General features: G+C 38.4%; 1 long non-coding RNA gene across 2 annotated transcripts; it reads right to left on the bottom strand.

Moving 5' to 3' along the window:
* Positions 1 to 31,366: 31,366 nt before the first annotated feature.
* Positions 31,367 to 46,581, bottom strand: LOC139083345 (uncharacterized). 2 transcript variants are annotated; one of them, XR_011539985.1, is made up of 3 exons: positions 46,458 to 46,581; positions 45,827 to 45,901; positions 31,367 to 32,440 (listed from the first exon to the last, which is right to left on the bottom strand). It is a non-coding gene; the product is annotated as an uncharacterized lncRNA (long non-coding RNA). The 2 variants fall into 2 exon arrangements; XR_011539984.1 differs by lacking the exon at positions 31,367 to 32,440 and adding an exon at positions 42,219 to 44,701.
* Between the last annotated feature and the right edge of the window lie 25,508 nt (positions 46,582 to 72,089).

Below are 72,089 nucleotides of genomic sequence, written 5' to 3'. Positions count from 1 at the left end.
TTTATCAATTGTCTACATCACTCCCTCCCTTTTGTTTTGGCACCTGTCAGGATCTCAAATACCATTCTGCTACTTCTCTTAACCTGTACGTGAATTCACACAATAAAATTTGTTATGACTTGTAGTTGTTTTTTTTTTTCCCCTGAGGAAAATTAGACCCTGAGCTAACATCTGTGCCCATCTTCCTCTATTTTATATGTGGGACGCCTGCCACAGCATGGCTTGATGAGCGGTGCATAGGTCTGTGCCTGGGATCCGAACTGGAGAACCCTGGGCCACCCAATTGGAGCACCTGAACTTAACTGCTGTGCCACTGGGCAGGCCCCAAGTCTCTGTCGTCTTAGAGCAGTACTGGTCCTGAGACCCATCTCCCTAAGAAAAAAGTCCTGTGCCACAGTCTTGGTTCATTTTTCTTTCTGGAAAAACTTTTGCTGAATCCTTTAACAGCAAATTCCCAGTAAAATTCCCTGGTTCACATTTTGGTTTCAGGAAGATTCTTTTCTTTTTTTCTTCTTCTAGTGGACTATATTCTTTTTTTTTAAAGACTGGCACCTGGGCTAACAACTGTTGCCAATCTTTTTTTTTTCCTACTTTATCTCCCCAAACCGCCCCCCCCCCCCCCCCCCCCGTTCATAGTTGTATATCTTAGTTGCAGGTCCTTCTAGTTGTGGGATGTGGGACACCGCCTCGACGTGGCCTGACGATCGGTGCCATGTCTGCGCCCAGGATCCGAACCCTGGACCACTGCAGCGGAGCGTGCGAACTTAACCACTTGGCCACGGAGCCGGCCCCTAGTGGACTATATTCTTTCAGAGAATTGTTTTGATCCCCTTCTGTTGATACGTTCTCAGGCAACCCTGAGAAGCCTTCTCTGCTTTTCTTCATACATCTTTTTTTTTTTTTTAAATATCTCTTATAATCTCTAATTACTTTTTCTGATCAGTTTAGATTTTTGAGTCCCTTTCTGGCAGTCTCCTTCTTTCTGTCCACTGCTGCTCTCGAGCAAGGTTAACATCTCGATGGGAGCAGACCAAAGGGGCTTCTTTGCTCTTTTTCCTCACTTCACCTTAGCTCTTCATGTATGCTTCTCTCATTTCTTCTTGATCCACTTGTCTTCCTTCCACCTCCTCCCATTAATTTTCTTTCTTTTTTTTTTTTTTTACTTATTTATTTATTTATTTTTTTAGGAAGATTAGCCCTCAGCTAACTACTGCCAGTCCTCCTCTTTTTGCTGAGGAAGACTGGCCCTGAGCTAACATCCGTGCCCATCTTCCTCTACTTTATATGTGGGACGCCCACCACAGTATGGTGTGCCAAGCGGTGCCATGTCTGCACCCGGGATCTGAACCAGCAAATCCCGGGCCTCCGAGAAGCGGAATGTGTGAACTTAACCACTGCACCACCGGGCCGTCCCCTCTTTTCTTTTCTTTTTTTTTATTTTAAAGACTGGCCCTGAGCTAACATCTGTTGCTAATATTTTTTTTTTTAAAGATTTTATTTTTCCTTTTTCTTCCCAAAGCTCCCCGGTACATAGTTGTATATTTTTAGTTGTGGGTCCTTCCAGTTGTGGCATGTGGGATGCTGCCTCAGCATGGCCCGATGAGCAGTGCCATGTCTGTGCCTAGGATCCGAACCGGTGAAACCCTGGGCCGCCAAAGCAGAGCGCGAGAACTGAACCACTCAGCCACAGGGCTGGCCCCTAATCTTTTTTCCCCTTCTTCTTCTTCTCCCCAAAGCTCCCCAGTACATAGTTGTATATTCTACTTGTAGGTCCTGCTAATTCTGCTATGTGGGACACTGCCTCAGCATGGCTTGATGAGCGGTGCTAGGTCCCGGCCCAAGATCCAAACCATGAATCCGTGGGCCACAGAAGCGGAGTGCACGAACTTAACCACTTGGCCACACCCGGCCCCTAATTTTCTATTGAAGTCTCTTGAGTTACACTTACTGAGCCTCTAACTTATCCTCTGGTTGACATCATCTTTGTCTCTTCCTGCTTTCAATATAATTTCCTCAGACTGTATGATTATTTTGCAAATCTCTTTGGGAAAAAGTATGGGATGGAGAAAGGAAAGTATGGGAAGAGCACCAATGTGTGCATTACATTAGACAAAGTGAGACTGGCAAGTCACTTGGCATCTCTGGGTCTCACTTTCTTCGCTATAAAACACAAACAGGTTGGTCTAGCAATGGTTGCAAATTCCCAGGCTATCTACAGAGTCCGGCATGTTATGTGAACGAATTGAAGCAGAGACTGTGGGAAACTGAGGAATATGCGCAATGTCCAAAGGGCACAATGCTGCTCAGTTCTAGTTCAGCCGTGGGGAAACATTGGCCACTCAGGGTTGCCGGGTCTTCCTATTTTTCAAGAGTGATCAGCAACCTAGATTTCTTAAACATGTGACCTCTCCTTATTTTAAATGTGAACAACAAATTCCAATAATGAACCATCAAAGCACGTCCCATCTGTGGGCCAGATTTGGCCTACACTGCCAGTTTGTGACCTTTAGATGAGATGCGACTTTTAAGTTTCTTGCGAGTCTAAACTTTCATAACTCTTCAGTAATATGTTTTAAAACTAACTAGCATTCCCTGGGTGCATTTCCTAAATTGTTTCCGTGCCGTTTGTGTTTGTTTATTTGGCTATGGGTCTCGTATGGGAACACTCTGGAGGCTGTTGTAAAAGGAAGGTACCACTTCCTCCGCCCGCCTTTAGCATAAAGAACGAAAAGTTTTGCTCCCAGACTCAGCATCAAAATCGGCTGAGCATGCATGCTTTCCTGTGATGGCTGACTCTCTGGTCCCAGGGTAGACAGCCTCTGTGCAGTATAAAATTCGCTCCTCTGTTCCTGTCTGGAGGCAAATTTTAATCCTTCCATATATTCTATGTAATGTTAACTTACAGACTAGTCTAACCAGGAGGAAGCTCAACAATCGAAGAAACACTTGAGATTCAGGAACCCAAAGAAAAGAATGGATGTTAAGTGGTAGAAGACGGAGGAACGGCCTGAAGATGACAGGAGAGCTGAACAATATCCATGAGATTCTGCTTTATCGCATTCCACATCTTCCTTAGAGATTTCCTCCAAGGGATCCCTTTGGCCACTCTCCGCAGGCTGCCCTTCCCTGAACTGGGACTCCTCTGTCAGAGGTCCTCTCCATCTTCCATCCAAGAGCTGTCACATTTTTTTCTGGTTGGCATTCTCTGTCTTGTCACCCTTGGTCATTCACGAGTATGACCCATCGTTTCCTCCCTGTAACTGAAACTTGAGAATCTTCATCTTTTAGTGTTTCAGTGAGGTAGCAGCAGAAAGTGTAACTGATAAAGTTAGGGATGCACACACTATTGAACTCGGAAATATTTCTCAAACTGCAAGTTCTCTATAAGAATCTTTAATTTTAAAAATTTTGATTATATAACATAAATGTATATTTTAAAAAGCCATCCTTGGTAGTCTAGTGGTTAAGATTCGGAGCTCTCAGTGCCACAGCCCAGGTTCATTTCCAGTCAGGAAACTATACCAACCACCTGTGGGTTGTCATACTGTGCCAGTTGTGTGTTGCTGTGATGCTGAAAGCTCTGCCACCAGTATTTCAAATACCAACAGGGTCACCCAGGGTGGACAGGTTTCAGTGGAGCTTCCAGATTAAGACAGACTAGGAAGAAGTATCTGGCCACTTGCTTCCAAAAAAATTGGCCATGAAAACCCTATGAAGAGTAGTTGAGTATTGTCTGATACGGCACCAGATGGTGAGAGGATGGTGCAAAAAGATCAGGCAGGGTTCAACCCTGTGTATGCAGGGTCACTAGGAGTCAGAATCGACTGGATGGCACTAACAACAAGTATTTTAAAAAGCATGTTCTGAATGGTTGGATAACCTTTTAACCAAGGATTGACATGTATTTTTCAGGTAATTCATTTATATTTGTGTTTATGATTGTCTTGTTACCAACTGTTATCATTAATTTCTAATTCAGGACTTAACTATTTCTTCAAGAAATCTTAGGGTTTTGTGAATTCTAAGTTGGAAAAATAATTGGTGCATGGTTAGGAACTAGGCCCTGGAATGAGATGCTTCTAGATGGTGTTTAACTCAGCAGGTTATTTAACTCTCTGAACTTCTACATTCATAAAATTGGGATAATGTTAGTGAGGTCTAAATCAAATTGTGCTTGGAAAGTGTTCACACAGTCCCTGGCATATAGAAACCACTTAAAAAAAACCTACCTACTTCTACTATATGATTATTATTACCACTGCTGGCTACTTAAAAAAATTCTATCACCTATTTTTGGTTTTGATTCTATTTTTCTCATAGATACTTCATCTAATATTTCACGATAACACGTAGGGACAGACTTAGAAGAGAGAGTTGGTAGGTAGTGATATGTTATGATCTGAGCACTCTATGAGGAACTCCTTAATAATATTATTTAAATTTCTCCCTGCCAGTAAACTTCTATCACTCAAGATTGAATCCTCATCTTGTATCAGAATCAGCCAGCTGTCGGCCAAAATTTGTGATCCTGTGCAGAGAATTGAGTTGTCACTGGAAGCAGCTACCCAGACAAGGACTAGATTTTCCCATTCCTCCTGCACCAGAAGTTGTCTTCCTTCCGATGCCAACCTGTGGAATGTGAGCACAAGTGATGTGTGGCATTTTCAGGTCAAGATTTAAGAAGCAGGTGTTCTTTCTCCATTGTCTCTCTCCTTCCACCAGCTGGATTCATTTGAAGATGGGGCCCTAGGGGGGGACTCAAATGCAAGATGGAAGGAGACTGGATCCTCGAATCACAGCGTGGAGAAAAGCTGCTTGCCAATCGGGAACACTTGCCTTAGGTGGTTAAATGAATGAGAACTAAACCTGTTATGTTTGTGTCATTTATTTTTGGGTCTATTATTGCTGCCCCACCATTACTCTAATTCAGAAATTGGTACTTTGAAGGAAATGCTGCTATAAGGAAAACCTAAGGTAACTGTATTTGGTTAAAGATTTGGGCAGCAGATGGCAAAGAAACAGATGTTGGATGCTGGAAAGATGGAGATCCATGTTATGCATTGGCAAGGCATTTGTAAAAGTATGTCTATGATAAAAAGCAGGATCCATTACTGTAATGGACCAGTGACTGCTACATATTCCCATTTCTTCTCTTTCATCATAGGAATTTTTATTATGGTTTTCTTGTCCCTGTTTTGTCATCATCTAGTGTGAGGGGAGATAACTTCTCTGTATATTTGTATATCACCATACTGAGAAGAGCTTTAGATGGGAAGCCTTCCTATCACCCAAAGATACTGGACGTTGAGCTGTATGCTTGAATTGGATTGGACTTTTGTATGTGTCCTTGGAGTGAGAAAAGAAGGGTTTGCATGTGAGAAAAGAAGGGTGTCCATGAATATTTGGCGAAAAGAATGGCAGAATGAGAAAGAGCCAAAATTTCTGCTCCCTCTTCTATGTTATACACCAAATTTCATCTAACCTAGGATTTCATTGGTTGTCAAATACACAGTTTGTATGTACTACTAAGATAGAAAAAATGCTGCCAACTAAATATGAATTTGCATTGAATAATTGTCCTTGATTGAACAATGCATTCCTACCAAAGAGATATTAAAGTGTGAAAAAAATGTGTAGATTAGGAGTGATGAAAAACACTAACTTTTCTGAGAACTGACTGTCCCATCTGAGACAGTATTTCCTAATTTTCTTTGTACCCAGGTGTTGCCTTGAGACTAGTTCTCACCAACAGAGTATGAGTAGAAGTGAGCTGTGTCACTTCTGGGCCAGACTCCTTAAGATGTGAGTATCTTGTCCATTCTCTCTCTTTACTTCCGTAGCTGAAACCAGATGACCATGAGATCCAGGAGACAGCAGAGCCAAAAGGGAAAAAAAACCCTGGATTCCTGAATCACCAAATGGAAGAAAGCCACCCACAGATCAGTAACACCCATCCTGGCCTGTGATGTGAGTGAGAAAGAAACTTTGATTTTACATAAGGTATATATTTTTGGCATTTATTTGTTACCACAGTTAATATGACCCTAATTAACACACTCTCTTACCTGTGTTATAGTAAGGATTAAAGAGATTATTATGTGTAAAGCTCTTAGAAGAGTATCTGGAATATAATAAGCATTAAATGAATATTGACTATCATTATTATTTAGAATGCTCTTTAGAAATGCAAATAGCTTTGGAAGGGTGATATTAAACTTTTATCTTTGGAAGTTAGAAAGTTATACTAGAAAACAACTTACAACTCAATGAATCCAAGCTCTGTCACTTCAGAGATAAGTAAATGAAGTCCCTGAAAGGATGAATGCCTTGCTGTAAAATCACTTTATCAGTCGTAAGTACTTTAGTATAAATTAGTTGCTCTGTTTCAGCCAGGAAAGAGCAGACTGCTATAGGAATGAGACTGTGGAGGGGGAGAAGGAGTGCAGATGCCTTTGGAGTTGGATTATTATTTGGGAAGGAAAGCCTGGGATTGGGGCTCTTGGCAGTCAAAGCAAAGAAGAACAGGATACTCGGTGAGAGAGTTGAGTGAGGCAAGAAAAAACTACACAATAACATTTTCATCCCCAGTTACTAAATAGAGTGATTCATCCAAAGTTGCTTAGTAAAAAGCAACAAATATATTTCGGATGCTTGTTGGCATAAATTCCCTTTATTTGGAAATTACTTCTGGAAAAGCCTCTGTTGGAGAGGTGCGCCTTGGTGGCCATGTTGATACAATGCATCTTGGTTCCTCTACTATGGCAGATTGGAACAGAGATGAACACATCACCCAAGCGGGGACAGTCAGCATCTTCTCTCAGAACCAATGTGGAATTGGTTCTCTCAGAGTGTGTGTTAGCTGTGGGCTGCCTATGTATTAAGTAGCATCAAGCCTGAAGTCAGTTTTACGGCCTAGAAAAAGCTGTGTGCAGGCCAAAACCATAGAAGAGCAGAAGTTTTGACTAAGCGAAAGGATCTCGTCTGCAGAGATAAGAATGGGGCAGACATTCAGAAAATAGCAAAGAAGAAAGGCCGTGTGGCTCCAGGACTTACGGAGCATGACTCCCCCCGCCCCGACAGCTCCCATCCTCAGCTCCTGTGAGGCTGGCTTGAATAGTGCTTTCATGAGTTCTTTCTGTCCTTAAAAATAAACCCCCTTTTAAAAATCTGAGCTGAATTAGTTTCTGTCCTTCAATCAAGAAAATTGGTAATAACACAGTCAATGACTACATCAGTTAATATAAAAATCTCCTAACCATTCGTAGTTACTTACTGTCAAGCCACAGCAATAAAAGTCACCTCTGCCTAGAAGGAAGGCGTTATTAAAGCCACTGCTACTACTGGAACTGTATCCTCCCGGTTCCAGTTCTATGAGTCTGGATCCGATGCTCTTCTGAATGGTCTAATTTTCTAGAGATCATCTTAGTAGTGATTTGAGTTGATGGGATCAAATTTTTCGTATTTCTACCACGACAGATCAAATAAACCAAAATTTTAGATGTTATCTTATTCAGAATTTTTGGGGGGTAGGGGGTAAGGGAGAGAGATGGAAGGGAAATTTTTCTTCATTGTGATGGTAATGCATTGTATTCTTGAATGTATACAATTTTCTTTGCGCATAAAATTCTTTGATACATTGTATACAATGAAGTATACATTCTTGATTGTAGAAACTTTTGGTAATATAAATAAGTAAAAGAAAAAATTCTAAAAATCATGATTTTACAACTAACAGATAACCATCAGTAATTTTTAGGGCAAAATCCCAACAACGATAAAAATGTAATCACTTGAGTATCTTGAATTGTCCTCAAGAATTCATGTAATTGTACGGGTTATATTTCTTCAGATGCTCAGAGACATTTTCTTTCAAAGAGTTTACCAAGGACCAGAACTTCATTCACTGGGAAATACTTTTGGAATCAGACTTCTTGATTCCTTCTGATGACCAATAAGTGCATTTACTTTATTCAGTTCCTTTGTTCTTCAGGAAATGAAATCATTATCAAACTGAGATATCCTATATGTCTCACAGACAAGGAAATTTAAACCATGTCCTTAGTTCTTTATATTCCCTCACCTGCCTTTTATCAGCAATTTAATGGAAGCATATTTTTTACTTCCTGTCTTCTTGTGTTTCTTGTTAAGACACCAAATCTAAAATGACTTCAATTCCAGAAGGTTCTGCTTGGCCACTCTAGAATCAGGATCTGTTTTATCCCCTCCTTATTCTGCTCTTTCACTGGACTCACCTCTGTTTATTTTCTAAGATGAGATATTTCATTCTTTTCCCCTTGGGGCTAACATTCTTTACCTTTGTTCCTCTTGCCATTTTCCCTTGTTAGAGTAAATTGACCCTCTCTTGTTTTATTTACCATATTTTAAAAATGAATTATCTTCATCCCAAGTTACTTGCTCCTCACACCAGGGATTTATTGTTTTAGTGAAACCCTATGCTTTTAAAAATGAAAGTAGAAATATGACTATGAATTTTAGAGGTGCTTTGCTTTCTTTCACAATATGATGTTTATTGTTAACCATATTTACTCTGTTTTCCACTAATAAAGGGGATACAGTTGGAATACTAAGTTTCTTAAAATCTGGTAACTTTTCACTGTGCTTCTCTGTGTTCTTTCCTTTTTTAATTCCAAACTTTTTTGGAGGGGCCATTTTAGGAGGACAATACTCTCTAGATTGGCTACGAGGGGCGTATGCTCCCATTCTGCTTAATTATTATCATCTTTTTTTAACCAGAGAAGTCTCACACTTTACTTGTTATGTGAGGATTTAGGTAAAGTTTTGTCCAGAGGCTGGAGGATTATCTACTTAATCTGATTACACTTAACTGTCAAGCATCGTAACTGAAGTTCAGAACTGTCAGTTACCCTCAGCAGCTGGGACAGGTGGAACAAAGGAGTCCTTCAATACTTGTGCAGTTGACAAACATTTATGGAATTTCTACTATGTATGGGGTACTGTTCACCTATGAGTGACCCCTGCTCTCAAGGAACTCATGGTCTAGTGGGAAAGATGAACAGATATGTGTTGCAATATACAGCATCAGCATCTGTGGCCGGGGTAAGCACAGTGTTAGAGGGGCACAGACTAGGTTGGAAATGACAGACATAGGATACATGTGCTGAGACTTGAAGGACTAGAAGAGGTAAGTAGAGGGGAGGGTATTCTAGAAACAGAAAAGAGCTAAAAAAATTAGAGGCACGAGAAGGGGGCTTTGGGAACTCTGAGGACTTGATGTGAGTGGTGATGGTGTGTGTGCCGTGGGGATGTGAGTGGTATTGGGGAAATAGGGGAAGATGAGATCAGATTGTGAATGGTTTGTGTGCCATGCTGAAGAGTTTGACTGTTATCCTGGAGATGCTGAGAAGCCCCTGAAGAATTTTAAACAGACACATAATGATCAGATTTGTAATTTAAAAGCAGTTCTCTGGCAGTGAGGGATGCTGGCATGGCTCCAAAGGTTCTTTTGCACATGTGCAGTGAGTAAGCTGAGCCTAGCACCAGTGAAGGTCAGAGGGGTCAGGACCACCCACCAACACCTGAACATTTCCCTCTTTTTTCTTCTTTCCTTGTTTTTCCTCCCTCTTTCCTCTCCTTCTTCCTACCCGTTCAGCCTCCTCCTTCTCTCAAATAATCTCTTAAGAAGCTCTTAAAACATAAACAGTTCACGTGCAGTCTTTAAGAAATGTCACTGAAAATTTTCCAATTTGGTTGTGAATGTCTTCTGTCTTTTTTCTCTATGGTCAATGTCAAATTACTAACTGGCCAAATTTCCTTTCATGGATGCTCAAAGCTCCTATTTTTGTTTTTGCTAACTGTAATTCTTTATCTCTATCCATTATCACCTTCCACATAGGAGGGGAAAAATAGAAATTCAAGTAAATTGATTTCGCTATTGACTTGTGGTTCTTGTAGACAGTTTATTAGTAGAATATGAAAGCTACAAGTGACCTTAATGTTTTTCATAATGTTTTAAAACTATAGGTTGGGACTCATGTGTAGGTCATGAAATCAATTTAATTGGGCATAACCTGCATTTAAAAAAAGAGAAAGAAATGGGAGATAATCTAATAGAATAGAAAATACCAGAGTGCCCTGAATATACTTAGTGTTGATATTGTTTTATGAAACTTTGTTTCAGTTATAGGCATATATGTTTTTTAATGCAGATAATACAAAATATATGTCTTACTATGGGTGGTGATCAAAACAATTAAATTTTTAAAAATAAAAAACAATAGGGGCTGGCCCCATGGCCGAGTGGTTAAGTTCGCGCGCTCCACTGCAGGCAGCCCAGTGTTTTGTTGGTTCGAATCCTGGGCATGGACATGGCACTGCTCATCAAACCACGCTGAGGCAATGTCCCACATGCCACAACTAGAAGGACCCACAACGAAGAATATACAACTATGTACGGGGGAGAAAAAGGAAAAAATAAAATCTTTAAAAAAAATTAATTAATTTATTAAAAAAAAGAAAAAACAATAAAAAGAAAGTTGGAAAATACACTGCCCAAGATCAACTTTTTTTCCACTCTGAAGATGGAAAAAATTGAGAACCAGAGAAGTCAACTTGTTCAAGTCCATGAATTAGTGGCAAAAACAATATTTGAATTCGGGTCTTCTAGCAGTCTGATGTTCTTTGAACAAAAGTTGACCAATTGCCTAAAATGAGGGCTGGAGATTGTGAATTTTATTTACTTAATTTATCCTTGAGACCACATGGTGAAAGATAATCAAATGTTCACAATGCTTTGTTATCTTAGTATTATAAGAAAACACACCATGTTTCTTTTTTGCTTTGCATCATAGATGAGCACTAGATTTTGATAGATTGTCAGTTTATGGCTTTACTATTCTTTTTAAAATTCTTTTTTGTGGACAACTTTGATATACATTCACACTTACGTTTTGAATAAAGATAATCTAGTTCTTTTTGTTTCTCAGCTGAATGGCTGAGTAATTATTTGGGTCTTTTCTTTCACATTCCTTAACCATCTTGAAAAATAAACATTCCAGGATGTTTGCAGGCCTTTTGCCTGAAATTAGGGCAATATTAGGTATACCTCAAGACTTCTCTAGCCTTCTCTTCTCTTCTGCTTCTACCTTTGTAATCAATACATTTGCATGTTCTCTTCTTTTTTCCAAAAAGTTAAGCTTTTCTTTTTTCTTCACAGAGTATTCTATGACTTAATTTCACGAAGGCATTGAGGCACAGCAAAGAACACTGGACTGGGAACCAAGAGACCTGAATCTTGGTCCTTTTTCAGGACTTTTTTTTTTTTTTTTGGTGGAAGATTAGCCCTGAGCTAACTGCTGCCAATCCTCCTCTTTTTTCTGAGGAAAACTGGCCCTGAGCTAACATCCATGCCCATCTTCCTCTACTTTATACGTGGTATACCTACTATAGCATGGTGTGCCAAGCAGTGCCATGTCGGCACCCTGGATCCGAACTGGTGAACCCAGGGCCACCATAGTGGAACACGCGCACTTAACCGCTGCACCACTGGGCCGGCCCCCCTGGACCTTCTTGTCACCTAATTTATTGTTTAAATTTCAGCAGATCCCATAAAATCTTTGAGCCTTGATTTCTTCATTTGAAAACTGAGGAACTGAGTCTAAATTCTCTATAAATTGCTATAATCAATTAATGTTTCCCAACCATGTGGAAGTTATGGATTCATTTCCAAATATAAGAGAAACTATTGCTTAAAAATTTGCGCATGAATATAAAGAAATGTTTTTGTGTAAAATTGTATGGAGTTTCTGGATTTTGGTAACCCATTTATACATTTACGGTGTCAAAAACCTGCTTTAGATAATTTCCTGTATGTCATACAATGTGCCAGATTTGCTATATTTTTCAACTTCCTAAGGAATTCCTGATTTTGCTTCCTTCCTGTTTCCTTAATGATGTCTTCCATAGTTCAAGGACTCTTAGAGCTGGAAGGAAATTTCAACAAACTAGATCATCCATCTCACTCCCTTGCAGTCTATTACCTTCTCTTATCAGTACTTCTTATTTATCCATTTAGTAATTCAGTATTTTTATTTTGAATAATCACATGGACAATACCACTCTAAAATCCATTTCTCTCGTAGGAACTCTTAATTCGTTCATTCTACAAACATTTATTTGCATCTCCATAGGTCAGGCACTTTGTTTCATGTTGACAATATAGTAGTGAATAAGGTAGACATTACTGTTTCCTCAAGAGGCTTACATTCTACTGCAGAGACAGAAAAAAAATAAATCACCAAAGAAATTAAAATTACTTCAAGTTTGATGAAATGTATAGTCTTTGAGGCCGGGTTGCCAGAGCTGGAAGTCCAGCTTTATTACTTACTGTCTGTGTGCATCAGCCACTTCTCGTGCACTGCTTCAGATGCCCTACCTTCACTCATCTACAGGGGCTTTGGCTATGATGGGAAGGAAAACCTTTTTTTCCTCTGTCTTCCTAGGTTCATTAGCTGGGCCCTCCAATTAAACTGATAAGAAACAAATGAGCAAGAGAAAAAAAACCCATTTAGTTATGTACATATGTGCGGGGACTCACAATAAAATAAAAACTCAAGGAGGTGGCCAGATGACTGGGGCTTGATATACCACCCTAGGCTAAACAAAGGAGGAGAGGTTTGGGCTTTGGGGCAAGAGTGCAAAGTTATGGAAAGGGGAAGGGAGGAAATGTCTGGTAGATAATGGTTGTCTTGTTATGCAGATAAGAGTCTCCCAGGTGATAAGGGCTGGCTCTGGGTGTAGCTCTCCCTGGTAAGAGACACATTCACAAATGGAAATTTCCTTTTAAAATGTAAATCCCCTTTACAAAAGGGAAAATTTATAGTCTATTTTTAGACAGGAGGAGGTAAAGACCTTTTCCTGCATCTGCTGGTTCTCAATTGCCTTTAGCTCAAAAAAAAAAAAAAAAAAAAATCCATGTACCAAAGAGGCATATTTTGGGGTGGCATATTCTGGTACCCTTCATTCTGCACTTTGAAAGCTCTTTTTTTCAGGAAGGGGCATTTCTATGGAAACAAAAAAGAAAAACAAAGGTTAATGGATAGAGCAAATTATAAACCCAGTTTCGGGGGTCAGAGGGAAGTCAGTCAAAAAGATTTCTAGATGTTGGGCTCAAAGCATCTTTAGATGGTGGAGTGAGTATGGCCATGGCAATACAGCATCCAGTTTTCTGGATTGCAGTTTGAATGTCTTTGGTGATGGCATGTACATCAGAGCAGAGCATGGAAGCATCCAGCAATAGCTCATAGGACTCTGTGAGATAGTCCTAACAAGGGTCTGCATGGTCAGGTTTTAGTTTTCAGTGGTGCCAAGTCAGAAGGGTGAGAGCAAAATTGGAAATGTTAATTTTTGGCAAAATGTACAAAACAGCAGGCGTTGATTTATAAAGAGTTTGAAAAGCTCAAAGACAGTAAACATAGCTAGAATTCAACACCCCAAAGGATGTGGCATATTTTTTCATTGATACATAGAATTTTTCTCTCTACAGTCACTCCGATTTCTATCAAGGATAATCAAAGTAAGACTAATTGGCTAAATAAATCCCGTCTCATTAAACTTGGCCTGATTATTTACATAAGAGCAGCAAGAATATTAATTGACCATTTAGGCTTTTTAAAGTCTGCTTTGTTGGAACTTTAAACACGGGAACTCAGATTAGATTTTTAAAGGCATCTTGATAAAGACAGCAAGATATTTGTAAATTATCTTACAATAAACAACTTAACATAATAAAAAATAAAACATTTTAAATAAATAAAAAACCTCTTGAGAGTAGGAAGCCAAGCTAAGAACTTTCTATCAGTCTTCACCTGCAATTCCTATAGATTTGGGTGAATTCCTCCTTTCTCGAGGTTCCCATTATATTTTAAGTCTCCTGTGCCTGTTAGGAAGTGATCTTCTTTACTCACCTGTAAGGCCAGGAACCCTGTAAGCCAAGTATCAACTGACTATACCAAGAGGGCTTAGTAAGTATTGGCTTCGTACGGTCAACCTTAGTTCCTTAATACTGTTTGGTCATATCTGATTTTACGCACATCACTCTCAAATATGACGTTCCAGTCAAAGCTGTGGTAACATAACCAATGTTTCAAATTCTGTCCTATTAACAAAGAGAACAGATTCTTATTGAATGTATGCAAATAGTTATATTACCACAAAAATAAGAATATTCAAGAAGAGTTTCCAAATTCTGGAGGGATAAGGCAGGGAGAAAAAGTAAATGTTTACTCTTTGTTCACTTTAACATATTGCTATAAGTTATAGATAAGAGAAAAGAGAAAAGAGAAAAAGAGTTCCTTAAATCTGGAAAACAGAACATTAAAGAATTGGAGATGTTTCAAACAAAAAGGCCCTAAGTTATAATCATCCTTGTCAGTTTATTCAGTCCCATGATATTAATTCTTTTTACTCTCCATGAGAGTTTCGGGAATCTTTACCCACTCTAGTGGTATGATCTTAAAGTTATCAGAAACCGGTACTCCAGAGTACTTACCAGAGTCTTTTCCATGAATCTCCTTGAAGATGAAACATTTTCACCAGGAGTTAATTGTAAACAATTTCAGAAAGAATAAGAGTAAAATATTAACTGTGTGTAAATGACAAAAGACTTTAAAATGGCCATGGTTAAAGATCTGATGAGAGCTCATGATAGCATGATTGCCAGGTAAATTAGATTCTTCTGTGACATACAACATTTTATAATATATGCAATTATGATTGGTGACATTATACAAGGCCATATTATGGATAGCAAAGATACTGACAAATTCTAGGAACTTTATAAAATTTCTGAAACATTTATATTAATAACATATATCCATACAAATATAACCTAAAAAAGGTTAAGAATTGCTTCTTATTTGACAATGCTTCCCTTGTTAACATATCAAATAAACCTAATTAGTTTAACATCTTTCTTTTACAAAATGAGAGAACAAATCCTTTGAAATTTTCCAGGTGCCTTCTGGGGAGCCTCAAAGTTATCTTGGGGTAAAAAAGACTGCATTTAGAATTTGATTTTGGGAAATTTAAAAAAAAATGTCGAAAGATTTGAACACCTGATTAGATAGGATCACAGGTTACTATTAAACAATAGTTGGTTATCTATTTAACCAAAGCGACAATAAAAGATTTCAAAAGCAAATACAGAAGGTCACATGACTGTAAATAAACCTTAGCGCTTTCCATATTAAGAAGTCTCAGTTTTCTTAAGTACTCGAAACACGATAAAGAGAACACAAAGCATAGGAAATTATTTTGATGAGACACAAAATTTTTGTTTTCTAGGCAGATTATGCAAAGGAAAACCTTTCACAATACCTTATTAAGAACAGACCAATAATCCATACTCAATTTCTAGATCAGTACACTATTGATATTAAAATTCATTTTAAAACTTTATGATAAATACATTTAATTTTAGCCAGTTTGACCGCAGGAGAAGATTTTCTCTCTCTGTTTTCTTTTACAGCTTCCTACATTTCTCCAGGTTTTTGTCCTTTATTTTCATCTTTCTCATCTGAAACAACTTGTAAATAATCAAACTACTTTTGGACAAAATTACTCTTTTTTTCCTAAACAAAAAGACATCCTTTATCTCTCACATCTGCCTTACCAAAAACATTTTATTTTCCTTGTATACTTTGCATACAGAAATGTTTCCTTCATCTTTATTATTCCTAGTAATTCATTTACATACATTGATTAGAATTCTTAACCCTTAGTAACCTTAATTTCCAGTGAAAACAAGGAAGTAGGCAATTGTGAACTGTGTATTATTTATATCAGCATCCTGGAGGTGATTAACAAACTTATGAATACACCAATTTTATAATTTTTAGAGGCATATATTTTCTCATAGTACAATTTTGCAATTTGATAAAAGAATATATTTAGTAACAGGCCCAAATATCTTTAGTCTGTCTGCAATAAGAGGTCAAAAGTAGATAAATTTATGTTTAGCAATTAATGTTTTAGTATTTTATCTTATTTGGAAATAATCTAGATAGTCAGTGAATATCCACCATTTAACTTAGTATAACCTTAAAGTTTTAAGTTAACTAAAAAATTTTGGAAACTACTTTTAAGCAGAAAGACTCAGTTATAAACTTTCATCCCACTTCCATTTAACTGACATGCTCTTAACAATTACACTTGGATTGCTCATGAAAATTTCATGAGACATTAGACAAAGCTGGCCATCCCTAATTTCTTGTTAACAAGTTTTGTGACCTATGGATGTTATGCAAATATTAAAAATCACAGAAGTAAAGAACCTAAGAGTTAAACATATGCCTTAGAATGAATTTATCATTTTATAATCTTAAACAGTTTATAAGCTTAAACATAAGCTTATTTGATTAGTAAACCCAGGTAGAATAAAATTGTACGTCTGCATTATACTTAATGACAACTCTTGGGACATATCTGTTTTTACTTAATTAACAACATTAAACTAGCCTTATTTACCAAAGATTGTCTGAGATCATGTGGACTTGAAAAAGAATGTGATTTGGGTTAGTTCTTATTTTTCTGACAGTTTTAGAAACACTTCATTTATATAAGTGGTTCTTTCTTTTCTTTTTTTTGAGGAAGATTAGCCCTGAGCTAACATCTGCTGCCAATCCTCCTCTTTTTGCTGAGGAAGACTGGCTCTGAGCTAATATCCGTGTCCATCTTCCTCTACTTTATATGTGGGACACCTACCACAGCATGGCTTGCCAAGCAATGCCATGTCCGCACCTGGGATCCGAACCGGCGAACCCTGGGCTGCAGAAGCAGAACGTGTGCACTTAGCTGCTGCGCCACTGAGCCGGCCCCTGGTTATTTTTTTTTAAGCCAACTAAAGCAGAGCTCTTTTATGAATTTTGGCAATACAATCCAGAGGTAGAAAAATATCATATGTAGAAAACATACAAATGGAGACATATATAAACATCCAGACAGACACAAATATAGATCTTATAGCATTCATTTAGAATTTTTATCCATGGGTCAGGTACAATAATACAAAACTCACTAGTTTTTATAAAATAGTTGGATCCCAATTGTGTTTCTGTCAGATAGAGCAAGTTAAGGTTACCTGTGTCGACCCAAATAAAGAGGTAAACTGAGGCAAGCACGAATTACCAGAAATTGAGTTTATTTGGGAATAACAGAGGAATTGCAATTCAGGAAACGCATGCTGTAGCAAGCTACAGGCACTTCCACTAAGGGCTTGGGGTGAGCTATATTTACGGGCAAGGAGTGCAAGAAGGAAGTCCAAACAGAGTCCAAGCAGTAAGTTCCTTGGCTAGAAAACGGCAAGATCCTCAGCGAATCTTCATTGGTCAGGAGATAAGTCAGTCTTCTGTCAATCAGGCATTTCCGGAACATCAGTCTTGGGATTCTTATGTTTCGTTCTTCTGAGGGTGCATGTGTGAGATTCTCCGTTTCACATCCTCCTGTTCCATTTCAGACTGAGAAATCCTCTCACATCTGCTAAATGATGGCTAAAACTTCTTACCAATATTTGTGGAGAAGACCTTTGAGATTTTCATTTGCCCTTAATAAGAAATCTTATGAAGACAGTATACTAAATTTTGAGTGAAGGACCCTTTGAAAATATCAAGTAACAATTTGTTTCCAAAAAGCCTCTTTTTCTTTTTCTTTCTTTCCATCTCAGGCAGTTATAGATGGTTGCATTAGCCAAAAGTTATCTTCTTGGAGGTTTACATTTTAAGGCCATGGTAAGATTTACGTTTCCAAGAGACAGAGAAATGGCGTATGTTTTCTCTGAGAAAGAATTTAGAGGCATATTTTCTTAAATTTAGGGCAATTACTATATAAGTTTTAAAATTTTATTTTAAGCAAAGGACAGTCTAATGAATGCATTGTGGTGGAGGTCCAAAATACATTCCTAAAGGGCACTGCATGGGGAGGCTGGAGCTGACGAGGTCTGATTACACAGTAAGGAACAGTAGAACAGTCTTGCTGAGCGTTCTCAGGGCCTTCGCTAAAGCTGTTTTCTAGCTATCAATATTTACATAAGTCTCACAAAAAGTGTCTTTTACAATTCTTAACTTTTATTTTAAGTCTGATCTCCATTTCCTAATCTTGTTAAAGGAGTTTGTTTTTACAGAGCAGCCAAGGCACTCTCCAATTCTTTTCCCTTTTTTTTTCTTTCAATCAAATCTTCCCATAAGCACCAACTGGATATTTGTTTTAGGGTGAAAACTCTCTTAAAAAAAATCCTAAAGGCATATATGATAAGCTCACAGCTAACATAACACAATTGTGAAAAACTGAAAGCTTTTCCTTTAAGACCAGGAACAAGACAAGAATGCCCATTCTAGCAACTTTTGTTCAACATAGTACTGGGTATCCTAACAAGACTAATGAGCCAAGAAAAAAATAAAAGGCATACAAATTAGGAAAGAAGAAATAAAACTGTCTCTATTTGCAAACGACATGATATTATATACAGAAAACCCTGAAGACCACCAAAAAACCATTAGAACTAATAAACAAATTCAGTAAAGTTGCAGGTTACAAAATTAATATACAAAAATCAGTTTGTATTAGTATACGAAAATATACTCTAAGGAAGTATAAGAAAGAAAAATTTTTAAAAATCCCATTTGCAATTACATCAAAAAGAATAAATTTCTAGGAGTAATTTTAACTAAGGAGGTGAAAGATCTACACACTGAAAACCATAAAACATTGGTGAAAGAAACTGAGGACACAAATAGAAGGAAAGATAATCTGTGCTCATGGATTGGAAGAATTAACATTGTTAAAATGTCCATACTACCCAAAGCCATCTATAGATTCAAAGGAATCTCTATCAAAATTCTAATGGCATTTTTCACAGAAATAGAACAAACAGTCTTAAAGTTAGTGTGGAAACAAAAATGACCCCGAATAGCCAAAGTGATCTTGAGAAGGAAGAACAAAGCTGGAGGCATCACATTTCCTGAATTCAAACTATCTTACAAAGGTATAGCAATTAAAACACTATGGTATTGGTATGAAAACAGACACATAGATCAATGGAACCAAATAAAGAGTCCAGAAATAAACTCACATATTTTTGGTCAATTAATTTATGACAAAAGAGCCAAGAATATACAATGGGGAAAGGACAGACTCTTCAATAAATGGTGTTGAGAAAACTGGATAGTTAGATGCAAAAGAATGAAACTGGACCATTATCTTATACCATACAGAAAAATCAACTCAAAATGGATTAAAGACTTGAATGTAAGACGTGAAACCATAGAACTCCTAAAAGAACATAGGCAGTAAGCCTCTTGGCATTGGTCTTGGCAATGATTTTTTGGATTTAACACCAAAAGCAAAGGCAACAAAAGCAAAAATAAACAAGTGGGACTACATCAAACTAAAAAGCTTCTGCACAGCAAAGGAAACCATCAACAAAATGAAAAGGCAACCTGCAGAATGGGAGAAAAGATTTGCAAGTCATATATCTGATAAGATGTTAATATCCAAAATATACAAAGAACTCATACAACTTAATAGCAAAAAAACCCAAACAGTCTGATTAAAAAATGGGCAGAGGATCTAAATAGACATTTTTCCAAAGAATATATTAAATGGCCAACAAATACATGAAAAGATGCTCAGCATTGCTATCATCAGGGAAATACAAATCAAAAGCATAGAGATATCTCCTCACACCTGTTAGAAGGGCTACTATCAAAAAGAAAAGAAATGACAAGTGTTGGCGAGGATGTGGGGAAAAGGGAAGCGTTGTACACTGATGGTGGGAACGTATATTGGTACAGCTACCATGGAAAACAGTATAGACATTCCTCAAGAAATTAAAAATAGAACTACATATGATCCAGCAATTCCATTTCTGGGTATTTATCTGAATGAAACAAAATCACTATCCTTAAGGGATATCTGCACACTGCATGTGCACTGCAGCATTATTTACAATTCTAAGACATGGAAACAACCTAAGTGTCCTTTGATGGATGAGTGGGTAAAGAAAACTTGGTATACGTATGTACAATGGAATATTATTCAGCCATAAAAAAGAAGGAAGCCCTGCCATTTGGGACAATATGGATGGACCTGGAGAGCATGATGATAAGTGAAATAAGTGAGACAGAGAAAGACAAATACTGTATGATTAAACTTAAATATGGAATCTAAAAAAAATACACCTGACCTCATAAATACAGAGAACAGATTGATGGTTGTTAGAGCCAGGGGTCAGAGGTGGGCAAAATGGGCTAAGGTAGTCAAAAGGTACAAACTTCCAGTTATAAGATAAATAAGTCCTGAGGATGTAAGGTACAGCATGGTGATTATAGTTAACAATATTGTACTGTATATTTGAAACTTGCTAAAAGAGTACAGTCATGTGTCCCTTAATGATGGGGATATGTTCTGAGAGATGCGTCGTTAGATGATTTCATCATTGTGTGAACATCATAGGGTAAGCTTATACAAACCTAGATGGTATAGCCTATTGCCCCTAGACTACAAACCTATATAGCATTTTACTGTACTGAATACTGTAGGCAATTGTAAGACAATGATATTTCTGAATCCAAACATATCTAAACATAGAAAAGGTACAGTAAAAATGTGGTATAAAAGATAAAAAATGGTACACCTGTCTAGGTCATATACCATGAATGGAGCTTGCAGGACTGGAATTTGCTCTGCACGAATCAGTGAGAGAGCAGTGAGTGAACGTGACGGCCTAGGACATCACTGTGCACTACTGCAGACTTTATGAATACTTTACACTTTGTTGTTGTTACTGCTGCTTTGTTGATTCCCACTCCTAATAACCCTGTGTACAGCAGAGCAGAACACCCCTGGTCTTTGTGCCATCCTCTCATGTTCCGGTGCCATTCCACTGCTATATATAGGGTTTCGTGGCCATTTTTTTTGGAAGTGGGGGGCCACGTCCTTCTTCCCAGTATTAGTCTGGAAGTTCTTCTGAAACCTGTCCACCATGGGTGACCCTGCTGGTATTTGAAATATCAGTAGCATAGCTTTCAGTATCACAGCAACACACAGCTGCCACAGTATAACAACTGACTCGACCAGGAAACAAATCCAGGCCATGATAGTGACAGCACCAAATCTTAACCACTAGACCACCAGGGCTGGCCACTGTACTCTTAGGCTACACTAAAGTTATTTTAAAAATTTTCTTTCTTTAATAATAAATTAACCTTAGTTTACTGTAACATTTTTACTTTATAATTTTTTTTAACTTTTGACTCCTTTGTAACAATACTTAACTTAAAAGACAGATTGTACAGATGTACAAAATATTTTCTTTCTTTATATCCTTATTCTATAAGCTTTTTTCTATTAAAAATTTGTTTTTAATTTTTAAACTCTTTTTCTTAAAAACTAAGACAACATTAGCCTGGGCCTACTCAGGGTCAGCATGATCAGTATCACTCTCTTCCACCTCCACATCTTGTCCCACTGGAGGGTCTTCAGGGGCAATAACACACATAGAACTGTCATCTCCCAGGATAACAATGCCTCCTTCTAAGACACCTCCTGAAGGACCTGCCTAAGGCTCTTCTTGAGAAGATGTCACTCTTTTCAGAAATATATCCACTGTGGTTCACTTGGTTATTTCTTTTTTTGTCATAGATTTACTTGTAACAGATAATACACCATGAACATTCCTCTCTATTAATGAAAACCTTTCAGTGTGGGAGTCCATGGTTTCAAATTTTCTAAAGAGCTTGTTGAGGTCACCAAAGCTTCTGCTAAGCCCTTCACTATGAATTTTCTTGGGAGTTCTTTTTTTTCTCCTGCAATTTTCCTTTCTCTTGCTTCTTCTTCAACTACGCATTCCTGTTCCAGTTCTAACCACTCCTTATTAGTCAATTCCTCAGGAACTGCCTCTAGGAGCGCCTCGGTGTCATCCTCATCCACACCCAGGTTAAGTGTTTGCCATCTCAACGACAGCCTTGTTGATTTTTACAACCTCTTCATCCTTCGCCAATCTTTTGACATCATGGACAAACCTCTTGAGTGTCTTCTTCCAGATGCCATTCATACACTCCTTGGTGACATCACCCCAAGCCAAAGCAAGGTTCTTGATGCAGTCATAGACATTGTAATCCTTCCATAATTACATCAGTGTCCTCCTCAGTTACTCAGTTACGGTGGGAATGTCCTCCTCATTTAGTAGGCCTTAAAAGCTGCTGTTAGCTCCTTGATCCATTGGTTGGATCCATTGGTTGGATAGGTGGTGTTTGGAGGGAAAAACACCGCTTTGAAGTCGGGATGAAGATCACCTACAAAAGGAGACCATCTAGGAGCATTATCATCAATAAGCAAAATCTTGAAAAGTGTGTGATTCTCCAAACAGCACTTCTTCATTTCCCTGGCATAACAATTCAGGAGGGCATCTTGGAAGAGAAGCTGGGTCATCCGTGACTTCTTACTGCTTCTGCGGTACACTGGCAGTGTGTGCTTATTTATATGCTTGAAGGCCCTGGGGTTCTCACTGTGCCAGATTACAAAGGGTTTCAATTTGTAGCCTGCAACACTTCTCCAAAGCAAGGCTGTTATCCTGTCTTTAAAAGCCTTGAAACCTGGCATTGACTGGGCTTCCTTATGAATGAATGTCCTTTTAGGCATCCGTTTCCAGAATAGAGACATTTCATCTATATTGAATATTTGCTCTGGCAAGTGATTTTCCTTCACAATCAGCTTATCTAGAGTTTCCAAAAATTCTTCAGCTGCCTTCACATCAGCACTCACAGACTCACCACTCATTTTCACATTATATAATGAATAACAATTCTTGAATGGTTTAAACCATCCAGTACTAGCAGTAAATTCAACACTGTAGTTGGATCCAGTCTGTTCTTTCAACATTGCAAATAAACTTTTTGCTTTGGCTGTGATCATCATTGGTGCTGAGAGGGATACACTTCTGTGTCTGGTCTTCATCCAGGTTGTTAGAAGTTTCTACATGTCTCATATAGGTGTTTTCTGAATTTACTTTAGTCTCTTTGCCTTCAATGAAACAGATCCTTTAACGGCTTTTGTCACTTTGTTCTTGTTATTCAAGATCATAGCTATGGTGGAATGGGACATGCCTGACTGGCGAGCAATAACCATCACTGATTGTCCACCTTCATAGTCCTTAATCACTTATAATTTCATGTCCAGGTCAATCACTCAACATAGCCTCTTACTTGCAACATTAGCAATGGATTTTGTATGCTTAGGGGCCGTGATGAACAAAACAATAGGAGATTAAATCAAGCACAAGAGAAAATGATGCAATCAAGAGATGAGGTAAACACCAGATGTATATGAAACTTCTGCTGTTGTAACATGGCATACCGTTTTACAGTAAACTTTTTTTTTATATGTAGAAAGAGTATGCTCTAAAATAATGATAAAAAAGTATAGTATAGTAAATATGTAAACCAGTAACATAGTCATTTATTATCATTATCCAGTATTATGCACTATACATAATTGTACTGCTATATTTTTATACAACTGGCAGTGCAGTAGCTTTGTTTACACCAGCATCACCAGATACACGAGAGTAACACATTGTGCTACAACCTTATGACAGCTACAATGTCAGCAGGCAATAGCAATTTTTCAGCTTGATTATAATCTTACAGGACCACTGTCACATTTACATTCTGCTGTTGACCAAAATGTCATTATGTGACGCATGACTGTTTTCTTAAAAGTTTTCATCACAAGAAAAAACAATTTGTATATGTGTGGCGATGGATGTTTAGTAAACTTATTGTGGTAATCATTTCACAGTGTATACATATGTGAAATCATTACACCTACAACTAATACAATGCTACGTGTCAATTATATCTCAATTGAAAAAATAAATATTAAAACAAGCCTTTAAGATATAAAATACAAATTTCCAAAGACCTATCTATTCCAATGCGACTCTAAACCAATAAGCTTTTTTATGACTTAACCATGAACACAAGAGGCAGCCCCAAAGATGGTGCAAAAGATGCAGCACACCGCCCCCGCCCCCACCCCGGGAGTCTAGAGTTACTCCCAAAGACAGCTTAAGAAATCAAATACCTTTGTTGTCACAAGCAGTAAGGAAGCTCTAATCTCTCACAAAAGTGAAAGTCTTCAATTGTACACCCACTAATCTGCTACACTGGATAGGCTATACTGGAATGGGACTTTTTCCCTGCACAAACTAGAAAATGAAAGAAAAAGATGACGAAGACCTCTTACGGACTGAGACCTCTTGTTAAGACAAACTCCCATGGGAGCTGGTGTGGTCAGATAGATTTGTGCACTTGTGACTTATGCACGCCCTGTGTCAGGTTTCCTAGCCTGACGGTTAGCCACCAGACAGAGATCTGACAACCTGCACACCAGCCCCTCAGCTGTCAGAGACCAAGGAGAGTACCCTCTCACTGGTTACAAGCTAAGCTCTCAAGACACAAAACGAAATGGAAGGAGAATCTCTTAAGATTTTCCTTCTTATGACAAATGACTCAAAAGACCGAGACAAAGGAAAACAGTGACTTTTGCTGGGCGGCTAAGGATCAACAAGCGAGGAGTACTCAAAACCACATTTAGAAGAGTCATAATCCACAGAACTAATTCTTACAACTGTTTTTCTCTTGCTAATATAAATTTGGAAAGGAAAATACAAAGAGACTGTTACCACCCTCATTTAATCAGACTCTGCAGACAGAAATCAGAGAAACTGACTTTGGTAAGAATTGTTACCTTTTGCCAGTTTTATCAGCGGTCTGGATGTTACCTGCAGCCTCTGGGGCAAGTGCAGTGTCCTGGGCACCCCTTCGTGGTTGCCAAAACTGTAGGGGAGAAATTCTTTTTTCCTTCTACCCTCCTAGGTTCACTGGCTGGGCCCTCAAGTTGAACTGATAAGAAATATATTAGCAAGAGAAGAAAAATTTAAATACATATATATGCACGATTGTTCATGAAGAAGTGAAAACTCAAGGTGATGGTCAGATGGTTGAGGCTTATATATCATCTTAGGCTAGACAAAGGAAAGGGAGTTTTGGGCTTCTGGGCAGGGAAGATAAGCTGTGGGAAGGTGAGAGGGAAAAAATGTCTGGTAAATAAGGTATAAGGCTTCTCAGGAGAAGAGAATCCTCTTGAACAAATTACCTCTCAGTGCCTCAGTTTCCTCATTTGATGAATATAGATTATAGTAAGAGTACCTGCCTCATAGGGTTGAATATTAAGCAAATTAATCTATGTAACACTCTTAGGAGAGTGCCTGGTACACAGTATTTGTCACAGATGTGCTAGTTTTGTTATAATTTATTCTAAGTGCGATGGTGAGCCATCGAATAATTTTAAGGAAACTATCATGATCTGATTGACGTTTTGATAAGTTCCCTCTTGCGCCTACATGGGAAATAGATTAGAGGGACACAAGATTTTCTTGTGGAGAGACACTTAGGAGGCTGTTGCAAAAGTAAGGAGAAGAGATATTAGTAACCTAGCATAGAGCATTAACAGTGGAAACCAAGAGAAGCAGACAGATCCAAGATATACGGAAGAAGTGGAACCTACAGAACTCAAAAAATAGATTGGATGGGAGAGTGAGCAAAAAGAAGAATCGCCCAAAAAATATATTGTACTTCCTGCCACATGGGTGATGTGTTCCAAACCTAACCCCTTTTTTTCAAGACATGAAGTCAATTCCTCCCCATCCCTGTATCATGGCTTTAATGTTCTCTTTTTACCTGGATTGTCTTTGTTGAAATTCTTGCTTGCTCTTCACTCACACATGTTATGACTACCGCCAAAATGGTGTTGTCCGCCACCTATTTTTAACCTGCTGCCCCTCCCTTTGCCCCCAGAGATGGGATCTTACAATAGCAAGATGCAAGTCTTATCTTGTGCCACCTCAACTTCCCAGCTTCTCCTCCCAAGTCTTCAATTCATTCATTCCCTCTGCCTTCCTCTTGTAAGCTCACTAGGTGGGCCTATCACCTACTCTTATATTTTTGCACCAATGGCCTCAGTCTAGTCTTGGAATGCCATTTTCATTCTAATTGGGTATATTCTTTCTCCACCTTTACTCGTTAAATCCTAACTCTCTCACTTAACGCCATCAGAAGAGAGGTAAAAAAATTATCCTTGACTTCTCAAATTAATTCTTGTGAATTGATCCTACTCACCCTCATTTAAGTAAAAGTCAATTGACTCTTCCAGTTGTTCAGGATGAAAAACTTGGAGTCTTTCTTTATCCTGTCCTTTCTCTTACACCCTGCCTTAAATTTGTCAGCAAATCCTGTTGGTTTTACCTTCAAATTGTATTCCAAGTTCAACCACTTCTCACCACTACTGTTCCCTCCTTGGTCCAAGTCTCCATATCTCTGCTCTGGATTATTTCAATAGTCTTTCACTGATCTGTCTGCTTATGCTCTTGCTCCCTGCAGTCTGTTCTCAGTGCAGTGGTCTGAGTGATTCTGCTAGAACATTCATATCATGTTATTCTTCTGCTCTTTCAACATCTTTCAATGGCTCACCACCTCACTCAAAGTAAAATCCAGTGTCTTGCACAGCCCCCAACATCTGGCCCAGTTCCCTCTGATTCCAGGTTTTACTAGCCCTTGCCCTCCCCCATTCATTCCACTACAGCCTTACTGACACCCTTGCTAACTCTCAAGCACATTAGGCATGCTCCCAACTCAGGACCTTGCCCTCCTTGTTCCTTCAGACAGGTATGTGATTGCCCCAGATCTCCACATGGATGGCTCCCCCACCTCCCTCAGGCCTTTGCTCAGATACCATCTTTTCAGTGAGTCTTCTTGACTATCGCCCATTCCTACCAACTATGGCCCTCCCTATTTCCCTTCCCTATGTTACTTTTCTCCAGGACACGTCCTATCATATTATGTACATTAACCTCAGATATAAGGCACTTGGCTCCCGTCCTCTGCCCTGCCTTTGTTCTCAGTTCTTAACCAGCTAAAGTTCTTGTGGGCAGAGACAGAGTGGAGGTAGGGAGAAGTTCCAAAATGACTCCCTCCTGATAATTTAGAATTTTCTCAATTCAGCATTCTATCAATTGTGTATGCAGTTCATTTCATTATCTTTATATTATCAACTGAAAAATATCATTCTACATTAACTTCACAATAATGTAACTTCAAGTTTTACACAAGTGAATTTTGGCAGCCCTCCTTTTTTTCACTAGTTTGTTTATTATCTGTATCCTGTCCGTGAGGACAGGAATTTTCATCGTTTTTTTTTTTAAGCAGTTTTATTGAGATACAATTCACATACCATAGAATTCACCCATTTAAAGTGTATAATACAGAGGGGTTTTTTTTTTAACTTTTTATTAAGATTATGATAGTTTACAACCTTGTGAAATTCCAGTTGTACATTATTGTCAGTCATGTTGTAGGTGTACCAATTCACTCTTTGTACCCTCCCCCCACCCCCCTTTCCCCTGGTAACCACCAATCACTTCTCTTTGTCTCTGTGTTTAACTTCCACCTATAAGTGGAGTCATACAGAGTTCGCCTTTCACTATTTGGCTTATTTCACTTAACATAATACCCTCAAGGTCCATCCATGTTGTTGTGAATGGGACGATTTTGTCCTTTTTTATGGCTGAGTAGTATTCCGTTGTATATATATATACATATCTTCTTTATCCAATCATCAGTTGATGGGCACTTAGGTTGCTTCCACATCTTGGTTATTGTAAATAATGCTGCAATGAACATAGAGGTGCATGGGACTTTTGGAATTGCTGATTTCAAGTTCTTTGGATAGATACCCAGTAGTGGGATGGCTAGGTCATACAGTATTTCTATTTTTAATTTTTTGAGAAATCTCCATACTGTTTTCCCTAGTGGCTGCACTAGTTTGCATTCCCACCAACAGTGCATGAGGGTTCCTTTTTCTCCACAACCTCTCCAACATTTGTCACTTTTTGTTTTGGTTATTTTTGCCATTCTAACAGGTGTAAGGTGATATCTTAGTGTAGTTTTGATTTGCATTTCCCTGATGATTAGCGATGATGAGCATCTTTTCATGTGTCTATTGGCCATCCATATATCTTCTTTGGAGAAATGTCTGTTCATGTCCCTGCCCATTTTTTTTTTTAAAGATTTTATTTTTTCCTTTTTCTCCCCAAAGCCCCCCAGTACACAGTTGTATGTTCTTCATGTCCTTCTAGTTGTGGCATGTGGGACGCTGCCTCAGCGTGGTTTGATGAGCAGTGCCATGTCTGTGCCCAGGATTCAAACCAATGAAACACTGGGCTGCCTGCAGTGGAGCATGCGAACTTAACCACTTGGCCATGGGGCCAGCCCCTCCCCTGCCCATTTTTTGATCAGGTTGTTTGATTTTTTGTTGTTGAGCTGTGTGAGTTCTTTATATATTATGGAGATTAACCCTTTGTCGGATAAATAACTTGTAAGCATTTTTTCCCAACTAGTGGGTTTTTTTTTTGTTTCAATCCTGTTTTCCCTTGCCTTGAAGAAGCTCTTTAGTCTGATGAAGTCCCATTTATTTATTCTTTCTATTGTTTCCCTCATCTGAGGAGTTATGACATCGGGTTTTTTTACAACTGTATCTCCAGCACTTAGAACACTCCTGGCACACAGTGTGCCATTAATAAGTATTCAGATTAGTGTTGAATTAATGAATGGCTCACGCTGTCTGTACATGTGCTGTACATGACTCTTCTGCTCTCAGAAACTGATAGAAACCATTTGCTTAATCATAACGTTAACAAGACCATAACCTAAAATTTATACCTTACATTTGCATAACACTTTGTAGACTATAAAATATTTTCACATGTATTATCTTGGTTAATCCTCACAACAACTTTATACTCCAATTTTTTATAGGAAGTCAAATCTGAGAGAAATAAAGTGTTCAAGGTCATGCGAAACTGAATCGTCAATAAATTGAGTGATTTGCTCAAAGTCCACACAAGAGAACTGAAATTCAAACTCATGTTGTCCTGGCCACAAATCTGATGCAATTTACACTCCAATATCCCAACTCCTTGACTCTGTACTAGATGAGTTGTCTATGTATTCTTCAACTCTGTGTCAGTAACATCTGTCTACTCCCCTTGGCCAACCAGGCTTAGGACAAAGACTAATAATCCAGTTGTTCAGGTTTGCTTCAGTTCTTATTAACTGTGCTAACCTAGCAAAACTGGGGCTGGCTGGATGGCTCTGCCTGGTTGACAAACCAGGATTAGGTAGTCTGAAAATGGACGTTCTCAATAGAGCTCATCTGCGAAAGTATAGATAAAGATTCAGGCTATAAATACCGGAACCAAAGACTTATAAACTCAGTTTATATACAATTGCATGAAGATAGGGACTTAACCAAGTTCCGGTCATTTAAATATGGCATCCCATAGCCTTAAAGTTACCATGGCCCTTTCAAAGGAATGATTTTTCTTATTTCTTCTCAATTCTAAGAAGGAAGGCCCTATCTTTTAAGCACTGTCCAAATTCTTGTATAAATGGCTGTTGAGTATCTACTAAGTGAAAAACACAACACTTTCTTCCCTTCCTGTTCATCCATAAGCAAATATTTAGCTTTCTTGGGTTTCTTTGCAAAGTTTCACTGCTCTTAGTCATTCATCCTCATTCTTCTTCTTTCCCATCCTCCATAATCTATTCCCATTAACAGGAAATTCATTATTATTAGGTGTTTACTCTCTTTTTTATTCCTTTGTGGCTATCCCACTTCAACTATAGACTTCTTAGAGTTCAAGATCTATTTCTTTGTACTATTGCAGGTTGTAAATATTCAAAAGCTGATGACTAAGGGGAGGGAGAGGAGCCTCATTCATGACTTGAACCAGAGAAAGGGAGCAGATATTATCAGATGTCCCATTTTAATGGCATACAAATAACATGACTCAAACTAGTTCGGGTGCAGTCTGCATACATCAGAGAGGAGGAGATGCGCTGCTGACTTGGCAGAGGGCTTGTAAATAAAAGCTGACTTTGGTTTGGCACCTATAATTACGCCCAAGCCAGAGCTTGCATTTTGATTATCTCTCAGAAAGAAAGAAAGGAAGAAAGAAAGAAAGGAAGAAAGGAAGGAGAAAGAGAGGAGACAGGAAGGTGAAATTTTGTTTTTCCTTAATGAGACAGACTCAGACATTCAGTTTTTTCATAGGATTTATTTTAAACTGGAACTTCTCTTACAGAGGACATTTATCAGAATGGTGGAATTGTCTGGACTTTCATAATAATTGTCTCACAGATTCCATAGGAAGCTTTAATTCCAACATTGAATTAAAATTTGAGTGATTAGAAGAGAAACAATCCCTCTACCCATATCTACATATTATATCTAGATCAATTTAACAGATGTTGGTGAAAACCTACTAGGTATGAAATATGTTGAGCACTGCAGGGGAGGAAAAACTTTTTTCCTCTATCCTCTTAGGTTTAGTGAATACACCCCCCAATCAAACTGGTAAGAAACAGATTAACAAGAGAAAAAATCAGGTTTAATTATGTATGTACGCACAGGAGTTCACAAAGAAATGAAAGCTCAAGGAGGTGGCCAGATGGTTGAGGCTTATATACCATCTTAAACTCAACAAAAGAAAATGGATTTTGAGCTTCTGGGTGGAAGAGGCAAGGTATGAAAAGTGGAAGGGAAGAAATGTCTGGTAAATAAGGACTGTCTTGATATGCAGATAAGAGTCTCAAGTGATAAGAGTCATCTCTGGGAGGAGCTCTTTTTCTGGCATGAGAACTTTATGAATGGAAATTTCCTTTATAAATGGAAATTTCCTTTACAAAAGGGAAAAAGTACACCCTGTTTCTAGGCAGTTAGGGGGAAGTAAAGAGTTTTTCCTTCATCTACTGAATCTCAGTTGCCTTTAGCTCAAAATAATCCATATGCTAAAGAGGCATATTTGCAGTGACGTATTCTGGAACCCTTTAGTACTGTTAAAAACCAACACTCAACTAAGTAGATTTAAAGATCAAATTGGCTTTATTCCATGATTTATGAATTGGGCAGCATCCCGTCTAGCAAACAGAAAGGAGCTCCAAACAACTACACAAAATGAAAGTCTTTTATAGACAGAATGGGGTGGGAAAAGGAAATTTCTAGCAAAGAGTTGATTGTTTCAGGCAAGGTCACCTTCCTGTGGGGACAGGTAGGGTCTATCAGGAAGATTACCTCACTAGTACTGACCAAGTAATTCCAGATTGACTGGTGAAGGGTTACGTTCCCAGGAGAGACTGAAACTGCAATTCGGTTAGGTATCAAGTCTTCATTTGCTGACGTGGAGCTTAGCACAAGTGCTTCCATTTTGGATCTGTTGTTTCTTTTTCTAATAGTGCTAATGAAGAGTCCTTGTCCTCAAGGAAATTTAAAACCTAAAAGGAAAATACGATGAATGAAAATTGCTATAGCACAAAGCAAAGGTGTTTCAGTAGAGGTATAAAGTGCTGTAGAAGCCAAGAAAATGTACAGTTTGCTGATGATTGAGAGGTTCTAGGTTTTATGAAGGACACATTTTAAGAATGGTTAGGATTTGTATCTCTAATACGTGGAGAGAAAATGGCAACCATAGAGACAGGAAAGTTCAGGAAATATTTAGCGATAGGTGAGTGGTTGAAAGATATCTTAGGAGAGATAAAATGGAAAAGAAAGCAAATGCCAAATCATAGGGTATTTGAAGCTGTTTTAGCAATTTTATTTTCACTCTGTGAGTCCTAGAGAGCCACTGAAGGTTATTGAAGTGAAGGCTGACACATTTACTATAAGCTTTAGAAAGTTCTTTGACAATAATTGGAGGATGTTTAGAGGAGATGAGACTAGAGTTGGAGAATATAGTAAGGAAGCCATTACATGATCTAGGACCTGGACTAGGTGATGAAAATGGGATACATACGAAGAATGTTTAAGACGTGGAATCCACATGATTTGGCAACTGATTAAATGCTTACATATCTGCTCAGGGGAAGGGGAGGCATGTGGTAAAAAGAAAAGGTTTAAGTTATAATTTTGTAAATGACAGAGCCCAGCTTGATTCATCTAAAAAGTAAAAAAGAGAAATTTATTTGCAAAATTAGGCTAATAACATAACTTTGGGAAAGGCAGAGATAGAGCCAGGTAGGGACAACTGAATCAGGGCCTCAGATGTCATTCTTCCTCCGTATGTTCTCTTTGAAGGTAGCCTTTATTCTTTTCTACTGCAGAGAAGTTCTCTCCATGCTTCAGGATCATCGCCACAGCCAGTCCTTCTAGCTGAGGGACTAAAGAAGACTGGGATCTTCCCCTGGGCCAGTCGAACTTTTCCAGAGATGGACCCTGGTGGAAGGGCTTGGGTCACATATCCACCCCTTAGACCAGTCACTGGACCTGATGGATGAGGTGCTGTTTTTAGCAGGTCCTACGAGAAAATCATGGTTGGGGGTGAGGGAAGGTATTACAGGTGTGGCACAGGGGGAGCTCCTTTTGAGTTGTGAAGCCATGTCTGCTATCCCGATGGGGGCATGGTAAAGAAGACAGAGGAATAGAAATTGTGACTGGGGTTCTGGGGCACTATGTTTGGCAGGATGGCAAGGCCTTTAACAAATAGAGGAATGGATTTGGGTAAAGTGGCAAATTTCATCGTAGACATCTTTTTTTAAGGTGTTTTGGGCTATGCATATGACATTGTATAGGAATCCCTTAAAAAGTGGGGTCTTCAGTTCTTAGGAGAAGTTGGTTTTAAAACCATAGATTTGGGAAGCATTAGCATATAGGTTTATTAAGAAACTAAATGGACAAGATTGCTCAGGGAGGGGCTGGCCCCGTGACCGAGTGATTAAGTTTGTGTGCCCCACTTTGGCAGCCCGGGGTTTTGCCAATTTGGATCCTGGCATGGACATGGAACTGCTCATCAGGCCATGTTGAGGCGGCATCCCACATGCCACAACTAGAAGGACCTGCACCTAAAATAGACAACTACGTACTGGGGGGATTTGGGGAGATTGCTCAGGGAGAAAGTATTCAGAGAGAAGAAGGTGGAGGGCAGAATGTAGGAAATTTACGTTTCTAGGCCCATTTGAATATTGGGTCTAAAAGGATAAAATGGCAAAATAGACTGAGAAGAAGCTATCAAACAACAATATCCAAGAGAGGGATATAGGTAAGAAAGTGGAAAAAAGGTCATTGGTTGGATCAAATTCTAAAGCTAGTGTTTCAGTCCTGAGAGCTGTTGGTTGATAAGATTTCTAGATGTCAGGCTCCAAGCATCTTCAGATGGAGTGAGGGCAGGAAGTGGCAATCTGACAGATTTTCCTGGTTTGCAGTTTGAATGTCTCTGCTGATGTCATCAGGTGTACCAATAAACTTTCTGAGTGGTCTATACAGCAACAGGCATGAAGAAGATTGCCCAAATCTTAGCTATTGTGGTGATTTCTTGAAGCTGACATCAAGTTGTTCAGCTTCAGTTTTCAGGGCTTCAGGAAAAGGGCACCTTTAGTTCTCAATGATTCCAAGTCAAAAAGGTGGGAGAAAATTGGAAATGTCAGTTTGGAGATTTGTAGCCAGATATTTGAAGAAATTAGAGGAATTCAGATCCAGTGCATTTCACAGGCAAATAACAAAACCTCAAAGAAGTTAACAAGTGTCTATATCCACAAGTGTGCATTATAGTTTCTACTGAAACATAGTTTTTCTCTCTAAAGTCACCTTCCTTTCTGCCAAAGATAGCCAAATTAAGACTAATTTGTTTGTAAAATATCTGGCTTGGATAAATTTGGCCTGATTATTTACATAAGGATGCAAGAATAGTGATTGATCATTTAGATTCTTTTAATCTGTTGCTGGAACTTTTCATAAGGAATCTCAGATTGGACTTTTACAAGCCTCTTAAGGCTAGGAAGCCAAGCTGAGGACTTGCCATCAGACTTTGCAATACCTATAGATTTGGGTCAATTACTCTCTTCTCAAGGTCCCCCAAATATCCTGGGGTTCCTGCACCTGCCAGGAAGTGACTTTTTACTTACCTGGTTAGGATGTTGGGAACCCTGTAAGCAAGGTACCAGGATATTTTTCCTAGGGGCTCCATAAAATCAATCTTAATTCCTTAATGCTGTTTGGCATATCTGACTCTATGTACATTTTCTCTCAAATATGATATTCTAGTCAATGCCTTGGTAATATAACCAATATTTCAAATTGTGTCCTGTTACAAGGAGAACAGATTCTTATTGAGCTTACACAAATAACCATATCACCATGAAAATAAGAATAATAAGAGTTTCCAAATTCAAGAGGGATCAGGTAGGGAGAAAAAGTAATTGTTTTCTCTTTGTTCACAAAGTTATACTTTACCAAATTGCTCTAAGCCATAGGTAGCTTAAGAGAAAAAATGTTCTCAAATCTAGAAAAACAAAACATCAAAGAATCAACAGTTTCAAACAAAAAGTCATAAAAATTATAATCATCCTCATCAGTTCATTCAGTCCCATGTTATTAATTCTTGATCTTCTTGAATCCAGTTTTTCCATTAGTTCTCTGAATTCTCACCCAGTTCAGTTTTATGATCTTAAAGTTATCAGAAATGTGTGCTTGCCAGAGTTCTTTGCAGGAATTTCCTTAAAGGTGAAGTACTTTTGCAGGAACACTTTTGCCAAAGTGTCAGAGTAAAACAATAACTATAAATGGCAAAAGACTTAAAAATGGCCATAGTTAAAGATCTGATGAGAGTATATTATAATGCAATTGACAAAGAAACTTGGTTATTTCTGTGACATACAACATTTTAAGATAACTGGAATTACAAATATTAGCATTATACCAGGACATACCAAACTTCTAGGAATTTCATGCAATTTCTGGAACACATATTAATAACATATATCCACAAAGATATAATCTAAGAAGGTTTAGTATCACTTATTTGACAATGCTTCCCAATAATTTAACATATCAAATAAGCCTAATTAATTTAACATCCCCCCCCCCGCACTTTTTTTTAATTTATAAGGAGAGAGAACAAATCTTTTGAGATGTTCCAGGGGTCCTCTTAAAAATCCCAAAGTTGGTTCAAGGTCAAAAAGACTTCATTTAGAATCTGATTTAGGATGTTTGTCAAAAAGAATCAAAAGATTTGGCACTTGAATAATAGGATCACAGATCATTATGAAACGATGGTTCTGGGGCTGGCCCTGTGGCCAAGTGGTTAAGTTCACGCGCTCCACTGCAGGCGGCCCAGTGTTTCGTTGGTTCGAATCCTGGGCATGGACATGGCACTGCTCATCAAACCACGCTGAGGCAGCGTCCCACATACCACAACTAGAAGGACCCACAACGAAGAATATACAACTATGTACCGGAAGGGCTTTGGGGAGAAAAAGGAAAAAATAAAATCTTTAAAAAAAAAAATGCATCTTCATATCTCATACCTTCCCTTAACCAAAACATATCATATTTTCCTTGCATGCAGAGTTGTTTCCTTTATTATTTCTAGTAGTTTTAACTACATATATGAATTAGAGTTCTTAACCCTTAGAAACCTTAATTTCCAATGAAAACTAAGAGTGAGCAATTGTGAACTATTACACCAGTATTCTTTTTTTCCCTTTAGAATTGATGAGATTTTTTTTATAATTTATTTTTTTATTGCAGTAACATTGGATTAGAACATTATATAACTTTCAGGTGTACATCATAATATAGTTCGAATTCTCTGTAGATTACATTCACCGCCCAAAGACTAATTACAATTCAACTAGTATTCTTTACATTGGCAAATTTATAAATACATGTCATAATTTCTAGAAATATATGCTTCTTCATGGTATAATCTTTCTTTCTTTCCTTTTTTTTTGAGGAAGATTAGTCCTGAGCTAACTACTGCCAGTCCTCCTCTTTTTTGCTGAGGAAGCCTGGCCCTGAGCTAACATCCATGCTCATCTCCCTCTACTTTATATGTGGGACGCCTACCACAGCATGGCGTGCCAAGTGGTGCCATGTCCACATCCAGGATCCGAACCTGCGAACCCCGGGCCGTTGAGAAGCGGAACGTGCAAACTTAACCGCTGTGCCCCTGGGCTAGCCCCCATAGTATAATCTTTCAATGTGACACAAGACATGTTTACTAACAGATCCAAATTTATCTTTAGTTTCTCTGTATTAAGCAGCCCAAAGTAGATAAACCTATGTTCAGTAATTAATGTTTCACTATTTTGCCTTATTTGGAAAAGATCTAGATATTCAATGAATTTCCATCATTTAATTTAACTTAGAAAAACTCTAAGGTTTTAAGTTTCCAAAAAGATTTTGGAAGCTATTTTTAAGTACACATACCATAAAACATAATTGTTGCTAAAACGTTCATCTGTAAACTCTTATTTCCCTTACATCTTTCTAAATCACTTGCTCCCAATAATTATGTTTAGACTACTACAAAAACTTCTTGAAACATTAGACAAAGCCAGCCATCATCCCAAACTATATTTCTTGCTGACAAATTTTGCAATAGAGATGATGCAAATTTATGAATATGAAGAAACCCAGGTAGAACAAAAGTTGTACGTCTGTATTGATTTTAATGCCGATAATTCTGAAGATGCATTGATTTTAACTGAAGCAACAAACAAATTAGCTTTAATACCAAGTATTTTCCCAGCTCACACGAACTGGAAAAGCACTTGGGTTAGTTTCTATTATATTTCTGAGAGTTTAGCAATCCTTAATTAATATAAGTGCTTGTTTATTTTTAAGCCAACTAAATAGAGCTCTTTTATGAGTTGGCCTGGCGATACCATCCAGAGGTAGAAAAATATCTCACATCTGCAACATACATATGCAGACACCTGTAAACATACAGACAGACACAAACAGAGATCGTGTAGCCTTTGTTCTGAAATTCCAGCTGTGAGTCACGTGCAATAATACAAAACTCATTAGTTTATAAAAGAACAGTTGGATCCAAAATTTGTTGGGGCAGTTGGAATAAGTTCAGTTCACCTGCTCCGATGGCTAAAACTTTTTACTAATATTTGCGGAGAAGGCATTCAAGATTTTTCATTAGCCCAGTTTCCAAATAGTTCTTTTTTTCGCTTCTGATGAGAAACTTCTCCCTGAAGTTTGCATTTCAAAGAATGGCTCTTAGGTCCTAGAGAAGATGGAGGTGGAAAATCTACATCCCAAAGGCACAGAGAAAGTATTCATATTTCCTCCAAGGAGTTTTGGAGTATATTTGACTATTATCAGAGATCTAGAGTAATTACTATTTAAATTTTTCCTTCTTTGTCTCCAGTTCAGGACAACCTGTTCCCAACATCCCAATATCTACAAGCATTTTGAGATGAATAGGGGAGGTTTTGGGCTTGGTAAGGATAGGCGAATTTTGAACTGCTTCTAGAGCCACATTTCTAGTTTTGTAGAGATTTGCAAGACAGAGAGTTGTTTCCAATTCCTCTAAGAATTGGGTTGTAACCTAAATGATATCAAAGGGTAACTTACCCAACCAACTACATTTTCTTTAATATGTTTCTTTATATCAGGGAGAAGATTTCTAAGGAAGGCGCAAATTAAAAGATTTCTATGTTCTTGAGTTTTAGAGTTTAGTTCAATATGCCTTTGAAAAGTCTATATAAAGAGTTCAACAAAGGCCTTCAGATGCTGGACTGATTAGGAATTACAAAATCCTGGAGAATGGTTTGGGAAGGCTTCAAACTAGGAACAGAAAGAAAGCTATTGAGAGAATCCAGGGAAGCCGTAATAGAAATCTATAAAAGACGACGTCAATGGGGAAGGAGAGAGATTTAGGAGATGGAATCAACCCTTAGTTTATTGAATGAGGCCAAGGAGAAGGGAAGAATAAAGGATCACTTTCAACTTTCTGGCTTGGGAAACTGGGTGGGTGATGACGGGATTCAGTGAGATAGGAGGTTCAGGAACAGAAGCAGGCTGGTGGAGAAACATGAAGTTTTGGAATTCACATCTTTTACCTGCTTTTGTTTTATGGATACAATGTCATTCTTAATATTTCCGAAGAAACTCAAGTATTTTTGTTTTCTGCTTGTTTCTCACTTTTTGCCTTCTGTAGAATTTGGGGTCTTCAAGTTAAGAGCTTTTCTGGATTTATTCTAGGCAGACTGGCTTCTTCACCGGCTGTAGTCTCTTAGGTGTTCTAGGCTGCAGCTTACTCTGCTCTGATCATCAGTGACCACTCTTCATCCATCTCCTGACTTCCAGAACTTTGTTGGAATCTCTATTCCTCTAGTAGCTTCTGTCCCACTCTCTTTGTTGGGTGGGGTTCGAGGTGTCCACATCTTTTTATTTCTTTGCTATGATGTTAATGTGTTTTTTTGGAAAAAAAGATAAGTGGATATGCTCAATCTGTGATCTTAAACCACAAGCTCCTGAATTTGATCTTTGATATGACATGTTTACTGGAATTATAGTATGTCTAGGTAGAGATGTATAGTAGGCAATCAGCTGTATGTATGAACTTGGAATTCAAGAGACAAGTCTAAACAGGTAAAGATTTGGAGTAACTGGTGTAGAAATGATGAGTGGCGATAACATTGCCTAGGGAGAGCATGCGGAATGAGAAGAGAACAGGAAATAAGCCCAACACTGAGGACCATCATTATTTAAGATAATTGTTTTTAGGACACAATATTCCTCGAGAGATAGGGAGACTAATGACAACTCAGAACTTTTCCTCTATGGATAAAAAGGAGTCAAATGAGCTCTTTGAGTTCATAAAAGTTGCATTTAATATATAATAAAGTATAAAAGCAGTAGTAAGATGACTAGTTGTAACAAAGTTGAACAGGGTGAGGACAGGAGTTCCAAGATGAGAGATAATCAAAGGTGTCACCATTTCCAGAAGATATTATCTAATTTTTTTGGTCCTGGGCCCATTCTTATGAGTCTGCTCAATGATGGCTCCCATGATCTGCTCTCCCATCCTTCTACTGAGAACATGGCTCTGATTCAAGTACCATTGTTCAGTGAGATATGTCTTGATAGTCTCCACACATTCAGTAAATATTTATTCAGGTCTTAAAATACACCAGACTTTGGATGAGGTGTTGGGGATATAAAAATATATATGGGGCTGGCCTGGTGGCACAGATGTTAAGTGCACACGTTCCACTTCCGAGGCCCGGGGTTTGCCAGTTCAGATCCCGGGTCCAGACATGGCACCACTTGGCACGCCATGCTGTGGTGGGCGTCCCACATATAAAGCAGAGCAAGATGGGCACGGATGTTAGCTCAGGGCCAGCCTTCCTCAGCAAAAAGAGGAGGATTGGCAGCAGATGATAGCTCAGGGCTAATCTTCCTCAAAAAAAAAAAAAAAAAAAAGTAAAATTCCTGCCCTCAAAGAACTCATATACATGCATACACTGCCCGTCATGCTCCAATTCAGTGTTGCTAACTGCCATTATTTTATTAGCAGAAGTCTTGTCATTAGCTTTCAAGGCGAGTTTAATTATCTCTCACTCATGGTGGATATGGAAGGCCTTATTTTGGTGCCCAATGTAGCCATTTTATGTCCCTGGATAAGCAAAATGGTGAGGATTTTTTTTTACTCTATCTCAAGAGTGATAGAAATTCATCCTAATAACCCAATATAGCACAGTGCCTGGGACATAGTGAGCTCTCACTACATATTGGTTTATTAAGTCTTTTTATTTTTATTACCTCAAATTATTATTATTAAGCAAGGATTCTAAAAAAGCACAATAGCGTATTTTGGAGAGGGCCAATGAAAGAGAAGATTTTTTAAGAGTAAAACTTAAACACAGTTGGCAAACAAATCATTGGTTAAAAAAAATACAACTAATCACAGAACAATTGTTACTGTCTACTGCCTTCCTTACCCATGTCAACATCCAAACATACATGAATGCTTTTAAACCTGGAATTTTAGCTGCTGTGTCGCTAATCTCAGGTTTTTTAAAAAAAAAAAACTCCTTGATTTTTTTTAAGTCTCCAAAAGACGGGAAAATTTAATTATATAGAGAAGAAGGATGTAGGTTGGCAAAAGGGTGAATAGAGAATTAATCTAGTATGGTGCTTTATTATTCTTACTGAAACTAATTAAATTTGTAATTAAAGGGACAACAGTAGTGATGGGATAGGAAGAAGGGAATAGATTCACTTTAAATGATGACTCTTTTCTAGTTTAGGGGAATTTTCAAAATTTCTTTGTTCATTTATTGATCATCAATCAACAAATAAACCCAGCATGTGCCAGGCACTGTGCTGGGTGCGAGGAATTCCAAGAGGAACTCGATCCCTCTTCCTTCTCACGGAGGTATCCACTAGCAGCAAGATGAAATCCTACGGAGGAAAGTTACCGCGCAGAGTATGCGAGATGAACTAGAGCCGCCTTGCAGCCTTGTTTTACTCCAGTTGTCTGGTGCTGCCACCTGCTGGGTATTTTCTTTTTCGCCGAGTTTAACCACAGGCGTGGACAGAGAAACCAGAATTTGCTGGGTGGAAAAGCCTCCCATTTCCACCTTTGCACGCCAGACCATGCACTTTTTCCTGCCGAGTACACCTTCCCTCTCCACCAGGCCTGGTGGCACCAACGCCGACTCCTCCAGAATTGCAAGCTCCTCACTTGCCAGGGTGCTGAGTCACCTGCCCGGTATGCCCAGGGCAATTGCCTCACTTTTCTCCCTCCCACAGTTTTGCTACTGAGCTGTTTGAAGGTTTTGGCCTTCTTTGGCCTTCTTCCCTCTCTTGTCGGAGTTAGGGTTTCTTGCCAAGACACCGGTAGTGTGTGCCTAAGTTGCTTAACACGGGCAGGAAGAGGCCAAAGGCCTTTGCAGCAAACAATTCTCCCCAATTTTGAACTTACTCTCACTTCTGTATAGGGGAGTGGCGCTGTGGGTGGGGGTAGTTTGCTTACTTCCTCATAAGCAGTCTGGTTGAGGGCCTCTGGGCTGCTTCAGAATGCTGAGCAGAAGTCAGGGCTTTGGGGATTAAGCGTTAAATAGGTCATTTGTTTTGCATCATCAATTCTTGAAGCGAGTCGAATGCTTTCAGGGATGGTTTCATCATTAAAAAGGAGCCCAAGAGTACCAAGTCCACCACTGACTGCATGGCCTCCCCCTCATTCTGCCCTGCTTCAAGCCAAGGCCTTCCCATGAATTGCTAATGTTTTGCCCAGAAAACATTAGCAGTTTATTTGCTTATTAGACTACTTGGTTGGACACAAAATCGTGGAGCCCCACTTCTCCCATTGCTTGTCATCACGTCAAAAATGGTTCTGGATTTAAGTAGATAAGAATGACTGTTGGAATATTACATATACTTAAAAAAAATGCAAATTCTTACTTTATGCTTTTTATCCTAAGTTTTAAACCAAAAAGTAGAAAATACATTTATTTCTATCTGATGACCACCCCCTCTCCCCAACAAATTAATCACCAAATCTCTTTTCTGATACTCTATTTCTCGGTTCTTTTTCTTTCTTCTTTTAGCTTGACAGACCATTCCATCAGCTCCTTCAGCTCTCTCCCCATGCTGACCTTTTCTCAGACTCTAGTTAATGTTCTCCTTTCCTCTCCCTCTTTGCTAAAATTACCAGCAGTCGTGGACTGCCTTCAACACAGCCTGGAACACTCCACACCTGAATTCTTCTTGGATGCAGCACAGCCCAGGCAGCCCCGCCCCCTTCCCTTATCCCATTTCTGAGCCTGAAGTGATTTTCATGAAAAAAGTTAGTGTGAAACTTGGTATGGACTTCAGGTGCCCCCATCAGGGCTCCGTCCAAATGCTTCCTAATGTGAAGTTATGACGTCCAATATATTCCCGAGGACAAAGGAAGACAAGAAGTGAGAGGAATGAGAAAGCCTGGAGGTGGGAGGAAAAAGAATTAGGTCAGACACCAGGGATGTGAACGTGGGTAGTATGGGAAACAGGAGGACAGGAGGCCTGGGGTGGGGACAGAGGTAGAGGGAGGGGAGGCCTCTAGATGGGATATTAACAGGGAAAGTGCGAATCGCCTCCTCAAACCGGAAGTAGTCCTTGAAAATTCGGACTCAGAAACGGGCAAGATCAAGTCTTAACTCTTCAATATATCCCATAGTGTGAACGGTTTATTTTAAGACACCCCCCCCCCTTTTTTCCCATTTCACTATATTTCATCACTTTCACCAGAGGTACAGTTAAGAGAAGACAGGCAAGAGAGAAGTGAAAGGCCAATCTTTCAAAATTATATCCATTTTTTAATAGAAGATTTTGAGAGCATCGTTTGAAACTTATTGCTAAACCAAAAGTTTTTTCTTCTCATATCCATTTGTTCTTTTCACATTTTAATTTTATTGCTTAAAATATATTACAAAATGAGAACATGCTCTTTCTTTCAAGTCAAACAGTGCTAACAGAAGTACGTTAAACAAAAAATGAATGGTCTTGTCTCCTTTCTCCAATGCCACCCATCAAAGAGTGAATGTTAACAGTTTGATATATCTTTTTACATGTTTATAATAGCATATATAAATAAGGACCTCCCTTTTATTCTTTTTAGAAAAATAAAATAATGTGTATGCACTCACACAGTAACTTGCTTTTTCAGTTAATAATATGTATCGACATATTAATAGCTACAAAATATTTCAGACCATGAATGTACAGCTCTTTATTCATCTCATTCTCTACCAATAGATATTTAAGCTATTTCCAGTTTTTTGATACTACAAATATTGTCAAAATAAAAATCGTTATACACATCTCTTTGCATTTTGGTTCTTTTACTTTTAAAGGATAGATTTCTAAAATTGAGATTGTGGTGTTAAAGGGTTTTAAATTTTTTTTTTTAAATTTTAGTAGCCACTGCCAGGTAACTCTCCCAAAAGGTTTGGGAGTACAAACTTTACGTTATCATAAGATGACTTCTATAAAAAATTTAATAGTTTCTCTATAACTGAACCCAGCTTAGCATGTGAGCCTCTATTTTAACTTGTATCCTGATAACTTAATTTACACTCAGTTTAAAACCCAGTTTCTTATGAGAAACTCAGATTAACCCTCCAGCCCCACTATTCTGGTTCTTACGTTCCTGGATGGCCTCTGAGTTTAGAGGATGCTTGTGTGAAATTGTGGCATCGGGGTGGGGCGGGGGCGTGTGAGTTTGGACCATGGGTGTCTGTCTGTGCTGACTTCTGTGACTCATTCTTTCAGGCTTTGAGCATTGCTCTCTGTTCCTGCTGAACCCTGCCATGGCCCCTACTTGTCACATCTAAATTCCGTGTCTTCCTTGTCCAAAACACGAAGACGCATCTGGTGCACTCAGCTTATACCACGTGCTCTCAGGGAGCCTGGTGATTCCACCTCCTTCCCTGCGCCATGCTGAGGTGTAAGAGACTCTATGAGAACCCCGGAGGCCCTATGGCCAGCCCCAGTCCTGAGCACTACTGATCATTGCCCTGCTTAGGTGGACTCAGGGCTGTTCCGTGAGGTTTATAGTCACTCAGGTTGTCCTGGAAGACAGGCATTGTTCTTTTTGCTCTGGAATGCCTCAAACTTATTTCCATGGTCATGGAGGAGGGAGTGAGAGCACTGGGCCCCACCAGCAACAGAGCCTTCACTGCATCCCCCACAGTCCTCACTTTCCTGCCTGCTGGCCAAGCTCTTATCTCCTTTGGAGCAGGACATGGATCTTTATGACATCACATACTCCTCTCTGTGGTTATGGTATAAATATTATGTATTCGTTCCTGCAATTGTTGGCTCTGGAAATTTGAAGTCAGACTTTGGGGATTAAAGAAACACGTTTCTCTCTCAAATGCCCGGCTCTTGTAATCAAAAGCCACAGCTTTTAAGATCTTTTTTTCTCCTATGGACTTTCCAAAATTATTTTCAAGAGCTTAAAAGTTAAGGATTTAATTGCTCTCTCTGTATTATCTCTGTATCTCTATCTCTAAAAATCCTAACACTCCTTGAATGGTGGGAAACAAGAGACAAGTAAAAAGAATTTTAAAAAGACCCATATAGTTAAATATCAATATATTACACTACTACAAGAACAAATATATTCATTGCACAATTAATTATGTGAGGCGATGAAAAAACTTTTATTCACAGGAATTACATCTTGGGGGAGAAATCTGATGGGAAGAAAACGCTTAAATCACCCTGAAGTGAAGACTGAGATCCTTGGAGTCCTTGGGGCATATTGTAACAAAAGTTGGTCTCCAAGCTACTACCTCTAAGACAAAGGGAGGAATTTATTTGCATCAGCGCAGGAGCTGGGAGGTTGATGAGTAGAGAGAGGGAGAGAGAGAGAAGGCAAGAGAGATGGCAGAATGATATGCATTACAAAATGTGACATACGCTGTGACTTCCTAAATCTCCAGGACAATTCTACCAAGCTAGAAGAAAAATGATTGGTCTAAGTGTGGACTGGGACATAGCTGAACTTTGCCCCCAGGGTGATGCAGGGCTGAACAGAACCAACACAAACAGACAAAAAGTGTCCAGTTACTGGGAAAAGTAGAGCCTGGTCCACCTACAGCCTCACCACTGTGCTGGCAACTCCCTGGCTCCTCCTTCTTACTGTCTTCCAGCTGCCCTTGTGCCTCTGTTGCCTGTGGAGGTGCTGTGTCTTCTTGCCCTTACGGCAGAGATCTCTTTCCTCCTCTGCTTCAAATGCGAGCATCAGAGAGCCACAGACCTGATCCCAGGATCACTTTAAAAAAAACGCTCTTAATTTACCTCCAAGAGACATTTTTTTTCACTTTCCCCTCCAGTCTCAGCAAGCCATGAAAGGTTGTACATGCATTTGACCTACCTTAAGAGTGACACTTTCACACACACATGGACACACACATGTGTATTTGATATAGTATGATTACTATTACATATTATACTCTCAAATAATACGTTATCAATGTATCCCCAGATATTGTATATTATATGTGCATGGATATGTGTGAGTTTTAAATATTATATGTGTATATAAATATTTCAAATAATTATATGTATATTTATACTTATAAATTTTACATACAAATAGACACATGGACCTTAACTGGCTCTCATTAAGGTCTACCTCAGCATGGTGTCACATTCAAAAGAAACACAAATTTCACTCCAAAATGACTTTTGAAAATAGTGTTTTTATCTAAATGTTTCTTAAAGAGACAGGAACTGGAGAGTTGCATACATAACACATGTCAAAACTTCTAAAAGTCCTCTTTAGGCATCTCCTTTTCCCGAAGTTTCATTCATCTTGTGGGTAACTCACATATCTTTGTCCCATCTCTCCAGGACCTCTAGTCTCATACTTGCGTCCTCTGCAGCCTTCTCCTTTCCCATTTGCCTCCTTTTGCTTCTAGGATCTTTTTCCCCCCAAGTAGCTCCTATTTTATGTAGATAGATCTACCCCTTCTCGAAGCTTCCTTTTTTTTTTTTTTTCTGCTTTATTTCCCAAATCCCCCCTGTACACAGTTGTATATCTTAGTTGCAGGTCCTTCTAGTTGTGGGATGTGGAATGCCACCTCAACGTGGCCTGACGAGCGGTGCCATGTCCGTGCCCAGGATCCGAGCCCTGGGCCGCCGCAGCAGAGCGTGCGAACTTAACCACTCGGCCACGGAGCCAGCCCCTTGAAGCTTCTTTAATTCTATGTCTATACCCACTCTATTCATCCTCCTCTCAAATTCAATCAATAAGGTCCCCTAGCTTATAGCCGATCAGCATCTTAGAGTCAGGAAAGGGGAAAATATTTTAAGTTCTTATGTTTTGAAAAATGTGTTTTGGCTCTGCATAGGTGGATCTTTGCAACTGGGCTTGATTTTCTGCTGGTATGCCTACCTTGTAGAGAGTTCTGACAGGTCAGTGCCCTTGCAGGAGTGCTGTTCCATGATCTGAATACCACCTCTGTTGTAACTGAGAGAGAACAAAAGTTTCTAATTTAAGAGCTATGGAAAAATTTCTGGTTAGAGAAGAGAAGCGTCTTTGTTAAGCATTTTGACTGGGAAAAGTTAGCTCACAAGGCATGGCCCAGATGGACTAGCATTGGGACAAAGAAAAGTAAATTTCCCAGCAAAAGAAAGGTAGAATTTTGAGTTTTAGGAGGCAACCCAAGAAGTTAGGAACAAACAGGAGGAAATAGAGCCACATGGCATTAGTCTGGACATAATTATGTGCCGGGCTCTCTTCTAAGTATTTAACTTACGTTCGCTGATTTGATCCTCACAAGAACACTATGAGTTAAGTACTATTAATATTATCCTCATTTCTAAATGTAGAAACTGATGCACAAGGAAGTTAAGAAACTGAACCAGGTATCAGGAAAAAGCCCCAGTGTCATAGAGAATGGCAAAGAGGAACAAGACTGCAAAGGACATGACCAAGCCAGCAGCCAGGTTGATGTGCCTTCCCTTCACAGGTGCGAAAGAGATAGTGAGATGAAGGGACCAGAGCAGGGCAGTCTCTTACTCACAGCACAGCAAGAATGGGAACATCAGCATGGTAACTCTGGTGCCCGTGCTCCAAAGTCTCATGGGGCAGTCATGAGCCCAGATGGCAGCTGCTCACACAGTGGCTTGTGCCCCATGTGAGGAACCTAGGGTCAAAGTCTCAACACCTTTTATAACAAGCCACACACAGCCCAGCCCCTCTCCCCAAGGAGTGAGCTGTACAGTAGTCACACTGTCAGTGCCTTGACCCACTTAATCGCTATGTGACTGGTACAGAAACTGCTCAGGGTCAGAGGATGGTGAGGTGTTGTGGTTTGGCACACTCAGCAAGGATGTGCAGAGATGCTTGGGGCCCATGGCAAACTGCCTCTCCCAACACCAAGGTCATAGCTAGTGAGCAATGGAACTAGAATTTAAACCTGAGCTATCTGGCTCAGAATCCATTCCCTCCACACTTGCCACTGCATAGAGGCCTAGTATTGGATTTTAATGCACCGGTTGTTTTATCGTGCACTGCAATGTGAGCTCCTCTTTTATTGCCGTAGAACTTATAAAGCATTCACACACAGCTTTAAGTCTGCAGTATTTTGGAGGTGAGGAGTTTGAGATGCCTTCTATCAGAGTGACAAATTATTTCCAAGGAACGATAGAGAGCCCAGGAGCTGAAATGCAGAGTGGAGAGAAAGAATTCACGGGAGCAGCAAAAAGGACCAACAAAGACTTCCCAGAGCTATTGGGAAGGATGTGCAGTATCCCACCTTAAGTGGGACTGGGCTGTGGGTCAATTTTTAATAGATTTTAAAGGACAAGGTGACCTTACGAAACTGGAGGACTTGGGTACATCCAAGGGCTGACACCCGGGGGAAGGACAGATATATGATAGATAGATATATAGATAATAAATTGATATAAATGGAAGGAAGGAAGGAAGAAATTGCATGGCATTCACAGTGCTAGAGGCTTTAAAGGCTGCCATCAACCTGTGAAGGAGCAACCATTATCTCCATTTGACAGAGGAGGAAACTAAGGCTCAGGGATGTAACTTGTCCAACACCACATAGAAATTGCCAAACCCAGAAATTTCCCCCAGCCTTTTCTAACTCTAAAATCCAGATTCTTTCTATTCTATCACACTGGCTGTTTAACCTGGGCAGGAAGGAGAGTGTGCAGAAAACATTAGTGAAGGGTGAAACCAGTCACATGAAAGCTAATCAGACTCCATCAGCGCCCCCTACAGTGTGGGCCAGGCACCTCTCCAGGGGCTGGACCCGGAAGTTGGCAGTTTCCTCAGAGCCAGAACAGGGATCTTTTCCTTTCCCTTTGGAAGATTTAAAAGGATAATGTACTCCACCGACTTCTGGATAAAAGAATGACATACCCTTTGGGGTTATGTAATCACGACTATCAGAATAATACTGTTTCACCAACAAGATAAAATATAAGACACATCCTGATTTCAGATGTGCTAAAATGTTGACAGTGAGTATCTTAGAATTGGCGAAGTACTATATTAAAAGAAAACAAAATGGGGAAAAATTTGTCTAATACTTAAATGTTCCCTTGCTCAGAGTGACTGGAGGTAAAATGTTTTTTTCCTCTAACTGTGCTAAAGGTTGAATTTGTTTTGTCATTACAGTAATATTGATGCGTGAATTTCAACTCCTACACTGACACCTACACACATGCGCATGTGCACAGATGCACACACGTGTAAAATATCTCCTGTCAACTAAGACATTGATGTTAGTGGTTGTTTCAGGAAAGGGAGACTGAGGGTCAAGGGTGGGAGCGAAATCTACTTCTCAGTGAATGTCTTTTGCATGGTTTGAAATTTTAGCATGTGCACATTTTACTTTTTAAGAACTCTATAAAAATAAATAATAGATAAACCATATTGCTATTGATGTCAATTCAAATAACTAGACTCGGAGTAACCATATTATCTATTCCCTGACCAGCCTTGATGGTAAATATTTTCCTATGTTATGCTTTCTGTGTCTTTAGGAAACTGTCGATCAATTTTAAGGCAGCTGGAGATGCTGAGTCCATTTCTATCAAAGTTACGCATAGGATCCTTTTTTATATTAGGGAGTGATCTGTATTGTGGGCCCTTTCGAGGCTTCCTTAGAGAGTCTCTGTCCTTTCTCATAAGGCAACTTCCATGCAGACAATAAACTAGAATGTCCTGTGAATACCACCTCCCTACTCTTTGCACACACGTTATCTCATATTCCTCCAAAACACAGCTATAAAAACATAGTGTTTCAAATATAATAGTTCCTAAACTGCACAGTTTATGAGGCCGTTTTATACACATTATAACATTTAGGTTTCCTTTACAGCAGTGGTTTTCAGTTGGGGATAATTTTGCCCTTTGCTTCCCAGGGACATTTGGTGTTACAGCTGGGCGTGGGACTGGGGGTGGGGTGGGGTGTGGTGGGGGCTGGAGGTATGTGTGGGGGGAGTGGGAGGGCGAAATGCTTGTGGCCTCTAGTGGGTAGAGGCCAGAGGTGCTACAATGCACTGGACAGTCCTCCACAGCCCCAAATGTCAATAGTGCTGATATGGAGAAACCACGTTTCACAATTTCCTCACATTATTCAAGGAAAACTTAATTAAAATTGCCCAAGAATGCATGGAAATCAACTGGTGGAGGCGGGGGAGAGGGGAGATGGACATATCCAACTATTGCAGGAGCAGCAAAGCATCACTAAGAGTTTTAGTACTTTGCAGATTATAAAATAATATAAATGAAGAGGATTTAATCTTCGAGGCTAGAATAGATGTTAACTGATCTAGTATTTGTACAGTGGAGGAAAACTGAAGCCCTAAAATCTTGTAACAGGTGTAGCTGACCAAAAGCAGAGCTGCTTGCAAAAGTCATGGCTCCAAACGAGTGCCCCTCAGCAAAGGAGGAAGGGCAGCATGTGTAGAAGTCAGGAGCCATCGAGGTGGAGAGACGCTGGCAGACTAATTTGCCACAGGTCACATCTGGCTGAGGTAATAGAGATAAAAGTATGTTTTTCAAAGTGCTCTGTGGCCTTTTTCCATCATGACAAATTCGTGAAGTCTTAGAATTTTGTCCATAAGAGCAATTTAAAATTACTTCGTATTTTAGCAAGTCTAAAATGTTTGTGTTTAAATAAATCAAAAAACAAAAATGTGCGTGACCCTTTATCAATGACTCCTTTTATCATGATCTATAATTTCATTCAGCAGATGACAATAAAATGTAGATTTCAGCATAATCCATGGAGAGAGCGGTAAGGAGGAAGGGCGCAGCAGCACCTTTTAATGGTGTAAAATCAATTTACAGTCATGCGGCGCATGACGACGTTTCAGTCAACAAGGGGCCGCATATACAACGGTGGTCCCATAAGATTAGTACCATAAAGCTCAGGTGTGTAGTAGGCTATACCATGTAGGTTTGTGTAAGTACACTCTATGATGTTCACACAACAACAAAATCGCCTAAAGACGCGTATCTCAGAGCATATCCCCATTGTTAAGTTATAGATGACTGTAGCTGAATTCTCTAAATTGCTTGGCATTCTGTACTCAGTTTAATTTTTGGTATTTAGTATCATAGGTTTCTCAGGTATGGTGAGAACAAATTCCTTTGCCGTTCTTGGAAAAGACATCCTGGAGATTCTTGAGAATCAGAGAATCTGACGTTAAGCTTGTGAAAGTTAGAGAAATCCCTAAATTCAGGAACAAATCCCTTTATGCCAAAGGGAGATGATGGCTCAAGAATTCACATCACCAGGTACCTCTGGCCATGTATAACTTTGAGAAAAATAAAATAATAAAATTATTATGCCTTCTATTTTTTTTTTAAAAAATGGGCTATGACCAGATGCCAAAACTCCATTCTCTCAAATTCCCACAAAAAAAACCTAAAAAATGAGAGAAAATTGAAAACTTATGTTAGTACTAATATTAAAAATGATATCCAACATGTCGCCAGAATTCGTCCATTTGGAATTTGTGGTAGACAACTCCTGGGAGCAGATTCTGTCTTGTCCAGTTTTGCTCCTTCTATCCAGGCAGTAGGTTGTGGATGTTATGTGATTGTTTCCCTGATGCTAATTAGTTGATCCAGCGTGGCAGTTTGTTTCTTTTCATTGTTTATGGGCTTTTTAGCCACGCAGATATTTTTACTTGTATATAGTCTAATATTTCACTGTTTTTCTTTTTTAACTTTTGTCGTAATAATTAGGAAAGCCTTCCTCATCCTAGGGTTTTATGTACACTTTCACCTACAGTTTCTCCAGTATCTATGAATGTATTGTTTATTCTTAAATCTTGAACCCATCCTGCATGATGTTGGCTATTGCTCTGAGGTAGCAATTGCTGAATCAGATTAAGAAAATAGGCTTTTATTTTGTGTTGAAAGTGTTTATCAGGAGACTTAAAAAATAACCAAATATAATACTTGAATCTTGATGAATTCTAAATCGGGCAGATAAAAAAGTAATAATACCTATAAAAGCAATATTGCGGAAATTTGAATATGAATTAGTCATTGAACAATTTTATGGAATTATTGTTCTTTTTTCTTAGGTGTGGTAATAGTATTGTGATTTTGTTAGAGAAGTCCTCATTTTTAGGACATTCATGCTAAAGAATTTAGAGGAAAAGTGTCACAATGTCTAAAACAATTTCAAATGATCCAGCAAATAGAAAGTGTATATGTATCTATCTTGATTTATCTCAATAGATTTATATTTAGCTACGTAGATTATATACATAGAGAGAAAAAGCAAATGGGCAAAATATCACAATTTATGAATTTAGGTGAAGAATTCATGGATATGTACTGTACTATTCTTTCAACTTCTCAAGATTTGAAAACCTTCAAAATAGGAGCTTGAGGAAAATTGCTTATCAGCAATATATATTGAATTTTATCAGATGAATTTTTATCACCTATAACAATGATTAGATAAATTTCCTCTGATTTATGGAAGTGATCAATTATTTTGAAAGTTTTCAAATGCTGAACTATCGGTACATTCCTAATGTTTGATAGTACTTGCTTATAAAACCATTTGGTCTTGGATTTGTTTGGTTTAGAATATTGATGACCATTCATTTTTAAGGTGTCATTAATTTATTTTGGTCTTGTAATTATTCATAAGTTGATTTTAGTCATTGATGTTATCCTTGAAAATCATCCACTTTAATCATAATTTCAAATTACTATATTTATACATGGAATTTAATTATAATTTAAGAATGTCCATAACCTTGGGTGGATCTTTTTCCCATTCCTAATATTTTGTACCAGTGTTTTCTCAATTTTATGATTAAGGTTGCCAGAGATTTATCTGATTTCTTAATTTTTTAAAAGAACTAGCCAAAGATTTCAAAGATTCATACATTAATTCTTTTTCTCCTTCTTAATTTATTAATTATTCCTTTATCTTTACTCTGTTTTTTGTCTTCTTTCTTTTTGCTCATTTGCTTTTTAGTCTGCAGTGGAGGATGGAGAAAATTAAGATTGTATGTTTTCAAATGACCCAATAAACCCAATGCTGCCTTGGACAATCACTTCCCAGCCTAAGAAAACATGCACTGAAAGCAAAGTAAAACAGTAACACTTTTTAAAAGATATGACTTCAGCTTCCAACCCTACTTCAGAACTTGGTGAGCTAGTGTGCGTCCTGAGAAGAATATCCTTAACCTAAACTAAGCTGACTTGAATAGCTCTTAGAATAATAGCCGCAAATAGGTTTCATTTTATTTGCCAACTCTAATAAATTGGTAGTGGCTTCTTGAAGTTCTATACCATCAAGGATTCTAAGACTGAAGGAGAATTCAGTGGGACAGCATATCACGATGTATTAACAACGTCTGTCATGGGCTTGAGAATGGATTATGGTGGAGATATTTGACATTTCCTGACCTAAAACCAAAGCAAGTCAAGAAGACTCTTCTACCTAATTCTATCCCAAAGACTGAACTTAAGATCTTACCACTATAAAGAGATGAAGGGCAGTACTTATCATTTAAAATAAAAGCAGACACTTTGCAAGAAAAGGTAAAAATAAGACAATATTTGTCCTAATGCTTATTTTGTACAGCTCTCCTGGGACGTCCTTGGTCAATTTCCCCTTTATGGGACAAAAAAAGGCCCCTACCAAATGCAAATCAAAACTACAATAAGATATCCCCTTCCACCTGTTAGAATGACTAGTATCATAAATACAAGAAATAACAAGTGTTGGCAAAAGGGAACCCTTTTGTACCCTTGGTGGGGATGTAAATTGGTGCAGCCACTATGGAAAACAGTATGGAGGTTCCTCAAAAAATTAAAAATAGAACTACTAGATGATCCAGCAATCCAACTTCTGTGTATATATCCAAAGGAAATAAAAACAATATCTCAAAGAGATAGCTGCACTCCCATGTTCATTGCAGCATTATTCACCATATCCAAGATCTAAGTGCCCGTTGATGGATGCATGAATAAAGAAGTTGTGGTATATATACACAATGGAATATTATTTAGCCATGAGAAAGAAGGACATTCTGCGGTCTTTTTTGCAACATGAACGGATCTTGAGGGCATTATGCTAAGTGAAATAAGTCAGACAGAGAAACACAAATACTGTATGATATAGGTGGAATCTAAGAAAAGCCGAACTCATTGAAATAGAGACTGCAATGGTGATTACCAGGGGATGGGGGATGTGAGGGAAAGGAGGAGATGTTAGTCAAAAAGTATAAATTTCCAGTTATAAGATACATAAGTTCTGGGGATCTAATGTACAGCATGGTGATTATAGTTAATAATACTGTATTATATACTTGAAAGTTGTTAAGAGAGTAATCTTAAATGTTCTCACCACAAAAAAGAAATGGTAATTGTGTGACATGATGCAGGTGTTAGCGAACACTATGGTCATAATCATTTTGCAATATGTAAGTGCATCAAATCAACACATTGTACACCTCAAACTTACACAATACTATATGTCAATTATATCTCAACAAAGCTGAAAAAAAGCTATCACTCACCATACACCATCGTTTCTTTGGGAGAGGGCCATAAAAATCAGCAAACTATAGCTAAATAGAAAGTTCTACTAAGATTTCTGTGTACCTTTCCCCTCAAAATAAAGATATCCCTATAAAGGATCGATAATTATGCATAAGCAATCACTCCATGTTTAGAAGATATCCTTATTTTCTATTTTAATATTGTTTTTACAGAATAGAGAGGAATCTGATCACTGAATCTAGTTCAGATGAAGTAATAGAATTATAATTGCATACTACACCTGGCAATTATTTTTGCCCAACTGGATATAACATAAGGGATCAAAGGGTTGGGAACACTTGCTACTTTTGAAGGAGTCATGTCCATAGAGGTAAATGTTACTTGTAAATCCCTTGATGTGTGCATGAAGCAGTCATGTCCTTTAGGTAAGAATTACATGCAAAACCCTCTGTGCCTCCCACCAAGAGCAATCAAATGGACATTCAGAACTGCTTAGATGCTTGAAAATATTTATCTCCCCACAGAGGACTAAAATAAGTGTGGGTAATATCTCAATATTACCAAATATTTTCTTGGAGTAGAGAATAAAAGAAATTGGACAAAAACTCCTTGATTGATCTCTGTATCTCTGTCTCTGAAAGTACTGAATCATGTTTGATTAAAAGAATTAAAGTTTCATTTTGCTTTCTGGCAATATGGAGATGCCAGTTCCCTTGACTGACCCTCTTACCAAAAATAACAACAAATGTTGGATAAATATACACAGGTGTGCATGTGCATGTGCACATGCACACACACATACATAGAAGTTTTACAACATACAAGTTATATATATATTACATATATAAAATATTTGATATTTATATTTTGCATATACATATTTTATATTTAATAATATACTTAAATATATTTTTAAAATTTATCAGTGAGCCATACAAAAGTAAGGAAATGAAGGCCCCAAACTAAGTGATGATGGGAACTTGGAGAAATGGGGAGCTATAGCTAGTTTCACCTTTGGGATGCATGTCAAACTATGTGAACTTACTGTAAAGGTAAGTATATAGGTTAATATAAAAGACAGTATATATTTTTAAAAATTTTAACTCTTTTTTCTTCTAAATTAAAAGGCAACTGCATAAAGCAATAATTACAAATCTGTGCTGATGGGAACACACTGTATAAAGATGCAATTTGTGTGACAAAATAGCAATTTGTATGACAAATGAGGGGAAAAGGAACAGCTATATAAGAGCAAACTTTTTGTATAGAATTGACATTAGTTGGTATTAATCTAAACTATATTTTTATAAGCTAGCATATTATTAGTAATCCCCAAGGAAACCACTAAGAAAATAACTCAAAAATATAGATTAAATGCTATAACAAGGGAATTAAAATGATACGCTAGCAAATATCTATATAACACAAGGGAATGCAGTAATAGAAGAACAAAAATGACACATGACATTTAGAAAACAAATAGCAAAATGGCAAGCAAATTGTACCTTATTAGTAATTACACTAAATGTAAAAGGATTAAACAGTCCATTTAAAAGGCAGAGATTGCCAGAATGGTTTTTAAAAATGATCAAGCTATATGTTGTCTACAAGAGGCATGCTTAGATTTAAAGACACAAATAGTGTGAAATAAAAGGATGGAAAAAGATATACCATGCAAGCAATAACCAAAAGAGAGCTGGAGTGGCTATATATATATATATATATATGGCAAAATAGACTTTAAGATAAAAATTGTTACTAAAGATAAAGAGGGATATTATGTAGTGATAAAAGGGTCAATCCATCAGAAAATTATAACAATTATTAACATATATGTGCCTCACAATAGAACCCCAAAATATGTGAAGCAAAACCTGACAGAACTGTGGGGAGAAATAAAAAATTCAACAGAAATAGTCAGAGACTTTAATACTCAACTTTCAATAACGAATAGAAGAACTAGACAGAAAATCTACAAAGAAGTAGAAAACTTGATCAATACTATACAAAAACTGGGCCTAACAGTTGTCTATATAACAGTCCACTTAGCAACAGCAGAGTACACATTCTTCTCAAATGCACATGGATCATTCTTTAGTATAGACCATATTCTAAGCCATAAAACAAACCTAAATAAATTTAAAAGGATTAAATCCTACAAATCGTATTCTCTGACCACAATGGAGTGAAATTAGGAATCAATAACAGAAGGAAATTAAAAAAATTCACAAATATGTAGAAATCAAACAACATACTCCTAAATAACCAGTGGATCAAAGAAGAAATCTCAAGGAAAACTAGAAAATACTTTGAGATGAATGAAAAAAAAAATGCAACATACCAAAATTTATGAAATGCAGCAATGCAGTGCTTATAGGGAAACTTACAGCTATAAAATGCCTATATTAAAAATAGATCTCAGGGGGCTGGCCTGGTGGTGTGGTGGTTAAGTTCATGCACTCTGCTTTGGCAGCCTGGGGTTCGTGGGTTCAGATCTTGGGTGTGGATCTATGCACCTCTCATCAAGTAGTGCTGTGGCAGAATCCCACATACAAAATAGAGGAAGATTGACATAGATGTTAGCTCAGGGCCAATCTTCCTCACCAAAAAAAGAAAAAAATCTCAAAATAATAATATAACTTTCCACTTTAAGATACTAGAAAGAAAAGAGAAAACTAAACCCAAAATCAAGTAAGAAGGAAATAATAAAGATTAGAGGAGAAATAAATTAAATAGAGAATAGAAAAACAGAGAAAATCACAAAACCAAAAGTTGATTCTTTAAAAAGATGAACAAAATTGCAAACTTTTAGCTAGACTGACAAGGAAAAAAGATAGATTCAAATTACTAAAATTAGGAATGAAGAGGAAACATCATTGCCACCTTTATGGAAATAAAATGGATTATAAGAGAATACTATGAATAATTGTATTCCAACAAATTAGATAAGCTAGATGAAATAGGCAAATTCCCAGAAAGATATAAACTACCAAAACTGACCCAAGATAATATAGAAAATCTGAGTAGACATACACAAAGTAAACAAACTGAATTAGTAATCAAAAAATTTCTCACAAAGAAAGCTCAGGCCCAGATGGCTTCACTGGAGAGAAATCTACCAAATGTTTAAAGAAGAACTGACTTTGCCTAATATTAATCCCTGCTTTCTTTACATTTTGCTTCCTTGGTATATCTTTGCCTATCTTTTTCCTTTCAACTGTTTTTGGTCATTTTGATTTGAGTATGTTTTATAAACAGCATGGATTGTGTGTATATTTGGGTGTGCTCACAAGGTTGCATGTTTAACCAAGTTTGAGAATTACTGTCCTTTAATAGGGAAGCTTAAGAACTTCAACCTATCTTCATTATTATTACAATATACGTCTTTTTTTTTTGAGGAAGATTAGCCCTGAGCTAACTACTGCCAGTCCTCCTCTTTTTTCTGAGGAAGACTGGCCCTGAGCTAACATCTGTACCCATCTTCCTCTACTTTATACGTGGGATGACTATGACAGCATGTCTTGCCATGCGGTGCCATGTCTGCATCCAGGATCCAAACCGGCAAACTCCAGGCCACTGAGAAGCGCAACGTGCGCGCTTAATCTCTGTGCCACCAGGCCAGCCCCAAATATACCTTTTTTTTATAGCATGTTATATATGTTTTGTTTTTATTCTTCATTGTTGTTTTCTGTTTTACTATTGACAGACTATGTTTCATTTTGTTTATATCTTCTTCAGTAACTTTCAAAATTAGCAACTATATTTCTCAATTTTTCAATTGAGCAAATCACAGAAAAAAAGTGAGTACATTTAATAGCATAAACATAAAACCGTATGTACATTGAAAAATATCGTAAACAAACTAAAGAACAAACAACTAACTGGGAAAATATTTGCAACAAACATAATAGATTTCCACAATACAGAAGAAGTCATGAAAAGATGGGTATTACAGTCAAATTGTATTTAGCTAAAAGAAACAGAAAAAACCCACTACAGCGGCATCACAGGTGAAAGGTCTGTTTTACTCAGGTAACAAGAAGTCCATGGGAATCTGTGCAGCGATGATACAGTGACTCCAAACATCACCAATGTCCAAGGTGTAAACCTTTTGACTCATACATTCTTAGCATGTAAGTTTTATATTTTTGGTTTCAAAATGACTGCTGCCTCTCCCAGCAGTTCGAGCAGGAAAAAGGCAGCATTTGGAGAATGCAGCAGACGACTTATTTCTCAACAGGAGAGAGTGGAAATTAAAATTTAGGTTTCGCCTCCTCCATAGGAGAGTCAAGTAAGGGAGAAACATGTTGCAAATGAAGGTTGGGTCTGCCAAAATACAGTGTCAGCCATATAGACAGAATAGAAACAGAAAGTGTGCAACATATGAAATTAAAAGATTTAAAAATCATGAAAAAATAATGAACATCAATAGCTATCAAAGCAATTTATGAAAAGCTGTTTGGAAGTATTCAAAAAGTTCTTTACCCTTTGACCTGTAAATTTTTTTTTTTGAGGAAGATTAGCCCTGAGCTAACTGCTGCCAATCCTCCTCTTTTCACTGAGGAAGACTGGCCCTGAGCTAACATCTGTGCCCATCTTCCTCTACTTTTTTTATATGTGGGATGCCTACCACAGCATGGCTTGCCAAGCAGTGCCATATCTGCACCCAGGATCCGAACCAGGGAACCCCAGGATGCCGAAGCGGAACGCGCAAACCTAACTGCTGCACCACTGGGCCGGCCCCTGACCTCTCAATTTTTATTCTAGAGCTCAGTCCTAAGGAAATAACATTAATCACAGACAAAGATTTATCTTTTAGGCTGGTTATCACAGTGATTTTTTTTGGATACAACCCAAATATTTGTCTACGCCAGTTAGCTTCTTGTAGGTTGTAAGGAGCAGATACATCTTCAGGTTGCCTCAGTTGATGGTTTGTGTTGTAAGAACATATGAAAAACAGAGAAAGAACAAAATAATCTCATCAGCCACAGAGCTAAGGAACAGGACACACAGGCCTCCATGAGCACTTAAAAGCTATTCTGATAAGAAGCAGCTCCATCAATCTTATCATTTTGTCCCTTAAGAGTAGACGTCTGTTGCTCTCTGTGCAATGTTCTGCCACTGTGACGACTCAGCTTCTCTTTGTTTCTGTCCCTTCTGCTTCCACTTTTCTTTCCCCTGCCATCTAACTCAGAGTTTCTAGACCAACTGTTAGTTTTCTACACCCTCTCTACCTCATTGGTCTCCTCTTAGTCTTGCTGTTCGGAATTTTGGTATGTTTCTGATCATAGGCACTCTGATTCAGGGGTTATGTGCAGCCAGAATAATAAAGAGATTGAAATTAAACATGGACCACATCAAACTACTTACAAAATTGTTTCTTCTGTAAGTATTAATGCTCTTGAAAGTACTGCTCACATTTTAGCTACTGTCTTAAGTGCTTTTATAATTCTATTTCAAGTTTTTAAAGAAGCAAGTGTCAAAAGCCAGACCGTGTAGTGAATAAAACAAAGCAGAAAGGCTTTTGACCGGCCAGCTGGGAAACTCAGGCTATGGGAGCAATGAGTTCCGAGTTGCTCACAGACTAAGGGATTTTTATGGGATAAATACAGAATTTACCTGGCTTTTTCAGTTGATTGGTTGTCCACTGGTCTTATTCCTTCTTTGGAACAGGGTAGCTGGGTCGGGGGAACCAGGAAGTCCAGAGATGGTGTGAACAGACTTGGTGTCGGGGATTGGCTGTGGTCCTCTGCTGCTTTCAGAGAAGAGCTGTAAATTCCTGTAACATGAAGTTAAGTTTCCTTTATGTGCCTGCATTGCCTTTCTCCATTTTGTCTTTGACATAAGTGACTCCATTTTAGTTTGGTTCTGCAAAAGCCATGCTAATTATAGAGCACTTAGGAAATGCAAAAAATATACAAGAGAATAAAATGACCCACAATCCCACAATCCCAAGATAACCATTATTGATATTTTGGTATTTTTCTTAGGGTTCTTTTACCTGGGGTAATTTTTTGATTTTCTCTCCCTAATATGAAGGGAGAAATTCTGTTTTTTGAGTAACCAAAGATTAGAGTATTTATGACCAAACATAAAAATGAACTAAATTACTCATTTTTGGTGACGTGCAGCGTGTGAGACCAAATGTGACCCAAAGTGGGATACCAAAGGCTATTCATGTGTTTTCATTAAAATAAAGCCTCAGGCGTTCAGTCTCATCCATGTGTAATTGTTTGTAAATAGGCTGAAGAACTGAACCCTACCTCTGAATTGCAAATGAAAGCGAAGTTTGCCAGGCGAATTCCTAGTGTAAACAAGATGACTAGGGACATGTTTGACTATGTAAGGGCTCTTGAGGATTTTTAAACACTTTAACAGCACTCTGAAATGTTTATATACTCATTAATTACTAGTTTTAAGTGGATCTCATCTGTTTGTCACGTAGAAGAATGAATAGTGAGTGAGGAACATTGGTTTACTTTCTGAGGCATCCTTCATCATCCAAAACCAAAATATGCCGTCTAGTGTTTTCTTCACTTTTCTTCGTGGTTCCAATAGTGTCTACAATTACTAAATAAATATTTGTTTAGTGAAAACAAGCCATTGAGTCTTGGAAGTCACACTCAAGATGAAGGACAGAACTCAAGATTTAACTCTTTTGTTCTCTCCTTTAAGAAGCATTCTCTGACTTCCAACCAAGATTTACATTCCTTGATCATATTTCTCATATCATATCACAGTCTATTATTTTGGTTTCTCTGTAAGTCTTTCTTGGTAGATTCTAAGCTCTATTATTACTATTTTTTCTATTTCTAGCATAATACTTAGTCCCTAATATTTTCCCAATGAATATTTGTTGGTTGAGTGAGCGCACTAGCACACAGTTTAGTGGATACATTACATTTTTTAGATTTCTAAATTTTGAGACCACAGTTTTTCATTCTCAATTTTTTAGGGCTTGCTATTCCTCTTTTGTGAGGTGCTGATTCATCTAATGGTTACCTAAAGCCACTATATTGGCTGAAGCAGGACGTGAAAAGGGCCTTACCAGGAAGCTAAAATAGTTCTCAAGAAAAACCAGAGGTTGGGGCTGGCCCCGTGGCCGAGTGGTTAAGTTCGCGCGCTCCCCTGCAGGCGGCCCAGTGTTTCGTTGGTTCGAATCCTGGGCGCGGACATGGCACTGCTCATCAAACCACGCTGAGGCAGCGTCCCACATGCCACAACTAGAAGGACCCACAACGAAGAATATGCAACTATGTACTGGGGGTCTTTGGGGAGATAAAGGAAAAATAAAATCTTTAAAAAAAAAACAAAACAAAACTAGGCATAGCTTTAAAAAAAAAAAAAAAAAAAAGAAAAACCAGAGGTAAATCTGTATGTGTGGATAGGCTACATAATTTAAAGACTGTGTACGGGCACCAAACAAAACCACGTTGTATCAAGATTATTGAGGAGAAATAAATTCATTTTGCCACAATTAAGCTAATCTATCTTAAAATATTCTGTAAGGCAGAGTTAATTAGGATACTTTTAAATCTGTTTTTATACTTTCCAAGTGGTAAAGTCTTTATGAGACCAGGAATATATATTTTTAACAAGGATCTAAATCTGATAAATATTTTTTATTCTCTTTTCTTAACTTCTCACCACATTTTATGCTTCTTATTTGTCACTTTTCACAATTATCAGTGGAGTAAAGGATATATGTGTGTGTCTCCCCACAAAAGAGCAAACACGTGGAGGGCAAGAACCATTTTCTTATTTGTATGATACCACATTTATCTCCTAATACATTTCTCATAAAAGATGCATGGTAATTTTAATTGAACCAAAATAGTCTCAATTCTTTGCAGAAAATCAGTCAGAAAGGAAATTGATCCTCTATCTTCTTCATGTTCTAATATTTTCTGAGATTCTACGCATGCTCACTTCTCTTTTTAAAGAGCAGATTACTTGAGATAATTTCATAGTGAGAAATGAACAAAGGGAGGCACTAAGAGTGAGAAATCCTGGATTCTAAGTCCTCACTTTAAAATTGACTATCTGTGTGACCCTGGATAAAGCACTCAACTCCTCTGGCTTTGTTTTTTAATCTGCGAAATGTATTTGAATAAATGGTTAACATTTATCATTCCTTCCAGGTCATTCTATGTGAGCCAATCAATTATCCATCTTCTTTAATTCTTCTTTGCTCTTCTTACTTATCTTATGGAAATACGTTATTCTTTCCTTCTCTCATAGTCAACTACTATTCTTAAGAGATGTCTTGAGTTCTCTGGTTCTATTATTTATGAAATTTTCTCAGAGAAATGTTAAGCAAGCCACTCAAACTCTTTGGTCCATAGTGTCTCCATCTGTAAAATATGGGAATGCTAGATCATCTTCAGGTTTCCCACAGCTCGGACAATCTCAGCAAGGACCTTGGTTTCTACTTCCCCAAGAAAAGAGATGTCATCAGGCAATAAGATTTCAACTTCCCGTTTCTGAACCCATATATTTAGCTGCATCAACATAACCTCTCGAGTGAAACCTAGCTCGGGGCTAATCTTCCTCAACAAACAAAAAAACAAAAACACACAAACAAAAATTTAGAAAGTTTGCTAAGACCATTAAAACAGCAGCTCTACTTTCTCTTAAGCATCCAGCAAAACCATAATCAGTGAATCACAGAATTTCAGAGTTGAAAGGAACATGTAAGCACCTTCATTTACTGTCATTTCCTTGTTATACAGAAAAGAGAACTCAACTCCAGATTGGTTTAGTGACTTATCCAAGTGCAGTGAACTCTCCCATCCAAAAAGTGAATCTGCTGTAGGGGAGTTGGGAAACACGCTGGAATGATACAAATCAAATTGTCCCTGGGATGGTGGTTGAGAGGAACAGAACACATGGTGGTTTGATGAGGATGTACCTAGCTCTCTCCAGATAAAAAGAGAGTGGAGGACAGTCTCAGAGGAGGCATGGAAGAAGTGAAAAAGAGGGAGAGGCTCCAGAGTCTGGCCACAAAGATGGAGTGGGCAAGGGATCTTCAGCTGTACTGCCGAAGTCAAAAGCAGGCTGTAACCACAGGTGCAGATTAACAGTGAGTGCACAGGTGGAGAATCAATTACCAAGTGAGGCCATGAATGAATGACATTGAACCATTTTAATTTTTTTTGTGTGTGTGACTCACCAGCTTTTGGAACCTCTTCTTATATTTGGGTATTTCCAATCACATCAATCTTGGTCTCTAGAAGCTGAAAAGTCTAATTACTCTCTTTCCCAGCCCTGTGACATTTAAGATGTGGATGGTTGACCCTTCTCTATTTTATATATTTTTTAAAAAGTAAATCTCTTTGGGGCTGGCCCAGTGGCATAGTGGTTAAGTTCATGTACTCTGCTTTGGCAGCCCAGGGTTTGCAGGTTCAGATCCTGGGTGCAGACCTACACCACTCGTCAAGCCATGCTGTGGCAGTAACCCACATACAAAATAGGAGAAGATTGGCACAGATGTTAGCTCAGGGACAATCTTCCTCATTTAAAAAAACCCCAAAAAACAGAACCCTCTTTGTAAAAGATTATGTTAGTAAAACCTTGGGTTGAGAGTATTAACGGATGAGGGAGTCATCTTGTACTTGCAAACAAGTATTATAATTCCTCATCTACTGCAAAGTTCTTCTGAAGTTGTCCAAGGATTGAGTGGCTCACAGGCTTTCCTCACTCCACACGGAGGGATTTTTCTGAAATAGCATTTCCAGTCTCTCTCTGACCCCTCAATGGCTCCCCCTCAGTGCTGGGTGTGTGGGCTCAGACCCTCTCCCTCCCTTCTGGGGATGTGCTGTCTGTAGGGGGTGTGCAGTCTTACTAGCTCTTGGCCACGCAGTGAGCCTGTGGCCCAGGCTCTGTCTCTTTGAGTGTGGCTTATTATTTTAGAAAGTTAATTCATTTCATTCAATTCAGAGGAGCATTAGCAAGCCCACGTGGCCCATATTTAAGGCACTTTCTCTAAATAGCTTTATCAGTATTAAATGTGTGATTTTGATCTTTAAATACCTTACTTTTATATCTTAATTAGTTTTGAATTCAGACAGGGAAAACATATGTTGTGTACTACCCCACTAAAGCCTCAACACACTGTATTATCTCTCATCATTTAAAGTTAGAACCTTACACAAAATGCCTTTAACGCGTTAAGTGGTAGACTTATTATTCACTACTATGTAATGTGTTTCTCAGCCCAGCCTGCAGGCGACAGCTTCAATCTGCAGAGGTAGTCGCATTCTAAGTATGCTCTAGCTCTGCCAATCGAAATGTGGTCCAGGAGAAGAGCACTATCGACATCCTGAGGAGCTTGTTAGAAAAGCAGAATCCCAGATCTACGGAATCCAAACCTGCATTTCAACAAGTCCCCCTGGTTGACCCGTGTGCACATTAAAGTTTAAGACAACAGGACTGTAGAACTTTTTGTGTGAGTTCTTCTGTGCAGACTATTCACAGAGACTAATTCTTCAGTCACTTCGAACTCTGCGTTGACTCCTCAAATAAACAACTGAGCAGTATTTATAACATCTGTTGACTCATCAAGAGCCAAGAAAAACCACTCAAATCATTTGCCTTGTTTTTCAATTGACTATTGATGTTGCTCCCAATGTCCTCAACTCTGCCAGCAACTGTTGTCACCGAAAGGCAAATAGTCTCGAAGAAGTTTATTTTCTCTGGACACATTTCTTTGGCTGCTGCAAACAAACATGATTTAATTAACTTACCCTCGGTGAAAGGCTTTCCTTGCTTGGTTAACAAATGCGTCACTCAGAAGCTTACTTTGATTGCAGTCTTATTTTCATGTTTTATTTTTGCGAAGGAATTCTGCTGTGCTGAGAAATTCCATTTTTAAATTTTCTAATTTTCTTCTGACCATTGCTTTCCTATGGGTTGGAGATACTGTGATGAGAGCTTAGTCTGATAATGTCAGTGCACAGTGTATTCTTTTAGCACAGCTATAATGTCAGACTAAACACAATTCTTTGCCATCTGACACAAGAACAAAATGATCCTCACTCCACTATGCCTTAAAGTGTGATATTCGAAGCCACGGTTTCTCAACCCCAGAATAGACCACTGAGTTTTACTGAAGGATGGTCTCCAGGAACGGGAAAGGGCAAAGCCAGCTCTTTTCTCACCATGTTGGAATTGTGGGAAGAACAAGAGGAGGACGAGAGGGAGGTGCATGAGAGCAGCAATTATGATTTGGTTTCCTTTCTCCTGGCTTTGTCCACAGCGGGGAGATGCAATAGCTTAGAATGGTGTCACCAAGGGTAGAGAGGGCTTTAGCCTCCCATCAGTAGGTGGACAAGGCTCAATGCTCCGTAGACAAGCTGATGCCAGCCAGCACATGTCAAAGATCTTCACTAGACAATGGGCTCCTCTTTCTCCTCCCCAAAGCTGTACTATGACTGAGAATTTTCTAAAGGGATTGTTTAAATTACCAGGGCAAGCTAAACTGTAAATTAGAGTCTCACTTCCTCACCCCCACTAATCAGGATGCAGGTGCTTATGAAGGGAACCAGAATAATTAAATCAAATTAAATTATTATATTTCCTCTAGAGTGGGACTGTGATTCAAGATGTGTGATTTTGTTTATGGATTATCTGTAACAGGCCAACATTCATCTGAAAGATTCTCTTTTTGACCTTTAACAAAAAAGCTCGCTTACTGCCCTCTTCCTGTTAACTGGTGCTTGGTGAGGCTTAGACTTTCCAAACACGCAAGGCTTGCTTTCTCCTCCAGTGCTCAGGGGTGATTTACATTCTCAACAGTACATCACAGACTGTCCTGACAGAGGTGTCCTCTGTCATCGTAACAGGGACAAGATCACCCAACTTCCCAGAAATCACATTCCTAGATATTTACCCAAGAGAACTGAAAACATATGTTCACACAAAAACCTATATGCAAAGGTTTATAGTAGCTTTATCCATAATCTCCAAACCTTGGAAGCAACCAACATTTCTTTCAACAGTTGAATGGATAAACAAGTTGTGGTACATCTATACAAAAGAATCCTTTTCAGCTATGAAAAAGAATGAGCTGTTGATTCACACAATGACATGGATGAATCTTAAATGCATTCTGCAAAGTGAAAGAAGCCAGACCTCAAAGGCTATGTATTGTATGAGTCCATTCATATCACACAATAGAAAAGGCAACAGTATAGGGATGGAGAAGAGATGCCAGGGATTGGGGGTGGAGGGGCAGTGGTTGACTAGGAAGAGGATTCATGGGGTAATTTTTAGGGTGACAGAACTGTTCTTTGTGATACTGGGGTGGTGGATAAATGACTGCATTTCCATAGAACTGTCCATCACAAGCAGTGAACTTTAATGTACACAATTAAAAAAAATCCATCAGGATGTTGGGGAATCCCAGGATGGAATGCAGACTTTGACAAGTGACTCTAACTGTATTACAAACGTGTGATATAACACCATGAAGGAGAAGGGGGAAAAGGAGCTCACCTAAGGAACTTCGGAAACCACCACTTACACTTGGAATTGTAAGGCTAAAGATGAAAGGAGCTGTCTGTAAACACTGTACGGGAGCAGGTAAGTTTGTTTCTCATGGGGTTACAAGCTGACAGTTCTGAAACTATTTACATGTAAAATAAGTAATAATAGACAAATAAGTAAATGTGCGGTGGATAGTGGAGCCAGGTTTTCACTGTGGGAGAGGGAAGTTATAGATTAAATAAAGGGGAAACACTAGAAGAAACCCTATGGTACTAGGTTAGAGTTAGGGACGTCAGTCAGTATGATGTTTAAATATGAGTTCATACTGATGTGTGATATATATATGCCCACAGGTACGTATAGAAATAGTTATGGATATGTGTATAAATATGGGTTAATGTATTATATACTATTTGTCTATTATATATTTATTATTGTTAGAGAAATAAGAGATATATCTGTATATATCTGTATCTATTATATCTAGATAATTATAGATGTGTATATAAACGTGGGTTAATATATTTTATACCTATTATTTATATGCTATATAATATATGTATTATGTGTATATTATACGATATATTTAGATACTACGCTATCATTATATATCTCCCAGCTCTGTCCTAGAAGCAGTGACACCCAATATAGGATTTCCAGATAAAATACAGGATGCCCAATTGCAATTGAATTTTAGATAAACAATGAACACACAAACATAAGCCTATAACTGAGTAAACTATCTTTGGAAGAGATACGAGAAAACTGGAGCTAGGTGGCTAGAAGACAGAGGTGGGAGGAAAATTACTTTTCACTAGGTATCCTTTTACTATATGTGTGTATTTCCAATTCACAAAATAAACAATTTAACAAAATTAAACAAGCAAAACCTTTAGGTAATTTAGTAAATAAAAATATCTTCTAGGAATTGGATAAAAAGTGACTGCCTAACTAACTTTTTAAAATTTCACTGCTTTTTAGGGAAACTACTTATAATTGTTTAATTATAATTTTGTGTATTTTCTTTTTAAACGGAGAGTCTAATTAACCTGTGCAATTCACTGTTAGAGAATCTCATAGAGACAAGGTAGCTTACTATAATTCTCAATTAAAAAAAAAGCAAGCTTTCAGGCCCTCTTCTGGATAAGAATGGCCTCTACTGTGATACTGCAAGCCAGAATGAAGCTTCCCAGGTCTCTAGAGGCACATGGTGATTGACAGAAAGGAATGCTGGGGTCAAGGAGGAATTTCCTCCCACTGAGCAAGTGCAAAAAACCATAGACCAGGAACACTGGGGGGAAGTGGGAAGGGACAGTTGGCCTTCCGGAACAGCAGGCTGCACCGATTGTGCCGAGCAAGATATTATAAGAGAAAGAAAGTAAAGAGCGCCACAGGAAGGGCTAAGACTTGAACAGGCCTTCTCTCCCGTCCACGGAACTGAATGGGGCTGGGAAGTTGTTTTGGAAATGGAGTCTAACAGAACCACTCTCTCTTTTACCTCCAGGTCAGCAGATGTGGAGCACGGACCAACCTTTCCTCCTGCCTGTAGGGACCTCGCTCTCCTCCTGAGTGACTTCTATCTAGAGGACAATGCTCTCAGTTTGATATAGGACTGACGAGTAGAGTTCATAATTCCTTTACTTCAGTCTTGTTTCCTGAACTGCAGGAAGTAAAGAAGAAAGACGTCAACTTCATGAAGACTTAGGGGAAAATTTAGATATTCTTCTCTACATTTGTGGCCCCCTTCTTTACCCTCTTAAGTGAAGGGAGAACTTCCTGATCAAATACTCAGATCTAGCTTCCTTGATAAGGCTTGGCTGGAACTAGACAGCCTGCACTACTTTGTGGGCAGGAAGAAAAACACTTAAAGAAAACTCTTACCCCACATAGCTCAGAGAATTCACTGTCTGCACCACTCCCTTTAAAACAAAACAAAACAAAAACGTCTTTGGTACTGTGGCGAGCTTCAGCTGAAATCCCACGGACACTTTTCCTCTGGTTTGGGTTGGGAGAAGGGAGGTCACCCTTTAGCAATTGCATCGCCCTTCCTTGCGTTGCTATTTGTCAGTGCTTTTACATGAGTGTTTCCTCATTTGCTGCTGACTAGCAAGCTTAGGTAGGATGGCACTATTGATGACATGTGACTGCGTGTGCTGCTGTGCAGTCCCCTGCTTGATTCTTCCTTGCTGGGTGAGAAAGGGATAACAACTGTGCTAAGAGGGAAGACACGGAGAAAGCTCTAACAAGGGTGGAGGAAACTGTTCCTAGCTTCATGATAGCTCGCTGTGACAGTCTCTACCTTCAGGGTTAAGGCTTAGGTAAGCAATCACACCCTCTATCATGGTGTATTGGAAAGAAGTGGACTGGAAACCAAAAGAACTGGGTTTGAATTCTGGCTTTGCCACTTGTATTATGAGTACAAGTTACTTGACACCTTTACGGTTGTGTTTCATCATCTATAAAATGGCTGTCATCAAAGATGTGAGGAATCAAGAAATGAAAATTCTTGCAAATACCATTTTCTCATTAAGTGCTGGTTGAATCTGAATGATACCTCACGAGAGTCTCATCATCGTTCATCATTCTTAAGTATCTAGATTTGTTCTTCTCAAAGACAGAGTTTCTGATCAGTAAAGGTTCACAGTTGAAGGGAGTACTCCACAGAGACCAGGAAGTCAGTTTACAAAGAGGTTTGAAATATTCAGCAGGAAAGGTCAGGGGTTAAAAGAAAAGGATTATTCAGGGAGCATATAATATGCCACTCTTTATGTATGTAACCTGTAAACACTTATTAAGGAATCAGTTATACTATAGCATTTGATACTATTATGTTCAGTACGTATTAACAGAGTTAATTTATTAGCATACAAAAATGACACAAAAATAACAGCTTTTTTAAATCTGCTTATAGCTTGATGGGTTTTTTTATTGTCATCATTTTGATCAATCTTATAGAAATTTTTCTTTTCAAATTCTATAAACCTATTTCTCTCCAACATCCTTGAATGCCTTTGACGTGACTAAAATCCCCTTTCACTCAAAACAGCATTCATTTTAATGTATTTGACTAAAAACAGGTGGAACTCTAAATAAGTTTCACCAGATAACATAGCAAATCATATAGGATTTGCATACTTCATGTTAAAGAGCCTTGGGATATAGTAAAGAGGAGAATGAGGGGCCAGCCTGGTGGGGTAGCAGTTAGGTTTGCGCATTCCACTTTGACAGCCCAGGGTTCGCCAGTTCGGATCCTAGGGGCAGATCTATGCACTGCCCATCAAGCCATGCTGTGGCAGGCCTCCCACATATAAAAAAAATGGAGGAAGATGGGCACAGACGATGTTAGCTCAGGGCTGATCTTCCTCAAAACAAAAACAAAAACAAAACAAAACAAAAAGAAGAGAATGAAAATGTCCATGACATTCACTTTGGCCTGAGTTCCTCTGATCTCTAATTTCCAGCCCAGATGTCAAAGACACAAGAACACCGTTGTCTGAGGGGAACAACTTCTCCAGTTTTTCCTACATCCCAGCCCTGTTGTACCAAGCACAGGACCATCTCTCATCGTGCTTTTTGGGCTTCCTGCTGCTGCACCACCTCTACTTGTAATGCATGTATGGTCGTGGGTTCATGGGTTCCATCTAGTGGTTACTACTCAAATAACCTAAAAGTCAATAACATTTTACAGGCAGATTCTATGACATTTAATCCACTCCTAGTTTCGACACTTGGGGAAGCCTAGACCTAAAGAGACGAAGCAAAGCATTCCTGGCACGTAGGTGGTTAGGGGTAGCACAGAGGCTAGATCCCGACCTCCTGACTCTGGCCCATTCCCAGCCACATTCACTGTGTTCTCCTCCTACCTGTCCCTCCTCCTCTGATTTTAGCCAGAGAGGGGGACTCTGGTATGACACTGTTCAACGGTATGACACTGTTTAACGATACATTCCTCTCCAGCAACTTAAGCATTCAACTCTAAAGCATAAGTAAGCAGGAAACATAAAAATGAACAATTCAGATGATCACAAATATAGCAATAGAAAAGATTAGGTACTTCCATTGTGTATATTGTAAAGGTTAGTATGCTTTAAAATTCAGCAATAAGATTTGTTGAATGCACGAAAGATACAGTAGATTTCAGTGTAGGAAGAGTCAACGGAGGAGATGGAAATCCATTACTTTCTTGGATGTGAAGGAGTGGAGAAGATGGAGAAAGTCTCTGGGACAGGGCATTTCTGGAATGTGGAAAAGCATGACAAAGGAGGTATTAATATGATGAAGAGGTTGGTTGGATTCCCTAGGCAGATATGTATCAGAAATTTTTAAAATACTTTTTCTGTTATTTTACCTATTAATAGATTTTTAAAGTGTGTGGTATATGTTTTGACACAGGTTTATACCAAGAAATTCATTGCCACAATGAAGATACTGAATATATCCACGACCACCCAAAGCTTCCTTGTGCCCCTTGGTAATCCTAATTCCTTCCTTTGGCCCCTCCCCCCTCAGACAACCAGTAATCTGCTTCCTGTCACTGTAGATGAGTTTACATTTTCTAGAATAGAAATACCTTTAAAATTTTTTGTTTTAAAATGATTTTAAACTTGTAGAAAAACTGCAAGAATAGCACAAGAACTTCCACACATCCTTCATCCAGTTTCTCCAATTGTTAACATTTTACCACATTTGTCTTATCATTCTGTCTGTCTGTATGCTTATACATATTTTTGTTATTATTTTTTTTCTGAACCAGTTGAGAGAAGGTGCAGACATGATACCCCCTTGGCCTTTATTACTGCAGTGTGTGTTTCCTTAAAACAAAGACAATATATAACCAGAGTGAAACCACCAGGATCAGGAAATTCGTGTTGCTATAATACTTCCATCTAATCCATAGACCCCATTCAGATTTCAACAGCCATCTCAATAATGCTCTTTATAATCTCAGAATCTAACCAAGGATCATGTGCTGTATTCAGTTGTATGTCTTTTCTAGTCTCCCTCAATCTGGAACATTTCCTCATTCTTTCCTTGTTTTGCACAACTTCTACATTTTTTAAAGAGAGCAGGCTAATTACTTTAGAATGTCCCTCAACTTGGGTTTGTCTAATGTTTCCTCATTATTAGATTCAAGGCATTTTTGTCAGGAATTTCATGGAAGTGATGCTGTCTTTTCTCATTTATCAGGAGTAACTTAATGTTGATTTATCCTATTACTGATAATGTTATATTTCATCACTTGATTAAGATGGTATTGGCTGCTTCTATTATAAAGTTAATTAGTAAGTATTCTGTGCTTATTAATTAATAGGCAGGTAGTAAATATTTTGGAGAGATATTTTGCGACTATATCCATATCTTTATCAAAGTTTCACTTACTAGTTTTAGCATCCAATGGTGATTCTATCTAAACTAGGTGTTACTATGACGGTTGCCAAGTAATAAATTTTCAATTCCGTCATTCCTTTTGTTATTTATTAGTCGACATTCTACCATAAGATAGAGCTTTCTCTTCTTCATATTTATTTATTCATATATTTATATCAGTACTGACTCGTGATTTTTGATTTTTTAACAGATTATAATTAGTTAATATCATTTATCTTCATACTCAAATCTTCCCAGATTTGGCCAGGGAGCCCTTTTAAGCTGCCTCCTGAGCCCTTTGGGCAGGTCTTCATAGTTCTCTGAGTGCTTCTTAACTTTCTGGCAAACAAAATTTCCAGACTCATCTTGTTCTTTTCCTGGCCAAGCCCTGGAATCAGACGTTTCTCCAAGGAGCCCAAAACTGAGATTTGAATGCTAAGATGCTTATTGCAAATTAGGTTCAATGGGGTGTCATTGCTTCTAAGCTTCTCAGTGCCCACAGCTAGGAAGTATAACACGCCTGTACATTTATGTCTATTTCCCTATCTATCTATCATGTGTCTATCTCAAAAAACCATGACTTCAAAATGATACCTCCAATTCCAGTCCAATACCACAGTTTCTCTTTATCACATTTGTAACATCTTTCTCCAACACTGAGAAATGCCCTCCCACTGTCCTCCATACATTTACTACTTGTTTACTCCTCTTGCATGAAGCCAGTCTCCCAGCTGTGCCAGCCTTGCCCCCAGCCCCAGCACCATTTGAGTCACCCAATTCCGAAAAAAGGGAAGGT

This window comes from Equus przewalskii, chromosome 5 (assembly GCF_037783145.1).
Source record: "Equus przewalskii isolate Varuska chromosome 5, EquPr2, whole genome shotgun sequence".
NCBI lineage: Eukaryota > Metazoa > Chordata > Mammalia > Perissodactyla > Equidae > Equus > Equus przewalskii.
The sequence above is the reverse complement of the archived record's forward strand: the minus strand, read 5'-3'. Positions and strand labels throughout refer to the sequence as shown.